The sequence below is a fragment of the Paramisgurnus dabryanus genome, chromosome 12 (assembly GCF_030506205.2).
Source record: "Paramisgurnus dabryanus chromosome 12, PD_genome_1.1, whole genome shotgun sequence".
Classification (NCBI taxonomy): Eukaryota; Metazoa; Chordata; class Actinopteri; order Cypriniformes; family Cobitidae; genus Paramisgurnus; species Paramisgurnus dabryanus.
The window spans coordinates 36145566-36217654 of NC_133348.1; the positions used below are offsets into that span (position 1 = coordinate 36145566).

Here is a 72089-nt window from a genome sequence, read left to right on the forward strand (position 1 = left end):
CAGTCAGTCAGTTATTAAGTGTAGACAAGTATTCTGATGGCCTCACAAGATAATGGTTGTAGGAAGGTTGTTTATTTTCAAGGTTATATTCAGCTATAAGGCAGTTATTTGTAAAACAAATGGTTTTCAAAGACTTCCTCTAATGAAAACCTTCTTTTACCAGAGAATACCTCATAAAACAAACATTACCTACACATATATGTTTACAGAATCATACATTTCAGATTTTAATATAAATATTTCACCTTTTTTATAGTTTATTTCAACCCACTTTTGTGAAAATCAATCTGAATAATTAATGACCACATCAGTGATTTAATAATGTGTAATGCAATAGCAATTTCATGAAACAAATCTGTGTGAAGACCGGTAGGAGAACACCACAAAGTTGATTTAAAACGGGTTTTCACAGCCCTTACTTACCCCACTCTGGCACAAATCTGTCCAAGTTTATTTTACACATGTTGTGCATTGTACAACATGTCTCTACCATTTCAACAACAACATTTACATTGCAGTCATTTTTCTTAACTGAGACACTTCCACCTCCCTTTCAAACTCCCAATTGCATGTTCAAAATCCAATATCCAGGCCCCTGAACATTCCTTTACCATTCACAACTGCTTGTAAAATTACGGAGATCCATCCTTTATTGTTGTAAAAATCTGATTGAAACTGGAGAGGTTTTAGTATAGAAATGTAAGAGTCATTCATAGCTTCTACACACTGAGTAATTCCAAATGAGCAATTTTCCTTAAAATAATCTCTGACAATCTGGCCTGGTCTGGTGTCTTGATAAATTCTGGGCGAATTACTGAGACAAAAGTCAGGCACTATGTGACAAACAATAGTCCAACTATCAGCAAATAGCCCTGCTGAAAAAAAACAATAAAACCATTACAGAAAATTCTAATGGTTTCCATTAAAATACCAATAGTAACCATTAGCTTTTACCATTAAAAGCACTACACTGTAGTGTGTTTTGGGACATATTCCATTAGAACCAATAAAATTCCCAATAAAACCAATAGAATTTCTGTGATGGTGTCTATTGTTTTTTTTAGCAGGGAGATTAGCAACTGCTCTGTACTCTGTAGTCGATGCTGATTTATATATTTCGATGGCTACACATTTCTTCAGATCTATGCATAATTGAAATGGTCTTGTCACTGGAGTTTAGGCTTTAGTGTTACAAATGTATCTGAATGTTTCACTTGTAACTCTCGCTGGTCATCTGTACATCTTTGAGAAGTCATATCCACCAGTCACTTCAGACCTTCCCAGCATTTGAACTTTTAACATATGGATATTATGTAGAATAATATTTTCTAGCCTAAAATTACAATATTGTTTTTGTTTATCATCGTCTTATGAGAAACCAGAACAGATAGTTTTCTGTTTTTCCAGTTCTTTATTTCACCTATCATGTTTTTTCTTTATTTTTTATAGATTTTGCAACCAACAAGCACATGTTTATCAATGTTTGTGGTAACTAGCAATGTTCACAAAGTCTAGTGCTATTTAATTGACTTTCTTAACCTGGTCATAATCATCTCTTTCTTGTTCCTTCAAGCTCTTTTCACTTTTCATTGTTATTATAAATTTCCTCTGATTTTCCCATTCTTTAATAATTCTTGTGAATGGCGTTAAGAAATAAAGGAAGAAGAATAATTCTTGTGTAATGAACGACAGATGAATAAAGTGTTGTGCCTCTTCTCTCTCCAGTACAGTAGGAGGCGCTGCAGCGCTTTAGTCCGCCGATAAACCCACTAAAGAGAGAAAGATAGAATGGATGAATGAAATGAAAGAGCTCGTGTGTGATTTGTTTGTATTCTTAGTGTTTTTCTCTCTTAAATTGAGTGTAAACAGAGTCTTGTCTTTGTATGCCTATAGTGAGGAGATGGCAAAGCTGAGGTCAAGAGGAGATGAAGGACTGAAGAGAGAGGTTTGTACAGCATAAACATCCTTTACTATCTGTTTGACAACATCAAATAATTTATTATTTTTGTGTGTTTGTGTGCGTGTCTGTCTGTATCTGTCTGTGTGTGTCTGTTTGTGTGTGCGTGGTTTGTTGTGATTCTTCCACACAGGACTCAGATCTCAGTCTGACTTTACTCTGTTATACTGAGTCAAAGCCCACAGACACTCAGGACACTACAGTGTGTGACAGTAAACAGAGCTTACAGGAGGATCAAACCTCCACAGAGTCTCTGGATTCTGTCTGTAACGCTGGAGAACAGCAGCAGATGCTGAAGATGTGTTCAGTTAAACTTATCGACTGCACGAACCTCATGATGAAGATTAAAACTGAACCCACAGAAATTAAAACTGAACCCACAGAAATAAAAACTGAACCCACAGAGGAGGAAGATCACACTGAGGAAGATGATGATTTTATTCCATCAGGTATGTCAACTCAATAATTGTATATATGTATGTATGTATGTATGTATGTATGTATGTATGTATGTATATAGATAGATAGATAGAGAGATAGATAGAGAGATATAGAGATATATATATAGAGAGAGAGAGATAGATAGAGATAGATAGATAGATAGAGATAGATAGATAGAGATAGATAGATAGATAGATAGATAGAGAGATAGATAGATAGAGATAGATATAGATATATATATATATATATATATATTAGGGCTGGGTATCGATTCAGATGTTCCAGATCGATTCGATTTTGATTCACAAGCTATCAAATCGATTAGATTCCGATTCTCGATTAAATTTTCGATTCCGGTTCTCAGGTAGGTTTTTATGCTCAATTCTCGATTCAACTCAATGTGTATAGATTTAATACACATACTATATTAATAAAAAAACAGTGAACAGCAGTTTACAAGTGGGTAATAGATAAAAAGAAATTAAAAGCCACTACACGTCTTGCTTGCGAAATCTAAAATGCTTCCATTCCTCCGTTCAATGTTTGCAGAAATAAATATGAAAAAATCGATTCTGCTCTTTGAGAATCGATTTTTAATCAACCAAGTTTTAAAAAACGATTAATCGAAAATTTGCACAACCCTAATATATAGATATAGATATATATAGATATAGATATCTGGACTTGGATGTCTGTTTCAAGCTGTTCAGATTTCTTATTGCTAAAGCGCTACTTCGACAGGCAAATGACACCACCCCACATCTGAAAATCCATACTTTGAAATCTGGACTAGTCATCTTTATTAACTGAAAGCCCATTCAGGTAGATGTGTAATTGTCCATCTCACAGTAAAATGAAAATGTATTACACTGCAAATACCTTAAAATAAGCATTAAACGTAATAGTGCTAATTTCTTAAAGGAGACATATCATGCTAAATCCACTTTCTTGGCTCTTAAATGCATTTTGTTGTATATTTGTAGTGTTTATAAGTACATAAAAGTTGAAATTAGTCTCTTCAGGTGCTTTGTTGATATCTTTATATTCTGTTTTGGTCATATTTTCCAACCGGTTCTGATTTTTCTATTATCTATTACGTTTTTTGAACAATTACGTCACAGTATTTGCAGCGGAACTGCTAAATAAGGACATCGACTTCCAGCCCAACACTACGAGCAATCCGCCATTTTATATTTCTCGCTGCGATATTGTAGTCCAAGCTCAAGGATGCAGAAGTTACGAGAGCGTAAGAAATGTACTCACATCTGTGGGTAAAGTCATTTTTGTGTGCCCGAGGCACTTTAAGGATAACTACTTCACCAATCTCCGCCAGTATAAAGAAGGATTTGCCGATAGACTTCGTCTGATTGAGGGGTCAATTACGAGACGACGAGCAGAGCACTTCGGTAAGCAGTTTATAACTTAAAGTAAAAAAGTAAAGTACACGGTGGTCATGGTTTAGCAGTGCTGTTTCTCACTCCGAAGGCTGCAGCCTGCGGAGATCGCTTTTGGGCATCAAGCCTGGTTTAAGTTAACTGAGCATCACATTTGCAAGTCATGAGCATATTACAACAACTTACGATTAACTAAGAATAATAGTCAACTTTATAATTGTTAATATTCTGAAATAAGACCGTCTTGATGACGTATGCAGCCTGGATATGCGACCTCCGGAGGCTGCAGCCTCACACCATTGCGATACCTACATATGAAGACGTTGTTCTGCAGGTTCGTCGTCTTCATTTTCCTCTCAGTCCGTTTCCGACTCTGGCGCGAACATATAAGGCTGGATGGACAAGTCTTCCGTTGTTGACATTTTGTGAATAACGAGTAAATAAAAAGTTTCTGTGCAGCTAGATAATCGTATCTCTGCTATAAAACTACAAAAATGGCCGAACGGGGTGGAGTTTAACCGAGTGTCACCTCTGCAACCTGGAGAGGGGGCAGGGTATGACGTGCATTTAAAAAGACAGTACCAAAACGAGTTGCTCTCAGATGCACATCAGAAAAGGGGTAGAAAGGGGGCCTGTGGGGCTATAATAATGAGGAATTCAGACCCAAGCATTGCAGTTTCGCTTTACATAGACCACAAATAGATGATTTATATGTAAAAAGGACAGATTTAAAAGCATGATATGTCTGCTTTAACATGGTGTGGCTGTGACTGTGAGACAATATGGTTTGTTTCTATTTATAAAACAGTTAGTTCCAGAGTCTTTGTTTCTCCCGGGCGTAGATTATTATGCAAAGTGTTCTTATCTACATAGATAGAGACAGGCAGGAGATTCACTTTTTGGTTTAACTACTGTGCACATTGTTTACATTGATGGAGAGCTACATGATAAACTGCAATACAGGTAATTTTCGATTTTGGATCTGTGTGGCTCTTTAAATGCACAAAGTGACTGAATGTGTTCAGTCTAATGGTTTGCTTTGTGGCATATAGTAAATGATGACAAAAATGATTGACAAAAATGTTAGTATATTCTTAATTTTACAAATGAACAAAAATGGTGTGATTAATCTGAATATATATTTAAGTACAACTTTAATTAATAAAAATTATTTAATAATTAATATTAGGGATGCTCCGATCAGGATTTTTGCAGCTGATATCGAGTACCGATTTGTTGACTTTGTGATTGTATATTGTCAATAATATTGTCAATAGTGCAGCACAGTATAGGTATTTGTACCCTGCTGAAAAAAAATAAAACAAAAATTCATCATGTGTTTGGGGCATTATTCCAGTAGGATTTACTGGTGTTCTATTGGTTCCCTTCTGCCAGATTACATCCTACCAATAGGATCCATTACATATTAGTAGACACTATCACCTCCACTACCTTGTAGACAAGCAGATACAGTATACATTTCTGTCAAATAGATGGTTAGCTTCTTGCTGTTAAAATGCAGCCAGTGCTGCCACAGTATGCATTCTTATTCAAGAAAAAGAAAAGATATTAACTGGTTTCAGCATTTAAATGAATATTTTTTTTTACTAGCATTTGTGATATGTTTACAAAAATGTAACAATATAATTTTATCATATCTACCGGTTTATCGCCCACTCCACTTCTACGAAAGGTCTTGCAAATTACTAGGGAGCACCGATACCACTTTTTCCATTTCTGATCCGATTCTGATACCAGAATTTAACTACTTTATTTAAGTCCAATTAATTCATAATACATATACATAAGGACATAAATGTTACAGATACAAAACATTGCTGAGGCCAGATCCACCAGTGACACCCATTTAATATGTGTGACATAGATTCTATTACTTGTTCTTGTCCATGATGTATACACCATGATGGGTGGGAACGAGGATACCAAATTGACAGATTTAACCTTGTTGGATATACCTGAAGCCTCGCCTTAACTGTAAAAATCAATATATCTTCATCAATAGATGAGTTATGGAGGATTGTGTGTGAAATGGAGTGATCTGCAGAAGGGATACATGCGAGCTTTCCTTGGATTTTAAGTCCTCTCCAATGTCTCTGACCTTGCTGATGTTTAACTCTTTCACCGCCAGTGTTTAAAAAAAAAAAAGTTGCCAGCCAGGGCCAGCGTTTTTCATGATTTTCACCAAAGTTTAATGCCTTCCAGAAAATGTTCTTCTTTAAATATATAAACATACAATATACCAAATGGAAGAACAGACCCTCTGCTTTCAAACAAAAAAAAAACGTTTCATCCTACCTTTAGTGGTTCTTTTGCAATCAGCTTTTGAATATGGGTAGGTTTTTGCAAAAACACCATATTTTGAGCAAAAAGCAGAGATAATTCAATTTTTGTGACGGACTTTTCATAGAGATCCCATTCAGACCGATCTTTAAAACAGACACGGACATGCAGCAGCTTGCCATAGGGCAATACTTCCGGGTTTAAAAAGTTGCGGAAGGGCGCCACCTGGTGGATAATAGCGGTATTGCGGAAAGACGGAAAATCTCGTCATTGGCGGGGAAGCGTTTTCTCTTAATTGACGAGATATCTCGTCAATGGCGGGGAAAGAGTTAATTAACAACAGAGACGCGCGACTGTTTCCAAGAGGAACTGGATGGCGCCTATCATCTTGCAGTAATGTTGCAGTCACAGTGATGTTTTTATCCTTAATCATTGCTTCATGAGGTACAGCATGTCTAGTATCAATTCCAGACCACTGCAGATCAACACCAGTCCAGTTGCAAAGATCGTTGAGATCCGGCCAGTCCGATCTAACCCCAAAACCGGCGGCACGAGTGTCAAGTTTACCGTTCACTTTCTTACGAAATCCTAGAAAGCTAGAATCCGATTCGCGGGCGAGGGGGACTTTGCGCTTCCCAAGGTCGAGAAAAAGGGAAGCACGGGCCATTTCTCTTACAGTCCTATCGTCATTATTTAGTATGCTTAATAAATGCGATAGCCTAGTGGAGATGTAAGTCCACTCGAAGTCTGGAACTCCTAAGCCCCCCTCACTTCTGCTGTGATGAATAACATCGCGGGTTGTGTGACTGTTCAGACCAAGCCATCCTCTCACTGTCTTAACAGTTTTATTGTTTAAGTCCTGCAAAACTTTTCTTGGTATATGAACATTGGCGAAATAATGTTGCACTTTTGATAAAGCCATCTGTCGTATTGCATCTATTTTCATAAGCAATGGCAAAGTGGATGCGTCAATTTTTTGCAACCTTATGCTGTATTCAGAAATTATTTCCTCTATTTGTTGATTCCAGTCACCAGCAACGTTAAATCTGTGTCCAAGATAAGTGTACGAGTCATGTCGGGAATATACTCTTATTACTTTTCCATTTATTATGAATTGTGGGTCACGATCAGATTTTGACCGGTACCACCTGTTTCCACCGCTCCTCTTGTAAAGCACTGCGCATTTAGACTCCTTTACTTCGAGACCCGACCACTCGAGAAAGAGGTCTGTCTTGCGCAACATGTTATGTATAATGTCCTCTTGACGTGATGACATTTGCACATCATCAGCAAAAGCTTGTACAGGGTTTGGAGAGATGATTTCAGATGGAGCGCACTGACACATCCATTCCAGCCACCGGTTAATGGCTAAAATGAAGTTTACTGCGCTCCATGGGCAACCAGTTTTAATGCCAAGGCGCAAGGGTATTTGATTTGTAAGCTGGACTCCACAAATGACCTGAATAAATGAGCTTCTGTACACGTCTTTGATTAAGTCTATGTACACTTGTGGCAGGTGTATTTCCTCCAAAGCTCTGATCATGATGTTATGCTGGAGCGTTCCAAACGCATCGCGGAAGTCCAAAAAAACTGAATAGAATTTTGCACTCTCGTGTTTGAAATCCTCTATAGCCGTTTTTAAACAAAAAACACGTTCATTCATGCCTTGCCTCTCAATATAGGCTTTTTGCTTAGTAGACAAGATATTTGCATTCACCAGCCAAGGAAGAATGCGACTAAGAACACACTTTATGAACACTTTCTAAATTGTTGGTAACAGGGAAATATCCCTCCAAGTGCTGGGGTCATTCGGCACATTATCTTTCTTCGGGATTCTATGAATTAATGCTCCTTTCCATGATTCAGGAACACGTCTATTAATCAGACAGGTGTTAAAAATCAGCAATAACGTTTGTCTCAAAGATGTAGATTTCAATGTCTCATACGTGACCCCATCACTACCACTAGACTTATTGAGAGGCAAACTGCCCAAAACATTTCTCAACTCATCCTCTGTGAAGGGAGAGATCATCGGTAGAAATTCTGGTTCTGGTGACTGTAATAAATCATCCCATGGGGGTGGAAGAGGAGCGTCATCAATTGAAGTGATGCCTTGGCATTTATCAAAGTAATAAGACTGAACTTCATTCACATTGTTGGGACATGGAGGTATTTCTGGATACTCGCTGTTATTCAGGATGATTTGTATAGCTGTCTTTCTACGATGTTGCCATAGATAAGCCAATTTTTTACGCTGTACCTTTTTTGCGCAAGAGGTCCGAGGTTTTAACTGCTGTTGAATTACGTCTCTTATGAAGCGCAATTGTGCCTCTATCCAAGCAGTTAAGGCCGGGGCAGTGGTATCAGAAGGGCAAGGTCTAACTCGCAGGAGCTTTTTTAATATCCTGCACGTATATTTCAAAAGTGGAAGTCCGATAGGTCTCCGACCATCTCTTTCAACTGAAAAAATTCCGTTCCTGAAATATACACCATTCAAAACTGAAATAAGTTTAAACCACTTAGCTGGATCTGACGAACAGGTAAACTGATTTTTCTCATGCAGTCTCTTTGTGTCCAACGTTTCTCTGAAAGCCCTTTCTTTCGCCTGGAAAGTAATCCACTGTTGGTCTGTAAGTTGAATGTTGTAGTCAACAGACTGGGGATCTTCTCTCGTCAGTTGTTGCACAGGTGTCGGGTCATAGCCACGCCACTTTTGCTTGTAGATCCTACCACTCAATAAGGCTTGTTTGTGCGCTGTTTTGATGGTCGATAATAGACACATGGTCAGGATCGTTTTCCAAAGCATTATGTATCTGTTTGCATTAACGGTGGCAATTACAACGGGTGTGCGGGCTAGATTTTCAGGTTATTTGTTAAAGCTCTCGCTAACAACTCAGCATGGGCTCAGCATGGACGCCATGACACACACACACACACACACATTCTGGTTTCCATGTTTTGTGGGGACATTCCATAGACGTAATGATTTTCATACTGTACAAACTGTATATTCTATTCCCCTTACCTACCATATTCCCTAACCCCAACCATCACAGAAACCTTTCTGATACTTCATATTTTCAAAAAACATAATTCTGTTTGATTTATAAGCTTGTTTCCTCATGGGGACATCAAAATGTCCCCACAAGGTCACAAAAATACTGGTATTCCTATAATTACCAGGTACACACGCACACAAAATGTTAAATGTGTATAGTACTTTTTGCTACATCTAGTATAATTTAAAAAACAATAATATAAAATGATTTACAATTTACAGGAACATTAGTCATTATTAATCAAATGGCAGTGTTTAGGAGAACATATAATAGGTATGTCTAATCAAATAATTATGCTAAATATACTTTCTGTAATGGCGCAAAACTTGTCACAGTAAATAAGCTTTAGTGTGCAGATTATTATTTTGGGAATTATGCTTTTGACCGGAACTTTTATGCACATCCAGGATGGAGAATTGATGCGCCTAAATCATATACACACTACACTTATGGGCTTTCTGAGTGCAGAATTGATGCACTTGAAGTGTCCTCTCATGGGAAAATTACACTGTACTTTTATTGATTCGAGCCTGGGCGCGCTTTTGTCATTAGGATGCGATTGTTTTGAACAAAGCAGGAAGTGAAGCGCTCTCTTACATGGTTTCCCTTGGGTCTTAAAAGTTTTAAATTCAAAATCAAAATTAAATGCCTTAAAATGTCTTATTAGCTGATCTAGGTCTTAAATAATTTTAAACAGGTCTTAATTTTCCTACATCCATGTGATGCTACCTCTAATGCTGATTGAAATGCTCCCGCGGCACGATAGAATGTTTTTTTTTTTTGCTAATTTCTCTTGCTCGTCCTAAAACAAGAATACAGATATAAAGAATACAGTATGTCTGCAAGATGCGCTAACATTATTTCAGATTTGTAAATGAGCATCATTTATAAATGAGTGCTTACAAAATGTTACCATGATTTTACCATGCTGTACCGCAGATGCTGGTGGATTCTTAATCTCAATCAACAACTCATATCTGGGGGAGAGCATCCAGTTTTCATCACATAAACAAAGTTCACCATCAGTAAAGGGAATCCGTCTGACATCCGAACGAAGCAGATTAAATGTGCTGCTCTGCAATAACATGCTCTTGATAATTGTCAAGAAAATAAAACATCATATAACCACATCAAGCCCATAGGCAGGGGGGGTTTAGGTGGTTCGAACAAACCCTCCCTCACTGCCAAAGGTCCAGAATTAAAGTCATTTTCTTTCATGTGATTATTCTTGATTATTCAGGTTTAAGGCCCTGTTTACATGAGAACGCTCGAGGTCAAAACACTTTTCTATCAGATGTGCCTTTCATTTACATGCCGACGGCATTTTTGGGGCTTAAAAATGCAAAAAACTGAAACCACCCTCCAGAGTGGAAATCTTAAAATCGCTCTACCGTCCCATTCCTGTCTTAAGGGTAAAAACGCAAAAGTCTGCTCACGGTCGCTCTCGTCGCGTAAGCGTTTACGTCACAGGCATGTGCCAGTTCAGGAAAATAACCACAAACATGTTGGATTATTTCCATATGTCGGACCTTCAAGTTGCCATAGCAGCTCTGACAAATAGAGCTTTCCGGCAGCGAAATATTCACAGCTAGTATTACTGATCAGAGAAGTTGCATTAATACATACCCTAAATTACCTACCTGAGAGGCTAAGATTTGAACCATAGTAGCGCTGTGTCTGAGACACCCATAGCCATGAGGGCCGACAGGAGTATGTGGTGATTGACCATGTCAAAGGCGGCAGATAGATCCAAGATAGATCCAGGAATATCAGAACAGAAGATTTGGTGGCTGCTTTTGCCTGCCTTAGGGCTTCAATGACTGAGAGCAGCGCAGTCTCAGTGGAGTGACCGCTTTTGAAACCAGACTGACTGTTATCCAGGAGGTTATTTTGTGTGAAGAAAGAGGAGAGCTGGTCAAACATCACAAGATCAAGAGTCTTGGCAATGAAGGGAAGAAGAGAAACTGGTCTATAGTTCTCTAGCGTAACAGGATTGAGTGTGGGTTTCTTCAGCAGCGGGGTTATTCGGGCCTCTTTAAATGATGCGGAGAAGGTACCAGAGGGACGAAATGAATTGATAATGTGGGTGAGAGCAGGGATAACCGATGGAGAGATGACCTGAAGGAGATGGGTGGGTATGGGATCTAGCGGGAAGGTCAGATGGTTAGAAGCAAAGACCTTGGAAATGTCTTCTTTAGATAGGAGAGAGAAAGAGGGAAACAAGCATTCCTCAGAGGTTTGAGCATTTGCAAGAAGCGGCGGTTTGGAGAACTGACTGCTGATAGTATTTGTTTTTTCACAAAGAAGGAAGTGAAATCATCAGCCATTAAGTCAGATGAAAGTGGGGGGGGGGACAAAAAAGTAAAGAAGGTCTTGAAGAAAGTGCAAGAGTCAGGTGTTGATTTTTGAGTGATAGTATTGGGTCTTAGCAGAAGAGACATCCATGGAGGAGGCAGCAACTTCCTCTCTGCAGCCCTAAGTCTGGAGCGATTCTCACAGAGGCCAAGGTGAAATAGTGGGTAGAATGTTCCCTTGTTATCATACAACCTTTGATTACTGCATATTCAAGCTACATCATCAAGTTACTATCTTGTTTTTGGTAGAATGTAGACAATCCTATTCTTCTAGACTTAGAAAAATGTGTGATGTTGTTACCATTGTGAAGGTCTGTGAGGTTCGACCTTTGGAATGAACCAACCCTGTGATTAGAACCTAAATAAATACAGTCCGCAGAGAAGCTCAGATCGAGAGACAGTTGAGTGTTTCCTGATGAGACATCTCAATCTGGGTTCTCCCTGCAGAATATTATACCACCCCATTCGTGGTCTGAGTGTGTCTTATTTTTGTTAAGGTTCATAAGTATTTTAAACCTGACAGAGAACCTCAAATAGGCAAAGGGCAGATGGTGTGGGCTGGTCCAGATGTCAGAGGGCATAAACTGTCTAAGCAGAATGTAAGAGTGGAGCATAGAGTGTTGCATTATTTGTATCTAACAGAGAGAGTTGGTTGGAAAGGGGGTTACGTGGAAGAGACCACAGAGGGTAAGCGGGAGGGAGAGAGCGTGCGCAGGTTGCGCCAGAACCTGACCAATGGGGGAGCGTGTGCAGTGACTGGGGGAGTTAGGTCGAGCTCAATAGTGAGAAAGAAGTGATCAGATATAGGTAGTGGGGTGACCTGGGCATTGCGACATTTGTCTGTTATAGGACAACTTAGTTTGAATAAACAAGCAGACACTGATTAGCTACTTGCTCTCTAGTTAACAGCAAGACAACTATAGGGCTGGACCAGAAAATTCGAATATTCGAATATTCGTTCCGTGGGTTGACATTCGATTTTCAGTTTTGAGATTCGAATATATTTATAAATATTTTTCAGCGTTAATGCAGAGCTTTTGCCCAGCAGGAAGTGCGCTTCACGCTCCCGCTCTGTAGGTGGCGCAGAGAGACCAACATCCATAGCCAACAACCACCAAACGCCACCAGTGGAAGAGATCGCCTCAAACGGAAAGCGCGCTTCCTGCTTTGGCATTCACGCTAATAGTGTTGTAAATGACGTTCAGTTTCATGCAAAAACTGATTGATTTGCTTCACAAGACGTCAATATGTCACACGGAGTTATGGGGGATTACTTTTGTATTGGATATATATGCTTTAGCTCTTAAAGTGTACGGATCGGTTGACTTGCATGACGGAGCTCTGGGGTTTCTGCAAAATATCTTCTTTATTGTTCTGCTGATGAAAAAAGCATATTGGATGGTGTAAGTGTTAGTAAATAAACTTGATTTTGAAAGTATGCTACCGTTTTATTACAGTTTGTTGAACTTCGTTCATTTATTTTCGTTGTTTTATTTAAATAGCCTACCCTTTACGTTGTCAGTAATTACTGTGCTGCTAATTTCTGATACGGGACTGTTTGTTTGTTAGAAAAATGTTAGGCTTCCTTATTAAAAGTATTGCTCTTGTGTTTTGTTTCACTAATGTTGTTCTCGCTTGCGCTGTTCTGTAGTATTTTTAAAGTTTATTAATTCTAAACGTGTCACATGTCCATATTGCATGAAAAAAAGGCACTACACTCCCTTGGGTCCGCAGCAACACATCCGCCATATAATAAAACTGTAGACAGACAGACACACACACAGAGATTCCTGCCTTTATTAAAGAGAAAAATATGTTCAGCCCCTCCTTCCGAAGCTTCGAATATTCGATTTTATTTCTACTAGAGCTTCGAAGCTCAAAAAATGGTATTCGGAACAGCCCTAGACAACTAGTAGTGAATGTGCTTTCACCGCTATCACCCAACAACCCCATCCTTCTTTAGACTAGGAAGCATCTCCGTCTAACCTGTCGTCAGAGCCGGACAGTAACGGAGTACATTTACTTGAGTACAGTACTTGAGTACTATTTTGAGGGATCTGTACTTTACTCGAGTATAATTTTTGGGGAGTACTCATGACTTTACTCAAGTACATTTGAGAGGTAAATATTGTACTCTTTACTCCACTACATTTCTATCCATAACCATAAGTTCCCATTACTTCTTCTAAAAAAAGGAAAAAAAGAAAAATCTCAGAAACCCTACATTTGTTGTTTCCCTCTCTCAAACGTGATTGGATTGTGCAGGCGCCACTGATTGGGACAGCCTATCAGCAATCACCAACCAGTATTTCGCCAAAGTCACCATGGTCAGATTTAGATAAGAAATGAACACAATGGAAGAAACCACCATCTCGCTAGACTATTTCAATTTTCTGAACAAGTTAATGATAGTTTTCGCTTCAAGTGTTTGCTGTGTTTACCAAAACAAAACTTCATCACCGGCTACAACAATTCGAAATGTGTGTCTCCTCTTCCGAGAAGGGTCTAGCTGCGGCTTGGGTGTTCCCGTAATGACACAAGAACGCCCTCAGGGCGTTCCTGGTAGCGTTTCATCGACCAATCGCGAAGAGTTTCGCGAGCCCCGGTACAGTAGGTGGCGGTATATGGCGAGTGGATGCTGACAATTCAAAGCTTTCCCAGAAGAAGGAAAAGGAGCAGCCTTCCCTTATGTCGCCGTCAGTCCGTGTGAAGTTTTGAATGGATTTGATTGTGACTGCAGACGAAAGACCGGCCGCGATGTCACGGCGAGTGCATGAAGAATCGTTTACCGGCGGCGACGCGACGACGGCGCATGTTCGAAATTTATATAAAAATGTACGTATACTAAGTACGTCTGAACTATGTACGTCGCCTTATAACACGCCTGATACATAGGTCGCCACTAAGCAAGTGCCATCCAAACGTCATCGCCAAATAACTGTGTGGTTAAAACGAGTTTTACTGTTACAGACCGAACTGATTGAACTTCATTTCCAGCAACCAAAGGACACTAATGCAAGGTGGACAATAATCAGAGGGTGAGTGACCTACTGAATGTAAATTAACTTTCATGTCTTTAACTTTTTTGTGCAGTTTAAGGCATCAGAACTGGTTTGAAAGTTAGCAGATTTGCTAATATAGTTAAAGCCACTACATATTAGCTTCTGATAGCTTTTTGTGTGATCACAACTGTGTTGATCCTTTATTCTAGACTCTAGAGGAACATCAGTGTAAGTTTAACAAATCAGCTGTCTTTAGAATTAAAGTTAATTTTAACATTATTTTTTGTTTTTATTAATATAGACTAATCAAACTAATTTAACTCGGGCAGTTATTGATCTGCTAACTACTGTGGTAGATTTAGTCTGTAATCATTCAATGTGTTGTATTTATGTACTAACTATACAGTCTTCCTCTTTGGCCCAGTTTACCATCACGAGAAAAATGTTAAAGTTTTTTCATGACTGGTGTACACCTTTCATGTGTTTCAAATATTTATCCTTAACAGTGATTGTTTTCTCTGTTTATTAATTCAGTGAAGTGGAGGGATTTAACAGAGTGTTTACTAGTTCACCTGCCCATTTAGTCTTAATCAACTTTGCTTTCTGTCCTCAAAGGGAGTTGTGAACCTGAGGCCAAGGCTTGAGCCCAAATCCCCCGTAACAGAACTGCAGAGAGGAAGAAAAAAACTGTGAAGGAGAAGATGGAAAGGAGCTAGGCTTGGAGGCACAGACTGGTGCTTTTATTATGTTCTTGATGATTGACAGGCCTAAATGATTAGGCTTTTCAAGAACCATATAAACAAACAATTGAGAAAAGAGGGGGATAATCTTAACAATCAAAGGTTTAAATATTTAACCTCTTAAGACCAGAGCTTTGGTTTCATTTTAATTTCAGATTTTTATGGAAATTAAAAAGAACCAATTAATATAATATCCAAATATTTTTCTTTGAACTTGAAGCAGTGTAATTGTCCACATTTGTGTACAACATGTTCCAGTTACACAGAAGTAATTATTATGGTGCAAACAACAAAAACATCTAGGTCTTAGGAGGTTAAAGGTCAGTTCAAGACATATGTCAACAACTTTATTTATTGAGATGATACAAAGTTATTTAATTATATTCAGACAGTACACAATAACAGCAACATGAACATTAATTAACAGTAATAATATTATATATTATGATAGTGTTTCTTTCATGCATGTGTGTGTGGATCCATACATTGGCTACAGTATGTGTGTCCTAATGATTCACAGTTGTAAGTGAACTTTGTGGCATGTTAAAACTTATTGGACAGCAGTATATGTCCCGTCTTCTTAAAGCAGTATTTACAATTTTAAGAGGTCATTAAGCTTTTTTAATTTAAAAGTTACATCTTAATGAATAAAATAGTAAATTAATATTTTGTAATTTGTATTTGATAGGGTTGATGAAATGCATTTTTATTTTGTATCAAAATACTTTAGTGTTTTGTATTTTTAAAATACTGTATAATACGTTGTACAATACTTTGCCTACTGAGAAGTTTGCCTAGCCCTAGACCGGAAAATGTATTCATGTGAAAGGTGGTGGTCAATGTTAGAAACGTGCAGGCTGCTGCGAGCAAATGATTAAATAGTTAGAAAGCTGCTATGAATACAGGTGCCATCAGTTGTCTTCTTATGAATTACTTTTTTGTCAGTGTTGCTAATGCAATGTAGGCCCTTCAGTTCGTACCCGGTTGCATATGTCAGATTTTTTCATGAATCAGAGCCAATGTAAAGGTGAAGCAAAAGATCAAATAGCCCAACTCAGGTTTGCAAAGAAATGTCATGCTCCCCTCTAAAACTATTTTTAGTATTTTCAAAATACAAAAATGCAGTAGTTCATTTTGATACATGTTGTGGCTGCTGTATTTTGTAGTTTATTTTGATACACTTGAATCTAAGGTATTTGGTATTCCGGTTAAAATACATTTTTAATGTATCTTTGCCCAACTCTGATATTTATGTAATTGTAATTCACAAAACTGCATACTGTTTATAACTTCATGTAACAGGAGCTGCAAAATTAGTTGTATTGACAATCTCATGTAGTTTAAGCTATATACGGCTACCTGCTGCTGCAACCCACATTTTGGAAAACATTGTAAAGCATATGGCTAAAAGGAGCAGTGTATAATAAGTGTTGCCTGTGTATAATAGCTTACTCTTCTGTAGTAATAAAATGGTGTAATTATACAATTTTTATGTTCTCCTGGTAGCTCATCATACATGGTCTGGCTGTGCAAGCAGGAAGCTGAGCAGATTTACTTCACGAGCCAGTTAACTCTACAGCAGTTTAATCCATATAGCAGCTGATGAATTAAGTTTTTTTGTGAGTAAGGGTTTGGGTTTGTTGTGATGTTATTATTTTGCACCACAATGAACAACAAAATGTGTCATTTTTCTTTATTTCAGAAATTCCCAAGAAAAAGTACAAATTATTTACATCAATGTCTATAAAAATATCAAAAGTTAACAATGGCATGTTTAAAAAAATATGTATGTGTGTGTATGTGTGTGTTTATACTAGATTGTAATTATTTAACTTACGTGTTGACTTTAAAACATATTGACCACCATACTGTTGGTTTTAAACTATTAAAGATGATTGTGCAACATACAGCTCTGTGTTTAATTTTGCAATGTTATTAATACATTTGCATTTTGCTGATTATAGTTTACAGTGGCACTTATAACAATGTGTAGGCTATTATCCTAAATATTATAACACAGCCACACACTTAACTGGGCACATACTGTATATTTGCCTTTGGGATTCTCTAGTAGGAAGGTTTTGTAGTTAAAATTCGTATATTCTAAACTTAAAATAGAGTCAATGCTTATAAATACAAATAAGAACATACATTCCAGCCTCCTGAATCAAAAACAGAATATTTACGTTTAGCTTTTAAGACCTTTAGCTACACCTGCTGAGGTTTGTACGATCACACACACACTTTTAAAAAGATCTGACAGCATCTGCAACTACTTTTGAGTTAAGTGTCCATGGCGGCGATGCGCTTAACCACAACGTTGTTGTCACGCGGCAGTGGAGGCGACGTATCCTTATCTCGCGTAAAAGTACACGACTGTCCCCTTTGCTTGGTAATCCGTGTCATTATCCACTTGCGAATGTTGTTATATTAATCCGGATAACCGGATGTTGACAGTTAACGTTACAGTTCAGCAAGGCGGCGAAGAAGAACGGGGCGTGTCTGTCTGCGAAAACGGGAACCCCCAGCAGTACGAGACCGCCCATTTGTGGCCGCAGTTGGATGATATTGCCTCTTCCTGATTTGTGTCAGATTTGACTTCAGAACTTTATAATTTGCTGTACAGCTGTCAATAATCTCACGTGGTTCAACATGTACTGTGGCAGTAGTAATGCAATATTTAGAAAATGTACTCTTGTACTCTTAAAAACAAGTACTTCAGTACTTTTACTTAAAAAGCCTGTGGTATGGACTGCATTACTGCAGAACATTTAAAATATGCAAGCCATAAGCTTTGTCCTTTGCTTTCCATGGGTTTTAATGGTTGCTTGGTTCGTGGTGTCCTGCCTAGTGCTATTATGTCTGTATTATTAGTACCTGTGTTGAAAGATAAGGCCGGGAAACTTAACAGTGTTGATAATTATCGACCTATTGCATTAGCCAGTATCTTGTCTAAAGTAGTGGAGAGAATACTTTAAAAAAAATTAGAAATGTATGTTCTCACTAATGAAAATCAGTTTGGGTTCAAAAGGCAGCATGGAACTGCTAATGTGTATCTATGCTCTAAAAAAGATTGTGTTACACTAGGTACAGTAGCCTGAATTCATCTGTATTTCTTTGTTTTATTGATGCGTCAAAAGCATTTGATCGAATTAATCGCGATACATTGTTTGTAAAATTGATGGAAAGAGGTGTCCCTAGCTTCTTGGTGAGAATTTAAGTGTTTTGGTATGCACATCAAACTTTCCAGGTTAAATGGGACTATGCTGTAACTGCTCCATTCTGTGTTAGTAGTGAGGCAAGGAGGAATTTTGTCACCTATTCTATTTAATGTATACATGGATGATCTATGAAATCAGTTAAATAGGCTAAAAACAGGCTCTCTTGTGGGCAAAACTATTGCTAATCACCTCATGTATGCAGATGACCTGGTCTTGCTCTGTCCTTGTAGTGTTGGGCTGCAGCAAATGTTGAAGGTGTGCTCTCAGTATGGCCTTGATTACGACAAAAAATATAATGCGAAGAAAAGCCATGTAATGATTGTTAGAAGCATTGAGGACAGGAAATCCACCTTTCCGATATTTTTTTTTGTCTAATAACCCTCTTGATGTGTGTAAGGAGGTTAAATACCTAGGTCATGTCTTAACTGATGATTGGACTGATGACAAAGACCTCTACCGACAGGGTTGTAAACTTTATGCTCAAGCTAACATGCTTATGAGGAAGTTTTCCATGTGCTCTGACTCTGTGAAGTGTTTTCTGTTAAAAAACCTATATAACACCACTATATACTGCTCAATTGTGGTCTAACTATAGGAAGAAGAGTATGCAGAGGCTTTAAGTAGCATACAATGATGCAATGAGGTTGCTGCTTTGTGTCCCTAGGTGGCATAGTGCTAGTCAGCTGTTTGTGTCTAATAGGGTGCCTACTTGTGAGGCACACATAAGACAATGGATGTTCAGCCTGCACAAGTCGGAGAACCAACTAATTGTATCTTTAGTCAGCCCCTTGAAAAGCTGCTATAGATTTACTTCAAGGTTAAGAAGGCATTGGTGTAATTGCCTGTATGTTTTATAGGTAAATATGTGTTGTGTGTTTCTTTTTTATACTGTGTATTATGTATGAGTATGATATGGACCTGTGTCTGCAAAAAAGTTTATATACACTCACCGGCCACTTTATTAGGTATACCTTACTAGTACTGGGTTGAACCCCCTTTTGCCTTCAGAACTGCCTTAATCCTTCGTGGCACAGATTCAACAAGGTACTGGAAACATTCCTCAGAGATTTTGGTCCATATTGACATGACAACATCACACAGTTGCTGCAGATTTGTCGGCTGCACATCCAGGCCACGAAGCTCCCGTTCCACCACATCCCAAAGATGCTCCATTAAGTTGAAATCTGGTGACTGTGGAGGCCATTTGAGTACAGTGAACATTGTCATGTTTAAGAATCCAGTCTGAGATGATTTGCGCTTTATGCCATGGCCCGTTATCCTGCTGGAAGTAGGCATTTGAGGATGGGTACACTGTGGTCATAAAGGGATGAACATGGTCAGAAACAATACATGATGTCCAATTGGTACTAATGGGCCCAAAGTGTACAAAGAAAATATTCCCCACACCATTACACCACCAGCAGCAGCCTGAACCATTGATACAGGCAGGATGGATCCATGCATTCATGTTGTTGACGCCGAATTCTGACTCTACCATCTGAATGTCGCAGCAGAAATCAAGACTCATCAGACCAGGCAACGTTTTTCCAACTTCTACTGTCCGATTTTGGTGAGCCTGTGAGAATTGTAGCCTTAGTTTCCTTTTCTAAGATGTCAGGTTTGGCACCTGATGTGGTCTTCTGCTGCTGTAGCCCTTCCGTCTCAAGGTTCGACGTGTTGTGTGTTCAGAGATGCTCTTCTGTATATCTCGGTTATTTGAGTTACTGTTGCCTTTCTATCAGCTTGAACCAGGCTGGCCATTCTTCTCTGACCTTTGGCATCAGCAAGGCATTTGCTCCCACAGAACTGCCACTCTCTGGATATTTTCTCTTTTTCGGACCATTCTCTGTAAACCCTTGAGATGGTTGTGTGTGAAAATCCCAGTAGATCAGCAGTTTCTGAAATACTCAGACCAGCCCGTCTGGCGCCAACAACCATGCCACGCTCAAAGTCACTTAAATCACCTTTCTTTCCCATTCTGAAGCTCTATTTGAACTGCAGCAGATCGTCTTGACCATGTCTACATGCCTAAATGCATTGAGTTGCTGCCATGTGATTGGCTGATTAGAAATTTGCATTAACGCGCAGTTGGACATGTGTACCTAATAAAGTGGCCGGTGAGTGTATATTAAGTAGACATCTGACTGCAGTACTTTTACTTGTACTTGAGTAAAATTTAGCAAGGGGTATCTGTACTTTTTCTTAAGTAATGAAGTTGTGTACTCTGTCCACCTCTGCCTGTCGTTTAAAACAATTGACCCTTTGCCGGGAGCTTGATTGACAGGTGATCTGACCAATCATACTACTTCGCCATCCATAGCAGTCAGGAGAGTTAGATTAACATTGGAGGATTTGAACTTAAAAAGCAGAGTGTACTGACACCTTTCTGTGTACTGACATTTCTTTTGGGAGAAATGACTTTATGCATTCAACATATTTTTGTCTGCTAACCATTTATTCACCACTTTTGCTGTGTGTTTTGGGTAGTTGTCATGCTGAAATGTCCACTGGTGCCCAAGGCCAAGTTTCTCAGATGTTTTTATTGTAAATTTTGATATTTGATGTGATCCTTCTTCATTATTCTATTTACTGTGATTAGGTTCCCTGGTCCACTGGCTGAAAAACACCCCAAAAACATTAGTTGTCATGCTGAAATGTCCACTGGTGCCCAAGGCCAAGTTTCTCAGATGTTTTTATTGTAAATTTTGATATTTGATGTGATCCTTCTTCATTATTCTATTTACTGTGATTAGGTTCCCTGGTCCACTGGCTGAAAAACACCCCAAAAACATTAGGTTCCCACCACCATGTTTGACAGTGGGGATGGTGTTCTTAGGGTTGAAGGCTTCTCCTTTATTACTCCTGTAGCCAAATAAAGGCTACATCATTGGGGCCAAACAATGACATTTTTGTTTCATCTGAAGAAGTCATCTTTGTCCAGATGAGCATTTGCAAAGGCCAAGCTGGCTTTTCTGTGCCTTATCTGGAGAAGTGTTGTCCTCTTTGGATGGCCTTGGTGGTGATCCTTGAATTCTTTTTTACCTCTCTCACTATCCTCCTGGCCAGCACAGGTGTCACTTTTGGCTCATTATGTCTGAACAAATAAGAGTGAAAAAGAGAATTTAATTGTTTTGTGTTTCTTTCAGATGTGAAGTGTGAATCGTGTTGTGATGGAGAAATAACGTCCTCAACATCAAAAGAGCAACTGACAGCACAAACTTTTTCCTGCATCACCTGTGGAAAGACATTCAGCTCACAGAGACATTTAGAGAGACATGAGAGAAAACACTCAGAACAGAAACTCTTCACCAGATCTGAGATCAGTTTTACTACCTTACAAGAGAAAAAACTTAATTCAGAAGAGCACAGAGAGAAGAAGCAGCAGCAGCACTTTCACTGTGAGCAGTGTGGGAAGGGTTTTGTCTCTTCCTCAAATTTAAAAGTTCACATGAGGTTACACAGTGGTGAAAAGCCTTTCTACTGCACTGAATGTGGAAAATACTTAAGCACCAAACAAAGTCTTGATTTTCATAAGAGAATTCACACAGGAGAAAAACCATACGAATGTCCTCACTGTGAGAAGAGATTTAGACAAAAACAATGTTTAAAGTCACACATGCTTTTACACACCAATGAGAGACCGCATCACTTTAGGGATTCGGAAGAGAAACCCTATCAATGTTCATACTGTGATAAACGTTTCTGTTATAAATCTCAGCTGGCATACCACAAGAAATTTCACACTGGAGAGAAACCTTACGTCTGCGCTCACTGTGGAAAGAGCTTCTGTACTTCAAGTTCTTTAACTTATCATCAGAGAGTTCACACTGGAGAGAAACCTTATCAATGTAATGTTTGTGGGAAAAGTTACACTCAACATTGCAATTTACTAATGCACCAGAGACTTCACACAGGTGAAAAACCTTACATATGCTCTCAGTGTGACAAGACATTTACTTTATCAAGTTACTTAAAAGCCCATGAGAAAGTTCACACAGGAGAGAAACCTCATCAATGTAGTGTTTGTGGGAAGAGTTTTAATCGACGTGACAATTTATTGGCACACCAGAGACTTCATTCAGGCGAAAAACCTTTCAAATGCTCTCAGTGTGGCAAAACGTTTGCTCAGTCAGGTAACTTAAAAGACCATAAGAGACTTCATACAGGTGAAAAACCTTACATATGCTCTCAGTGTGACAAGACATTTACTTCATCAAGTTACTTAAAAGCCCATGAGAAAGTTCACACAGGAGAGAAACCTCATCACTGTAGTGTTTGTGGGAAGAGTTTTAATCGACGTGACAATTTATTGGCACACCAGAGACTTCATTCAGGCGAAAAACCTTTCAAATGCTCTCAGTGTGGCAAGACGTTTGCTCAGTCAGGTAACTTAAAAGACCATGAGAGAATTCACACTGGAGAGAAACCTCATCACTGTCATGTTTGTGGGAAGAGTTTCAGTCAATCATCAAACTTTCAAAGGCACCAGAGACTTCATACAGGTGAAAAACCTTTCAAATGCTCTCAGTGTGACAAGACGTTTACTTCATCAACTAACTTAAAAGCCCATCAGAGACTTCATACTGGAGAGAAACCGGTAACACTTTAAAATAATGGTCCATACTTAATAGTTACACAGGAACTAATGCAGAACAAATGATTAGTGCTGCATTAACAATGAAATCACTACTGATAACTAATAATGAATAGTGATAACTAATCAGTAATAGCATACAAATGTTTGGGTTAAGTAACAAGTTAGTTACATATTATCTACTGCATGTTGAAAAATCCTGCACAATACATTAACTAAGACTTATTTAAAGTAACTATGAATTAACTACATATCAACAGTCACATACCAATAAATAAGGTCCTGTAAACTTTTTCGGCGTGGCGTCCCCCTTTGTGTAAGGTGCATCCCTTCGTGCCCCCCCCCCCCCAAAAAAAATCTAAAACCTATTAATTTGTATTACACAAAACGTATTAAATTCTACATTGTGGTGCTGTTGGTTAGTTGCCTTATTTTTCTGAGGTTTAATTACACAGAATTTATGATAATGTCTCTTACAAAATGTTATAAAATTGGGGGGCCCCAGTTTGAAAACCGCTATAAATAATAACTATAAATAATACAATCTAAAAAAATTGAGTTTACTCTTTGAATTACTCATGTTACCTATCATCACTGAAAGGGTAAAACATGGTTACTCTTTAGGATTCAATTCTTATGTTATCATATAAATTGAATTATTTGCATTTTTATTCTTTTTTCTGTCTTATTGATTTAACCATAAACAACCTCCTTATTGAAGGATCCTTCCTTAGATCCTCACGTGCAGAATGTGTTTTTTAGTTTATTCCTAATCATTTATTTACATAAGCATTTTATAATCATTATCCATATACCAAATCCATATAATTGTTTATTTTATTATTCAATATTATTTTTATTATTATCCATTTCATTATTATAATTTTTATCATTTTTTTATTTAACATTTATTCATTCATTTATTCATTATATTTCTATATTTTATTATATTATTCATTCATTCATTATATTTCTTTGTTTCATATGTCTTCTTGATTTCTTTGTTGTTCAGTCTTATAGTTGTCTCACATTTGTGAAGTTTCACGAGCTGTCCCGTCTCTCTATAAACAGAGATAGATAAAGAGAATGTTTATGGAAGCTCAAAGTTTGTGGGATGTTGCTATTAAGCATTTTGGTGCATGTTGAATTCATGCTGGTGGGACATGGGTTGAACGAGGTTTGAACATTGAGACATATGCAACTGAAGCTGTCCATCAATAAAACTCTGTTCTTTTTTATCATCTAAACCTTCGTTTCATGTCCTCTGCTTGTGCTCTTCTCTAGCAACGATTGATCAACCTTATAACTGACAGAAGCCTGTTAAACAAGTAAACTTATATTTTCTGACGTGATCTGGTGTGATATTCTGACTATAATTGAAATACTAACAGAACAGCTGAAAGAGCACTTTATAGATCAAACAAGCAGAAAAAGAAAAATTCAGTTGCTAAATATAACATCAAGGTACATTGGGCAGTCTTTAGGTTCCCAAGACTCATCTATGATGTTTAAATCTTCCTCTCATTTTTCAGTTTTTCCCACATGTAGTCAGTCATTGTTGCATTGTAGTAGGTGACATTATTCAGCCATTACTTGGTTTGGATGTGAAAATTTAGCATGGCAGTTATGGATCATGGAGACTCACAGTTGATTATAGAGAGAGATCTTTATTTCAGACCCAGGAGGGTCCATATACAGTAAAAATACAAAATAACAATATATACATATACAAAAGCATCCCGATAATACAATACAAAAACATACCCTTCCACAACATACATTATCTACTATACATATGTTCGCCAATGTCTCCAGAGTCTGGACGAAAATCTGACAGTACTAAGTACCGGGTTAGTCAAAACAGCAATAACATCATTCTCGATCTCAGATACCCTACACATAAAACCATACATCAGATTACGTAGAAGTGCAGGACAGGTAGGTACCCCGACATTAACAAACATATGGCTAGCACTGGAGCTTCTTGGAGCTCTCAATAGCATCCTCATGCTGTCATTATAAGCCACTGTAAGTTGTCTGATGCTGCCTTGCTTATATCGACACCACAAATGAGCAGTATACAGAGGTGTACAATACGCTTTAAAAAGTGAAACCTTCACAGGTACAGAGCACATACTGAACTTGCGACACAGCATGTTTGCTTGTACATACAGCTTCCTGCGCTGCCTATATATGTCTTTATCATCCGACAGATCATTTACAATAATATGACCCAAGTATGTTATATCTGTGCACTCCCCAAGTGCATTGCCAGACAGATAGAAGTCAGGAAATATCAACTGTCTGTCCTCTCTACTTCTAATAATTATGATTTTACTCTTCTTTGCATTATATATTATATCAAATTCAACACCATATTGTGTGCATATTCTTAAAAGCTGTTGTAAACCAGCACTATATGGGCTAAAGAAGTCATCAGCATACATAAGATGATTGATTAATGTATCACCAACTCTACAACCTGTACCACATGCATTCAGGCTTACAGACAAGTCATTCATATACATATTAAAAAGAAAAGGTGACAGGATTCCACCCTGGCGAACACCATTGGTCACTTTAAATTCATCAGTTGTTATGGTCCCCCATCTTACACTCATTGTCTGATGGGAGTACCAATATACCAAAATTCTGATTAAAAAACCAGGTACCCCATTATTACACATTTTTAAAAATAATTTCTCATGATTAACACGATCAAATGCTTTAGAAGCATCAATAAAACACAAGAACATTGTTGAATTTTGTCTATTATACATATCTAAAATCTCCTTTAGTGCAAAAATACATAAGTCAGTGCCATGCTTTCTTTTAAAACCAAATTGGTTATCAGTATTATGGACATACCTTTCAAGTCTACTCAAGATAACTGTCTCCATCACTTTAGACATAACACTGGCCAAAGCTATTGGCCTGTAATTATCTGAGTTGTTCAGCTTCCCCACTTTATCTTTAATAACAGGTCCTAGCACAACCGAGAGCATAGAACCAGGTAACTCTCCATGAACAAAAAATCCAGAATAGCACATTGCCAACAGAGGACTCAGTTTCTTACTGGCAAGTTTGAGATGTTCCGCTGTAATGTTATCTAGGCCACAGGTCTTGTTATCTTTTAATTTTAACATTGCTTCATTAAGTTCAGCTATAGTTATCACAACATCATCATTATACTCCACATTATCCACTGTAAGCACATTACTTTTAACACAGTTTAACAGTTCACAATAATGTTTCCGCCATAACTGTGAAATTTCATAAGAACCACTCACACCATCTATATTAGCTGGAAGAGAAGCTTTGCAATTGTTGATAGCTTTTATTTCTTTCCAAAAGTCATTAAAATTATTTTTTTTCAGCTTCCATGCCAGTGAATCAGCCCTCATAATATTTTCATTTCGTTTAATATATCGAAGTGCACCTTTAAATTTAGCATAAGTGCGTTTCTTATTCTCAAATAAGGGGCCAGGCCTACTCTTACCTGACTCAGCCTATTTCAAAAAAGCATTTCGGGCCTCCAAGTGGAACTCTTCTACATGATCCTTCCAGCCAGGCTTAGCATTGCCTACTTTTGTCCCAAATTTATTTAGAGCCTGACTTTTTTTTTTTTTTAAATGATACATAGAGCCTGACTTGAAGTATTTAAGTATTTGATATTTAGAGCCTGACTTGAAGTGACAATAGAATCCACAATTGTATCATACAGGAAACTTAAATCCTTACAATGTTGTATATTCTTACAATTCATATCCCTACATAATAAGGCATCTTTTGGGACCATTATACTACCTAACAAAGCATCAGCCCGTTTGACATATTCATTCAGATCTTTCTTAGAAAGTTTTGACCAATTTATCTTCCCTACATCAGCAGCCTTGTCCACAGGCAACACCACTGGCAAACTACCTGTGTTTACCACTATAAAAAGGTGTATATGGTCCGTAGTAGCCAATTCATAATCAATCTTAATCATACTAATGGATTCATGTGCATCAGCTGTACAGAGGCAGTGGTCTAGCCATGAAGTAGAATGCCAGGCCTCGCTAATATAGGTAAAACTATCTTTTGGCAATAATACCTTACTAGATAAAACCAACCCACTGTCTGAGCAAAACTGCAATAAATGATTGCCAAATAAGGAATTGTCATCCATTACATCAGCATTCATATCACCTAAAACATAAATACAGGCAGAAGAATTGTCCTGAATAAAAGAAATAATAAATGCCAATCTACTGAGGTACTCATCCTCATTCTGTATACATTCATACGGCATATATACATTTAAAATTATTATCTTTTTATCATTAAGACACAGCTCAATCCCAATAACCCAGTCAACTCCCAATCTTATAACCTTAACCAACTGGTCATATTTTTTATTCCACATCGTGGCTACCCCACCTGAAATTCTTCCCCGAACAACTTTAGCACTTAAGTCTGTTGTTGATTCACCCGCACCATAAAAACCATTATGCATAGTATTTAGCCCTTCAAGTTCAAGTAAATCTAGACTTAAAACTTTTCTCTTCAACAAAGCATTCGCATAATTTGTCTAGTAAAGGTACTTAACTCGCAATAGTTATTTTTACGGAACAAAGCACTCACGGTCATAACACAGACCAACCAAATAAATAAATAAAAACCTTTTCTGCATGAACACTTAAAATGAATTGCATTAAATAGTTTGCCACCGTTTGCCACTGAACCTGCATTAACGACGACAGTGGGGCTTCCGGCCTTAGTCAAACGGGTTACATTTACATTTACATTTACATTTAGTCATTTAGCAGACGCTTTTTTTCCAAAGCGACTTACAAGTGAGGTAAACAATAGAAGCAATTATGGCAAAATAAGAACAGCAATACATAAGTGCACTGGAAATAGTCTCATCAAGTCCAACACAATATACATAGCCAAGGGTATGTTAGTAATTTTATTATTTTTTTTTTTTTTGATAAAGAGGAAGGTAAATAGAGAAAGGGATAAAGAGAAGGGTAACTAAAGAAAGATAGTAAATCAGCTGATGGGTTAGCACGTATGGTCGGGTTGCGATGTTTTGGCGTTTTCTCGTGGTCCTGTAAATGGTATACAATATAGACCCGTTTGAGGCCCTTTGTTCCACGGGGAATCCAAGGAGATAAGTAATAGACCCGTTTGCCACTGAACCTGCATTAACGACGACAGTGGGGCTTTAGGCCTTAGTCAAACGGGTCGTCAGGTTTCATTTTCTCTTAAAGGTTGGAAGGTGACCCTTATTTACCATATATACCCTCGCATTGGGCCCCCAATTTGCTAAATCCTCAACTGTGGATAATATAATTATGCCGCAATAGTTAGTCTGTCTGGAACTAAGCTGAGTTAAACCACATCACTGTGTGACACTTCAATACATATGAACGGCCGCTACGCTAATACGATTTTGTTTTTCTCTCCCTGTCTCATCCTCGACCCGAGGACAACGAGACAAACAGACCCAGTCCCAGGAGATGTGAAAGTCGGCACACCTCTGATCTACTGGCCGTCCTTCAACGTGATGCCCAGCTGATGCCTGACCAACGATCACCGGCAGAACCCGCTTAATCTCCGCTAAATCTCCTTATCCGTTCTCCCAAGGGTTTTTCCCTCCTAGGACTTATTTTTCCTCGGATAAAAGCCCGGGGGTTTTTTTCTCATAGGGGGTTTTTCACCCCGGGGAGGCAGCCTTTTTGGGCTTTACTTAGCTTTCTCTTCTAGACATTACTTTAGTAATACGTTCACTTATAATATTGAGTCATAGCCGCAGCAAATTTAACTGCTTATGCTATCATGTATTTTGTTGTGCTATCTGTCATTTTCACTGCTTCTACTTATGTAAAGCTGCTTTGAAACAATTGACTTTTGTGAAAAGCGCTATATAAATAAAATTGAATTGAATTGAACTGATACATTTTCTCGTTTGGTGCAAAGGTTTTGCCGCCTTTACGGCTAATATGCTGGTTCAAGACATCATTCGAAATAAAATGAAACATTATTGATTCTGATCGGGGTAAATACTTTACTGGTCAGGTATGTCAGGAAGTCTGTAGGCTTTTGGGGATTCAATGGCATAGCTGCCAGGAACTTCAGACCTTGCAGAAGTAAAACTAGTTCCCTTTCAATACGGTTCACTTCGCATTGCGTCAGTTAGCTGACGCTATGGGAGAAACTCCTGTTTACTCCGTGACTGAAGCCTATTGGTTAACGTCTGTACAAAGTACAGACCAATGACGTTTGAACCCGCGCGCTGGAGGAACGCGTCCTTATATAAGCGCGGTTCAATCGTCAGGAGCTCATTATTCTCTCCTTCAGCGCGAACCTCTCGCTGCTCCGAAGAAAAAGAAGAAGCCTTACCTCGCCGTTGACAAAAGCCCTGCAGCGGAGTCCAGGCCTAGCGTCTTCCCCTGCCGTTTTCCGGCTGAGAACCGAAGATAGCAGAGTCCAGGTCTAGCGTCTTCCCCTGCCGCTTTCCGGCCGAGAACCGAAGATAGCCTTCGCTTGCCGTGGTACGAGCCCTGTGCAGCGGACACACGCCTGACGAGGTCTCCCCTGCGGCCGCCCGGTAAGATCAATATTTTTAATATAAAGCTATAAGCTAAAAGAGCAGGCGCTGTTGTAATAGCGTCCAGCACAGCGGCTCGGTGAGCCTCTCTGCTATGAATTTCCTCCGAGCGCGTTACCGGTCTGGCACCTCCCACGCCGGGACCGCGCTTATGCTTTGGTTGTCTTATCCATGTTTCGTGCTCCCCCTGCTGTTCCTCTCTCGCCGGGATGAACACACGGCGAGCCATGAGACTAGATGGATGCATAGACAAGCACACACGGATTAACCCCCCCTGTGTTCTGTCACACCGCAACCGTTCATGCTTACAGAGTCCCTTCGCTCCTCTCACATTCAGTGGCGAGATCTCTGGCACATATATTAATCCCCCGAGTGCATCGGGTGATACCGTCACGACGCATGGCTGTTCTGTCTGTGTTGCTGCTCCCCTCTGCCGTTCCTCTCTTGTTGAGATGAACAAGTGGGGAACCGTAGACCTGGATAGATGCATACGACAAGCAAACACGGGCGGTCTGCCCCTGTCTCTGTCATAGCACAGCCACTCGTGCTCCACGCTCGCAGAGTCCCTCGCTCCTTTCCCCACAGTGGTGAGGTCTCTTAACGGCTTAGCTAGCACGCGCTATTACGGCTCGCTGCCTCTAAATGCAGCTGTCCAGTGTTCAACGATTACAGAGCTTCATGCCCCTCCCCTCCTGGAGCGGCGCGATCTCATTCGTCTGCTCGATAGGGCCGATTCGCCGCTATTGGAGCACCAAGAACACTCATTATAAGAGAGCTTCATGCCCCTCCCCTCCTGGAGCGGCACGATCTCATTCGTCTGCTCGATAAGGCGGACACGCCTCTATTGGAGCGCTAAAACACTTATTATAGAGCTTTACTGGCCTGAGCCGATCTCACTTCAGATAGCTCATTCTTCGTCTGCCTGGTAATTTCTCTCTGGTTTAGACGGAATCAGAGGCAGAACGAATTTGTTTATAATATACTGAGGGCCGAATACCTCCCTTTATTCAGTCCCGCCCTATATCAGTGCGCTGAATATTGGTACATTCTTATATATATACCCGGTTTTTCTGCCCTTTTAATAAACGGCAAAACCGCGGGCCTCACGGCAGACTTCCTCTCTGCGATGGGTTCAGTCTGACATTAAACCACCTAGACATACTACCCTGCTCCGTGAGCCGTTCGGTCACCGTCACTACTGAGGCTTTTGCACCTGAACGGCTGAGCTCTGGTCTCCGCAGCATAGCTGCATCAACAGAGAACGAAACTGTCTGGGAAAAAGGGGTTATGTCGCGCCTCGGCTGGACTGCCCTGAAATGTTTTCTGTGTGCTGTTTATCCAAACATACTGTGTAATACTGTCGGCTATGCGACCTCACTATAGTGGCGAACGGTATTGAATTCCTCTAAAAAGAGTAATTTCCGTGCTTACTATACTGTGTATTGACACCCACGGTTGTACGGTGTCTCTAAACACTTTATCGCCTTACTGACAAGCAATCAGTAATACGCACACACGGCCCGCTGTCCATAACTCTATCGACGCTAGCCGAAAAAACCCCGGTTTGGCCATATACTGTGTATTGACACCCCACGACTGTACGGTGTCTCTAACACCTTTCTGCCAAATTCGCTCGCAGCCCACCTCAGTTTCTCCGCTACGATGCTGATGGCGCAAACGAGCACGGTCTTACGGCTGTTATTCTCTCTTCCTAGAGAAAGGACAGCCTCAGACTTTTGCATGGCTCCAAGCATTTGAATCGCGCCCTCTCCGGACGGCCACTCAAAGGCTTACAGCCAAGCGGTTTATGACGTTTTTCGGCCATATAGCTGATTTATATTAGCGGATCCGAAGACGCTCACACCTCCGCTCCAATACTCGGAGATATTAAGGGTAATATCAACCTCAAGTGAGCTTGCTACCCGCCACAATAAGTTTCAAAGCTTAAAGCGTGCGCACAGTCAGACGCGCGCGGCATCTCGTTTAAGACGAGCGCACGTACCCCTCTAACGAGCCTCAGAAAGCTGAATATCGTGGCATTCTGTTCATAAGTCCACTTCAGTTTGACTAAGCAAAGGTCCCGCCCCGAGCTGACGGCCGGGAAGCTTGCTTAAGTTACACACTGCTGCATGAAGTGCTGTCATTACGAGCTAGCCCAGCATTTGCTGTGGGTTGAACACGCTTTACGACGGCAATCAGCCTTCGGCGCGTGGAACGCCGTTTGTCTCATATAAATCACCTTGTACTGTGAATACGGTACATTAAGAGGATGATTTAGCACTGCAGCACTCTCGACCGTGTTATTGTGATAATGCGGTCGGGCAATCTACGGTGGTTTCATTATTTACCGAACCAGACTGAGATCTCTTTCACGAGGCGTCCTTATGCAAAGTCTGATCCATTCTGTCTAGTGACATTTGAAAGTCAATACCCCCCGCGAATCGTGGGTGGAACACTTTTCTCCTCACTACAGAGGCACGGCGGCTCTCTCCCCTACCTATATCTATGTGGCCGTGATAACAGCGAACCACGCTTTTACGACCGACCATTCATTTAATTCACAAGCCTGTCATCTCTCAGATGCGGACGGCGGCGGTAACAGCGAACCATGTGTAACGGGTGTGTTTTGGGAACTACAAATCCCATCAGCCTTAGTGCTATAAAAGGAAGTGGTATGATTCGTTCTTTCACTTCCTTCTTTGGTCCTTCCGCTAATCTACGAAAGGTAGCTAAGACAAAGCTAAGGTATGGCATTGATTTTATATGGGCAATTATAAGTCATCGAGTCATTTTAAATAATGCTTTTCTGTCTCTCGTACGCGTTCTGTGTGGTGATTTGAATAGAAAACACAGCGTGATGTATTGCGTAATGGCAATAGACCAGCAGGAGTAAAGATCGTTTGTCTGCAGTTGTATATCAAACACTAGTGATATTAGTGTCAAACATGAGAGGCATCATTTGGCAGGTAGTGATTTTATTGGTTGAATAAAATGAACCACATGTATTTTATTGTATTTTATTTATACTTTGTTTGTTGTTTTTAGTATTAAGGACTTGCTGGTTGCCTGAGTATCACTAAAACAAGATAAAGGATGGTAGAGGTATTGTTTATTTTATTATTTTTAAAGGGTTTATAAAGTTTTAATTGTTTTATGACTATTGATATGAAGGTTGAATGTAAATCTGGGCTTTTCTGTTTTATTTATTTAGTAATGGATTGTGTTTTCCCTTGCAGGGATGCACGGTTACCGTTTATTTGATATTTAATTTTCCTTTTGAAGTGTTGTTTCTTTAAGTTGACCGTATAAGAACTAAGGTCACAATCAAAGAACAAACTGAATGATTTCTAGTTCATTTAAAGTGTTTATGTACTTCATTTGCAGTACCCACTGTTGCTAATATTGGTTTTTTGTTTCCTTTTGTAGATTTCATTTTGACCCATCGGTGGCTGCGGGGTTGCCTTCACTGGTGGATGATGGTGTGGTGGTTTGGTCACTCTTATGTCTTTTTCTTTAGGTCTGCAGTGTGATTTGCTGTGAGTGGATTGCAGTGCGAGCACATTTGTCTAACACATTGTCTTCACACGAATAGGTAACCTGTGGCCATCCGGGGGTCGCTTTGTTTTATTCTGGTTTATTTCTTTTTGATTTCTTTGTGGGTATCTGCATTGGAGATTTGCGTTACATCCTTATGTCTCTATTTGTTTGAATAAAAGTGTTTTTGGGTTAAAACTTCACCACTGCCTTGTGCCTGGTCATTTACCACCTTTTATGGGGTACCTGTAGGTTACAATTGGCGTAGTCGGCAAACATCTCTGTTGGCGAAGGTGGTTGTGAAGTTTTGTTAGTGTTTTTTTTTTTATAAACGGTAATCGTGCATGAGGTTCATCATCAGACTCTGCATCATTGGACTTCACTTCGTGGGACCTTTTATTACCTTTTTCTCTGAACTGCTTTCTGAAATTTGTCAACAGAGATGGAACAAGAACTATTAGATTTGCGGGAGCAGATACGGCACCTGCAGATGTCACAAGGTGACGATCTTTTTTGGGGCGGAACCAAAAGTTGGGAAAGTTTGGTTCCGCCCGGATGTTTCCGCCCAGACCGGAGAACGGAAACACCGGACATCCGGCAGCTTCGCGAAGGCTGTAATCAGCCGATTGAGTACAGCTGTGTATAGTTAAAGAGATCGCCGGGTAATTGGACAACTGGAGTACATGGAGGAGTATAAAAAGCGCAGTTAAATCACAGTTCGGCAGTTCGGGCACGAGAGGGGGATCGACGCGGGGAAAGCTCCTCTGCCTAGGGCAGGAACAGTAAATACGTACCTTTTGAAGAGCCCGCAGGCTCTGTTGATCCGGGCTGCGCTTGGAGCGCGCGGAGAGAAGACAGGAGCTGTCTGGGGCGAAAGGAAGGCGATACGTGGGTGGAGAAAAGGAGCACCCCGAAGAGAGCATTGTGCTGTCAAGTTTGTTTTAGTGTGTGCTGAGGAACGGAGCTGTGCTCGTGATAGACGTGGTGGCTGTCTATATTTTCTCTCTCTCTCTCTCGTTGCAGTCTGCGGTGAAAACGCTGGAGTTAAAGGAAAACCCTACGGGTAGAAGAAACATTGGTCTGAGTGGCACATTTAAAAGAGTAAAGCGGGAAGGAAACCGACTTTGTGGCGCAACATAAATAAAGGAGGATCGCTGTGAGTATCACTCTTGTGTTAAGCACGTGGAAAACTAACCTGTGAAATTGTGTGGATACCTCCAGGAGAAGGAGGGCGGCCCTACCCCTGAAACAGCGTGGTGGGTGAGCCGTTAGAAGCGTCAATCCAAGCAGCCACAGCAACGAAACACTATTCTGGTCGTATTTCCATCGCCCTTATTTCAGCCCAAGAGAAGTGGAGGACGCCGGGCGTTTCCTTTGTTGTGTACACTTATAGTGTGGTGAGTGAGACTTTGCAATTCATAAGCTTTTCACGTTGGAGTGGTGCTGTGTATTTGCTGTGGGTTGCTGTGTGTCTTGTCAGACGAAGCCCCGCATCATCCATTTTTCTACTGGGCAGAGGACGGAGAGGCTAACGACCTCAGAATTTACAGCTACCATACGCAGTGTGCTGTTTTGGAGTGTGAAGGGACGCAGATCAAGAGCTGTCAGTGACTGTGAGTACAATATTGGAAATATTCGTGGTGCAAACTTACCTGTGTCTGTCCTTGTTGCAGAGTCGGAGGCGAAAGGGTCCGCCGCCCCCGCGGTCTCTACAAAGGGGCGCCCCTGTCCAGGATTCGATCGCCCTACGGGCAGTGGAGATAGGGCAGCGCTCGACCCGGTGAGGTGGTGTGTGATCTTCGCCCCTCTGCTGACCTACGGAGGAAACCATACTTATCAAGAGCTGTAAGAAGCAGAGCAGGCGAGAAGCATCCAAAGCCCACGTAACAGTGTTTTGTGTCCTAGTGGCCACCTGTGGAGAGAAAGGAGTACGAGAGTGAACCTTCGGAGAACAGACTGTGTAAAGTGATACCTACCCAGAGAGCTGTAAACAGCAGAGCCGGTGAGAAATACTCAAAGTTCAAGTAACAGTGCTTTTGTGTCCTAGTGGCCACCTGTGGAGAGAAAGGAGAACGAGAGCGAACATTAGAAAAACAGACCGAGTAAAGTGATACCTACCCAGAGAGCTGTAAACAGCAGAGCCAGTGAGAAATACTCAAAATCCAAGTTAACAGTGTTTTTGTGTCCCAGCGGCCACCTGTGGAGAGAAAGGAGAACGAGTAATGCACGCCAAGAGAATGGACTGTGTGAAGATCCAGTTGGTGGTAAAGGAGGAGAGCCTAGAGTGGCCATTATTTTAAGTCCCCCTTTTTCCTTTCCCTATTTATCCTTTTAAGTAAATTAAATAAAGTGCATTTTAAAATTATGTTTACCTTGTGTGTCTGGTCATTGGGGTGGCTTTGGGAATCTCCTCGAGGTGGAGAAAGGGGCGTGACCTTATTTACATCTGGGTCCACCCCGACCTGTGACAGATTTGGCGTAGTCGGCAGGATACCTCGGGTTGAGACCAAGGTCCCCCAATGGCCTACCACGTTTTTTTAAAGAAAAGCTCCCATCAACACCCTATCAGTCCCTAAACAACGCGTTCTCGGGACGAGAACGGATTGGCGGGGGAGGATGTCACAAGGTGACGATCTTTTTAGATGTCACAGGAGTGACGATCTTTTAGGCGGAACCAAAAATTGGGAAGTTTTGGTTCCGCCCGGATGTTTCCGCCCGGACCGGTAAGAGAAAACACCGGACATCCGGTGGCGTCGCGAACGCTGTAATCAGCCAAACTACACACAGCTGGGAGTTATTAAGAGGAGCGCCGGGTGATTGGAGGAGAGCAACACCCAGGGGAGTATTTAAAGACAACTTAAACCACAGTCTTGGCTGATGTTATCCGCTGTTGTGTTGGTGTGTATCGTAGCGCCGAGTTGGGCTCGCCGGATACGCTATATTTGGATCGCTGTATTGCTCTCTCTCTCTTGTTTGGATCGTAGATCGATGCTAATGAGGATATCGACGACCTTATAGGTGGAATACTAGACGGACACTGACATTGGATGAAAGAAACGGAGGAAGAGGAAAACTTACCGTTGTGAGTATACACCTGTGGAAAAGTGGTGTTGGTAGCTGGAGAGCGTCCTGTCTAGGTACCTGGAGTATTACAGCGTGGAGTCAACCTAGGATGAAGAGAGACAGAGATCGTGAGTAACCCAATCCCTTGAAGTAGGTGTTTTGTACATATTTGACCTATACATCGTCTTGAGTGTTTTTAAGAGAGAGGCTGGGTGGCCCTACCCCTGTACCAGCGTGGTGGGTGAGCCGAAGGTTTTTCGTGTGGAAGCAGCTACAGTGACGACAACAAACAAATACTAGGCCGTCCACCATCTCCCTATTCTCGCCCAGAGCGAAGTGGAAGAGGACGGGTGTCTATTGTGTGCACTGAGCGTGGTGGGTGAGTCTTTGGAATTTTCACTTGAAGTGGTGCTGTGTAATGCTGTGTATTGCAGTGAGAGTGCTGTGTCTTGTTTGACGTAACCCCGCCTTCAGTCACTCGTCCCGGGACGACAAAGAGGAAAGGACGGCGCTAGAGAATACCTGTACAATTATGCTGTAGTGTGTTTTCAGTTTAACCGTAACACAGAGTGGCGGCGAAGAACTGTGCGAGTGGCAGTGTGTGTGAGTATCACATCTACTATTGTTACCTTACTTGTGTCTTCTTCTCATCATCACAGAGTAGAGGCGAAAGAGATCCGCCGGCCCGAGGTCTCGACGAAAGGGCGCCCCGGTCCAGTTTTCGATCGACCAACGGGTCTCGAGGAAAGGGCAGCGCTCGACCCGGTGTGCCGGCGTGGCGTTCTCGCCCCTCTGTCAACCAACGAGTTCGCAGAGAGGGTCTTGGCCCCCGGCGTCCCCTTTACAAACCACTGTTCAATCGACGCATTGCATAACCAGCCAGCGTAAGCCCGCCACCCTGTATACTACCGTATAACCTGTTTTGTCTGCTGATTAACAGGGAAGTGAGTGAGTCGTGAGAGCCAGCGTGAACACTGAGATATTAAGCTGTGGAGTGAGCCTTACCTACCCAGAAGCTGTAACCAGCGCAGAGGTGAGAGAAAGCCTTGAAAGCGATTCACTGTATCCCTGTATCCCAGCAGTCGTCTGTGGAGAGAAAGAGAGCCAGTGTGAACACTGAGATATTGAGCTGTGGAGAGAGAGTCGTACCTACCCAGAAGCTGTAACCAGCACAGAGGTGAGAGAAAGTCTTGAAATCGATTCACTGTGCCCCTGTATCCCAGCAGCCGTCTGTGGAGAGAAAGAGAGTCAGAGTGAGTGCCGAGGTACTGAGCTGCGAAGAGAGCCATACCTACCCTGGGAGTTGTAACCAGCGCGGAGGTGAGAGAAACCCTCGAAACCGATTCACTGTGTCCTCGTGTCCCAGCTGGAGTCTGTGGAGAGAAAGAGAATAGGGAAGGAGAGTGAGTCAACGAGCAAGGAGCTGAGGGAAATAGGCGGCGAACCGCCGTGCGCTTAATAAAGGTACACTGACTGGACAAGTCCATACCAACACTCATTGTGACTTATTCTGCCTCCAGGAAGGAAGAGGAGCGCGCCACGGGCAGAGGGAACCAGAGGCGGGAGCCAGTTCCCCGACGCAAACCCCCCCCCTTCCCTCTGGCATTCATTCGGCCGTGGCCCCCTGGAGGGCAGATCCTGATTTTAGTTTTTAATTCCCCTTTCCCCAAGCCCCCGTATATTTTAACTATTTAAACAAATAAAGAATAATTTTATACTTACCTGTACTCATTGTTGTTTGGTCATTGGGTTGGTTTTGGGGACCTCCTCGAGGTGGAAGTTTAGAAGGGGCGTGGCTTAAACACTAGCAGCCAGCCCCTGGCTTGTGACACAGGCACAAAATGAGCAGCTGACAAGAGAGAATCCCCCCTCCAGTAGCAATGCTTCTAACCAACTGCCCCCTTCTATGACTAATGCTAATTCTTCATCTCCAGTGTCTTTGAGTAGGGTATTTTATGTTCCACGAGAAAGGAAATGCCCACGGTTTTATGGGAATATGGACTCCACATTAAGTGTTGAGGACTGGACTGAAGAGGCCAAGGTGTGTATTGAGGGCAGGGGTTGGTCTGATAAAGAGAAGGTTGTGTTTTTGCTTGATCATCTGGGGGGGAAGCTAGAATGGAGATAAAACTCCGTCCACAAGCTACTAGGGAAACTCCAGAATCTGTTTTTGACATTTTAAGAGACTTGTATGGGGGGAAACAGACATTTGTACAACTACAACAGAGGTTTTTTGAACGAAAACAGAAAGAGGGTGAATCATTGACTGAATTTTCCCATGCTTGAATGTCTTTAATGGACTTGATTCTTTGTGGTAATCCAGAAAGTGTTCCGAACTCTGACAGGGTTCTTCGTGATCAGTTTATGGAACATGTTCGAGATGTTATGCTGAAACGTGAATTAAAACGATTAGTACGAGAGAAGCCATCTTCTACTCTACTGGAGGTTCGAAGTGAAGCTCTTAGGTGGGTGGAAGAGGGAAACGGGGAAATGGCTGCTTCACGTGTTCAGCCATGGTGCAATTTGACTCAAGGCAGAGTAGTTGAGCATGAGCCTAAAGTTAAATTTCATGAGTCTACAGAGTTAAAAGAGGTTAAAGAGATGTTGAGGCAGCAACAGATACAAATAACTGAACTTACCCAACGTTTTGATAGCTTAATGTCTCAAAAGAATGAGTTTTCTGTTACCTCAACTAGACAAAATAGTTCACGACGATGTCTTCGTTGTAATAAGGTTGGGCATATAGCTAGACATTGTCGACAACCTTGGCCTATAGAGTCGAACCCTAGAACACCCCAAGTAAATGTAAATGAAACTTCAGTGGAGGAGCATGATAGTGTAGCATCCCCTACAGTTCTGAGTCAAACTGTTAATAATAATGAAGTTTCACAGTCACCCGTTTGCCCTACTATTTTACAACGTCTTGTGGGCAAATGTCCCATTGTAACTGTGCATATGGGTGGGGTGGAGATTTCTTGTTTATTAGATACAGGGTCAATGGTTACTACTGTAACAGAGTCATTTTTTGAGAAGCATTTTCAACAATTGGGAGTAGATGTACTGAAAAAATGTAGTTGGCTCCAATTAAAAGCAGCTAATGGTCTTGAAATACCATATGTGGGATACTTTGAAGTGGACGTGACCGTGTTGGGGCAAACTCTTCCTAGACAAGGTATTTTGGTTGTAAAATATCCCGTTGATGCTGAGTTTCATCAGCGGAAAGCGCTGACTCCAGGTCTTTTAGGTATGAATGTGATTGGACAATGTTATAATGATCTATTTGAAAAACATGGCACAGCACTATTCTCAGTCCCACAGGTCAGGCAGGCAGAGATAGGCTGGAAAGATGCCTTGTCTCAGTGTCAGCGAGCAGATGATGCCCCTTTTCCTGGATTTATTGGTTATGTGAGAGTGCAGTCCCTCCATCCGGTTCAGATTCCAGCTGGGACCATGAGGTTAGTACCTGCATTGTGCCCTAAGAGTATAAAAAGTTGTACCACCTTTGTTTTAGAACCTTTAGGTCCCAGTGATGGGGGGTTGCCTCCTGGGGTGTTAATATTACCGGCCTTAGTTCAATGTACACAAGGTGTAGTTCAGATACCAGTGGTCAATGTTGGTACAAAGCTTTATATTTGCCACCAAGAATAAGGTTGGGTAGTTTGGCTAGTGCGGAGGTAGTTAAATCAGAACAGGACATTGTGTTCAACGCAGATTTACAATCTGACCCTAATACAGTGATTGTACAATGTCAAGCCATTACCATAACTTCAAGCATTGACATTCAAGGGCTAAAATTGCAGGGGCTGTCAGGGACTGAGGAGGAGGCAGTTGGGAGATTATTAACAAGATATTCTGATGTTTTTTCTAAGCATGATAGTGATTTGGGGTGTACAAATTTAATTGATCATCAAATCCCACTATTGGATGATACACCAGTACGTCAGCGATATCGTAGAATTCCTCCCAGCCAGTTTGAGGCCGCAAAGGCACACATTAGGCAGTTGTTGGACAGTCAAGTCATTAGGAAGAGTTGTAGCCCATATGCGTCACCCATTGTGTTGGTGAAGAAGAAGGATGGCTCACTGAGGATGTGTGTTGATTATCGCCAGCTCAATTCTAGAACTCGTAAGGATGCCTACCCTAGAGCTGTAATCGGGCCTTAAAAGTTAGGCCCGAAATGTCCGGAGCCCGACAGAATGCAGCCCGAACCCGAACGTACATTTAGATTGACAGCTTTTTAAAAGCCCGAACCCGTTTACAGCCCGACATTATTTAAATGTGGGCACACACACAGCTTTTGTCAAGAATGAGAAATTTACACAGGTTTTAACATTATTTATTCATGACTAATAATCTACACGCCACTTGGAAGTTGAAACAAAGAAATAAGTAATCTGTAACATTGTAACATCTCATTCTAAATAGGCTTATGCAATACACTATAAATATGCCAATAAAATTATTATTTCTTAACGAATTAAATTAAGATAATACATTCTGAATTAAGATGGGTATTTGGCAATAACGAAATTAAGAGGCAGGCTCCGCGGGATTTGCGTCGGCACTTCTCTCCATTACTGCCAACATTAGCCTATATCCTCTGTCTAATTTATGTAAGACTCGATTCATATTTAGTTATACATTGAAAAACCTACTCACCAAGATTAGGCTACATGTTTTTGATGAGGAAAATCATTAAATCCACTGTAAATGAATTCAGCGCGATCCTGCGCTACTGATTTGAACTTGACCGCTCATTTACCTCACAAAGCCGGAGCGGAAGCCCGAGCCCGCCCCGAGCCCGTGTAAAATGTTAGAAATGAAGCCCGAACCCGCCCGAGCCCGTCGGGTCCCGTCGGGTTCGGGCAAAGATCTTCAGCTCTAGCCTACCCCTTACCAAGGATAGAGGAGTCGCTTGATGCCTTGACTGGAGCAAAGTGGTTTTCGACGTTAGATCTGGCAAGTGGATATAACCAGGTGCCGGTAGCTGAAACCGATCGTTTTAAGACTGCCTTTTGCACCCCATTTGGCCTTTTTGAATTTAATAGGATGCCCTTTGGATTATGTAATGCCCCAAGTACTTTTCAAAGGCTAATGGAGAGAATTTTTGGTGACCAGAGTTTTCAGTCTTTATTGCTGTATTTGGATGATGTGATTGTTTTTTCAGCAACTGTCGAGCAACATCTTCAGCGACTTGAGTTGGTGCTAGAACGACTGCGACAACAGAATTTAAAGATAAAGCTGAGTAAGTGCCATTTCTTTCAGCCAGAGGTCCGTTATTTGGGGCATGTGGTCTCGTCTACGGGCGTCGGTACAGATACGGAAAAGACATCTGCGGTAGCTAAGTGGGTTCGCCCGAAAAATCTCCAAGAACTTCGATCCTTTCTCGGCTTTGCAAGCTATTATCGGCGGTTTGTGAAAATTTTTTCTTGTATTGCTGGACCCTTGAATACGTTGGTGGCAGAAGTGATCAGAGGAAAGAAAACCAAGCGGCCAAAGATTGATCTAGGGATTAAATGGACTGAGTCATGTGAAAATGCATTTCAAACTCTTAAAGCAGCTTTAATCAATGCCCCAGTGTTAGCTTATGCTGACTTTAGTAAGTCCTTTATCCTGGATATTGATGCAAGTCACCAAGGTTTAGGTGCAGTTCTATCGCAGGAAGAAGGAGGCAAGTACAGGCCAGTTGCATTTGCCAGCCGAGGTTTGCGACCCTCAGAACGTAACATGCAGAATTACAGCTCCATGAAACTGGAATTTTTGGCTCTAAAGTGGGCTGTTACTGAAAAATTCAGAGAGTACCTGCTTGGTCAGAAATGCCTGGTGTATACAGACAATAATCCACTCAGTCATCTGCGGAGCGCAAAATTGGGGGCGTTGGAACAACGATGGGCTAACCAGCTTGCGGATTTCGATTTGGAAATTAAGTATAAGCCTGGACGGTCCAATGTGAATGCTGATGCTCTGTCTAGAAAAACTGCTGCACCTGTAGCCGAACTGGCAATGACTACTGTAATACCAAGAGAGTTATATCAATGTGCTCAGAACTGTCAACAAGTTGCAAGTGAAACCATTTCTGCTTTCCCTGAACAACCGAGAGAAGATCTTTGCAAGCTACAAGAATCTGATGCAGTTATTGGACGATTTCTTGTTTATTGGGATCGGCAAAGACCACCAGATGCACAGGAGAGGGCGTCAGAGCCATCGGAAGTACTTGAATTAGTACGGCAGTGGGGAAAGCTGATTAAGATGGAGGCAGTATTATATCGCCGTTTTTTTCCCACAAGATGAACATCGAGAAATCCGTCAAGTTGTATTGCCAGCCGCCCTCAGAGAAAGGGTCCTTACAAGTTTGCATGATGATCACGGCCATCAAGGGATTGAAAGAACAACAAGCTTAGTGAGAACTCAATGTTATTGGCCTGGTATGTTCAGGTTCATTGAGGAATGGTGTAAGAAATGCCAACGTTGCACCTTAGCGAAAGTGGTACGACCAAAAGTACGTAGTTTTATGGGGCACTTGAGCGCGGAGAGGCCATTGGATATACTGGCTATTGATTTTACCTTGCTGGAACCTGCATCAAATGGACTTGAAAATGTACTGGTCATGACGGACGTGTTTTCAAAATTCACACAAGCCATTCCGACAAGGGATCAAACAGCATCAACAGTGGCACGGGTCTTGGTTGAACGTTGGTTCTACTTATTTGGAGTACCACGACAAATCCACTCAGATCAGGGGCGGTGCTTTGAAAGTAGACTGATTCAAGAGTTATGTAGGCTGTAGGGCATTTCAAAAACTCGTACAACACCGTATAGACCACAAGGAAATGGGCAATGTGAACGCTTTAATAGAACAATGCATGATTTGCTGCGTACTCTGCCCCCGGAAGAAAAATGCCATTGGCCAGACCATCTTGCCCAGGTAGTATACGCTTATAATACCACGGAGCATCAAGTTACTGGACACAGTCCTTATGTACTTATGTTTGGACAGGAACCACATCTACCTCTTGACATTATATTAGGATTGGATAGTCAGACCCAGAGTGAAGTGGATTGGGTAGTGGACCACAAAGATAATCTGGAACGGATGTTTAATAAGGCTCGAGCCCACCTAAAGTCTGCCGCAGAGCATCGTGCCCGATTGAATGATTCTAAGGTGTCCCATGAAAAATTACAAAAAGGCCAGGTGGTGTATCAGAGAGCTCATAACATAAAAGGCAGGAATAAGATCCAGGATGCCTGGGATGCTACTCCCTATAAAGTGGTCCGATGCCCAGATGAACACGGAGCAGTCTACTCCATTGTTCCGTTGGAAGGAGGTGGTAATCTTCGACATATTCACCGTTGTGAATTGCGACCAGCTTATATTTCATTGGATGATCCTGGACTCTTGAATTTAGGGGACCGTCATGAAATCTTTGGAGACAGAGATGAGGAGAATGTCATTGTGTCTCTAGCACCTGAGGATGTCATTACTCAAGATAAAGTTAATATGCCCCAACCTCTGTTAGATGATGCCTATCAAGATGTTTCTAAAGACCATCAGCCTCCACAACAACCGGAAGTTGTAGTAAGGCGAACCAAGAGGCCAACAGCTGGGTCCCACTCAAATCCACATCGTCTTTCTCGGCCAGTATGTGCTAATGAAGTCCAGCTAAGTGATCAGCTTGCTCTTCCTATGATAAGACTGTCTAACAATGGGCCTAATGTAATGTTCCGCCCTTGGTTGTAGTGTTTTAAAGTAATCGACGGGACGTCGATTTAAATCTAGGGGGTAGATTGTAACGGGTGTGTTTTGGGAACTACAAATCCCATCAGCCTTAGTGCTATAAATGGAAGTGGTATGATTCGTTCTTTCACTTCCTCCTTTGGTCCTTCCGCTAATCTACGAAAGGTAGCTAAGACAAAGCTAAGGTATGGCATTGATTTTATATGGGCAATTATAAGTCATCGAGTCATTTTAAATAATGCTTTTCTGTCTCTCGTACGCTTTTTGTGTGGTGATTTGAATAGAAAACACAGCGTGATGTATTGCGTAATGGCAATAGACCAGCAGGAGTAAAGATCGTTTGTCTGCAGTTGTATATCAAACACTAGTGATATTAGTGTCAAACATGAGAGGCATCGTTTGGCAGGTAGTGATTTTATTGGTTGAATAAAATGAACCACATGTATTTTATTGTATTTTATTTATACTTTGTTTGTTGTTTTTAGTATTAAGGACTTGCTGGTTGCCTGAGTATCACTAAAACAAGATAAAGGATGGTAGAGGTATTGTTTATTTTATTATTTTTAAAGGGTTTATAAAGTTTTAATTGTTTTATGACTATTGATATGAAGGTTGAATGTAAATCTGGGCTTTTCTGTTTTATTTATTTAGTAATGGATTGTGTTTTCCCTTGCAGGGATGCACGGTTACCGTTTATTTGATATTTAATTTTCCTTTTGAAGTGTTGTTTCTTTAAGTTGACCGTATAAGAACTAAGGTCACAATCAAAGAACAAACTGAATGATTTCTAGTTCATTTAAAGTGTTTATGTACTTCATTTGCAGTACCCACTGTTGCTAATATTGGTTTTTTGTTTCCTTTTGTAGATTTCATTTTGACCCATCGGTGGCTGCGGGGTTGCCTTCACTGGTGGATGATGGTGTGGTGGTTTGGTCACTCTTATGTCTTTTTCTTTAGGTCTGCAGTGTGATTTGCTGTGAGTGGATTGCAGTGCGAGCACATTTGTCTAACACATTGTCTTCACACGAATAGGTAACCTGTGGCCATCCGGGGGTCGCTTTGTTTTATTCTGGTTTATTTCTTTTTGATTTCTTTGTGGGTATCTGCATTGGAGATTTGCGTTACATCCTTATGTCTCTATTTGTTTGAATAAAAGTGTTTTTGGGTTAAAACTTCACCACTGCCTTGTGCCTGGTCATTTACCACCTTTTATGGGGTACCTGTAGGTTACACATGCTTTTACGGCTGGCCATTCACTATATTCATAAGCCTGTCATTTCTCAGATGCGGACGGTGCCCGAGGCACAGCGCTCTGGAACTGTCCAAGGTCCTGGATGACACATACGTCTGACGTACATCAGACGATCAGCTGTTCATCTGCGTCACAGATCACTCACTAGAGCACCTGTCAATACAGGCTATTTATGGATCGTTGACGTTATCACCTCCCGTGACAATTATGCTCACTTGTCTTAGAGCATGGGCATGGTCTTAGAGGTTTCTCATTTGACAATTGTGACACGGCCGGCTGGTCCCCGCCGTCCACGTTGTCAGTTTACAGCTTCGACATCCCTGCTTCGCGCACTACTGAGGTTTGTTGCATTAAAGGCGCGCCCATTAGCTCACCTGTATGCACGATATGGTTTTTAATTATATGCGTCCACCGTGCGCTTAGAGAAGCTCACATGTACACGCTATAACATTTTGGTATACAATAAGATGCGCTTGGGAAAGCTCACCTGTATACACAGCTGTGTTATGCTTTGTGACACATACATTGTTGTTCATCTGTGTACGTTCACGGTGCGTTGGGTGCCCACCGTTACGTTCATCAATCATATCTGTACACATTCACGGCGCGTTCTGTGCACTGATTTATCTATACGCATTCACGGTGCACTGAAGAGTTCACCCGTGTGCGCACAATTTATTATCAGAACACATGACGGCGCGCTCGAGAATCTTGCCGGCCTGTGCATTATAACACTCTGATTCATCTATATGCATTCACGATGTATTCAAGTGTTCACCTGTGCCCGTGCAATTTATAGTCAATACACATTTATGGCGCGCTTGGAAAGCTCACCGATCTGTGCACTATAATACTACCTACATGCATCCCGATGCGCTCGAGGGTGCACCTGGGTTCACACTATTGTGGTATCTGTATAATCCCACGCTACGAACCGTTCTGCCGCATATTATAGTCAGATCGGCCGTTCGTGAGCTTCGCAGATCACTCACTACGTATGTCTGTTGCTAACAGTGGTTATTTAGATGGATCGTTGAAACCATCGCACTGGCTCACGCCCCTCTATGAGCTATGTCCTATATAGAGCCCACTCTGTGCGAGTTTGGCTTCTTCATGAACTTGGTCTACAGGGGTATCTATATCTATATTTGATATCTGCTACGCGGCCGGCTGGTCTTCGCCATCTACGTTGTCAGATTGTACAGCTTAGACGTCCCTGCCCTACGAGCGCAGGTTCTCTCGGCTCAATCATGCACGCTCATGCGTTTTATGTGTACACCACGGTGCGCTCAGCGAGCTCACCAACGTGACTCTGAATTTACTTATCTCGCACAGCCGCGGCGCGCTCGGTACCTCGCCGTCTTGTGCTATGTTATGTGCCCCCGGTGCGTTTAAAACCCCACCGTGTGCGCGTCAACAATTTATATGGTGCTTACACATTTGCTTTTAAAGCTGTGAATATGCCGGGTATAGGGCCACACGCAGTGTCTCTCCGGTAAGGCACTTCAGTACGTTGTGTATGCACGGCGTGATGGGATTACGTTCCCCCATAGCGTCAGCTAACTGACGCAATGCGAAGTGAACCGTATTGAAAGGGAACGCTTAGGTTACTCACGTAACCCCGGTTCCCTGAAATAACAGGAACGAAGCATTGCGTCTCTTGCCGTGCTACAAACGTCTACGCAGCGAGTGTTATTCGGCTGCGCGCTTCAGTCGAATAATAATGAGCTCCTGACGATTGAACCGCGCTTATATAAGGACGCGTTCCTCCCGCGCGCGGGTTCAAACGTCATTGGTCTGTACTTTGTACAGACGTTAACCAATAGGCTTCAGTCACGGAGTAAACAGGAGTTTCCCCCATAGCGTCAGCTAACTGACGCAATGCTTCGTTTCCGTTATTTCAGGGAACCGGGGAGCGTTATTTCCTAGCAATAGTCAAAACAAGATATTTCCTAACAAATCTGTTTAAACAAAGTTGATTTTTGGCATGGAGCTCTCTTGTTATCCTCTCTTTTGTTTTTATGTTTTCACAGAAATATATGATGGCGACCTTCAGGAAATTAGCAAAAAAATTAAAGCCTTATCATGCTGATGAGTTTCCTTGGCGCCAACCTCCAGCAGACAGAATAGCTGGAACATAGCTGAATCTTGAGATACTGCCAGAAGGACAGACTGGCGAAACTTTGTGGATTCTGGTTGGGTGTCTTCATTCCATGAACAGAGACATTCTGAGTTTTAAGAATCACAACTGACAGGGTTGCAAGTGTTGTCTTCATGACATTGAAACAGAGTCAGATATTTCTTAGATGTGATGTGTGTTTCACATCTGTTCAGAATGATTCATGGATTCACTCTAACTGTATGCACTCAGTATTTGTATTCACCATTAATTAACACATGTACAGGGGTTTTTAGTTTAGTTTAGTTTATTTGTTAAACAGGGACAATGCACATTAAGGAACATAATTGTAAATGTGCCAGAATTAGCCCAAAGGGCTATTTTTCATCTGTAGCCCCCTGACAGAATATTAAAAAGTCACCCTAAAACAAAATACATAGCATTAATTACACATATGCACATAAAAAAAGAAAATAATAATATTAACAATAATAATAAAGAGAAAAAGAGGGGGGGGGTTAAATTAAATGGCAACAGGAACAGGCAAACAAGACCAAAAAACAATTTACACCAGGACATCAAATTTGTCAAGAGTGTAAGACTAATGTCGACAGTGCTGATTTATCAGTAACCAGTTTTTAAGATGAAACTGAAAAGAACTAAGAGTGTGTTTATTTCTAATTGTTGTTGGGATGGAATTCCATTCCCTTGCAGCTTTAACTGAAAATACAGACTGACTGAATTTAGATTTTTTAAGAGGGATAATACAATCCCCTCTTTCCCCGCCCCTTGTAGATCGTAGAGAAGTTGTTCTAATATTAACAAACTGTTTTATTGGCGAGTTCAGGCTATGAATAGTCTTAAACAATAGACAAATATGTACATAATTAATCAAATTATCCCAGCTTAGTAAATTGTATTTTTTCAATATTAAGCAATGATGATACTGAACTGATTTCTTATCTAAGATTTTTAGTGATTGTTTATACAAGGATTCCAGTGGTTTCAGAGTAGTTGTAGTAGCTTGCGACCAAGTAGTAAAACAATACGTAATATGTGACATTATCATAGAATGCACATACATTAAAGCGGCTTCAGATGACATATAATCACGAATAAATCTAAAATTTGATATACTAAATCTCACTCTATTACACACCTTTTTGACCTGAGCCTTAAAAGAAAGTTTGGAATCAATCACAACACCGAGATACTTATAGTCAGGTACAACTTGAATTTTTTCCCCTGATATAAAAACATCTGGCACCTCACTCAAACTATTAGATTTGGTAAAGAACATACTCATTGTTTTAGAGATGTTTAACTGTAAACAGCATTGTTCTAGCCAGGCTGTGACATGAACCAGGGATTCTGTAAGTTCATTTGCAACTTGTGACACACTACGTCCATGTATATAAATAACAGTGTCGTCCGCATACATTTGAATATTAATGTTAGGACAGATTGATGGAAGATCATTAATATACAACGTAAATAATAAAGGACCCAAGATAGATCCTTGTGGAACACCAGTATCTATACTTAGCGGGGCTGACCTATAACCCTGTATACCAACATACTGTGTGCGACCCAACAAATAAGACTCAATCCATCTTAAAGTATGAGGAGAAAAATTAAAACCTAATAATTTAGATATAAGAATTCTATGATTTACGGTATCAAAGGCCTTCTTGAGATCAAGAAACACAGCCCCGACAACCCCTCCTGAGTCTAATAGAGACTTGACTTTTTCAGTGAGGTAGCAGTTAGCCATCTCTGTTGAATAGTTTGCTCTAAAGCCAAACTGCATTGGATGTAATGCACACAAATTAGAATTCAAATAATTAGTAATTTGTGCAGCTATCAATTTCTCTGCAACCTTTGAGACTATAGGTAAAATGCTAATAGGTCTATAATTATTAACAGAATGAGGATCACCACTTTTAAATATAGGAACAATAACAGATGACTTCCAAGCACAAGGAAACAGACCCTGAGAAACTGAAAGATTAATAATTTTTGTGATAGGATTAACTAAGGACTCGCTAAGATCTTTAAGCATTACCACATCCATACCAATTATATCCTTTGCTCTAGATTGTTTAAGAGATACAATTGTTCTTCTAACATCTGATTCAGAGACTTCCCTTAAAATAAGGGCTTGTTCCATTGTATTAGCTGGATAAACCTCGGTATATTTAGGAGAGAAACATTGTGCAATTGTGACTACTGAGTCCACAAAGTGATAATTAAGTGCTTCAGCTACTTCAGCTTGATTGTTAGTCAGCTTCCCATTTACCAATAATTCAACTGATGACCTATCTTTCATTTTATCTCCTTTTAAGTAATTTAACTGATTCCAGATTGTTTTAGAATCACCTCTTGCTTCTTCAATTATTCTTAAAAAAAAGTCAGCCTTAGCTTTTCTTAAAGTCTTTACCACTTTGTTCCGTAACATAACGAATTGTTGTCTATCATGACTTAACTTTGATCGATTTACAGTTTTTAAAGCAAGATCCCGTTTTTTCATTAGTTCTAGACTATCTGAACTCATCCAGGGAACCATATGTTTCCTATTTTTATGATTAATTTTACAACTGAAATCTTTGATCGTGCCCTCTAATTTTTTGGAAAATATTTGACTGTCATCCTCTAGGTCTTTTCCAGTTAATAAATCATCCCATTTAATCTGATGGATCACCCACCGATCACCGTTTTGTTTTAAAATTTAAGCCACTTGGCTGTTAAACAAAATTTATCCAGATTAAAACTAGGCCAATGGGTCATTTTTAAATATGACATTGAAGTGTATGAGCCAAATTAACACAAACACAATGTTATTTGCTGTGTTGATTTTCTATTCTGATTCACAATTCAGATCCATTATTCCATCCATGGTTAGAACATCACAGTAATCTTAATTCTGCAGTAACTTTAGCTCATACATATGCCAAAATGCTTAATATTTCTATTGTTGGGTATGTGAATCTTTTCTTCAAAAATTTACATCTACGTCCATTATCGCTGTCTGATTAAATCTCCATCATTGAACAAAGTAACATGGGTAACAAATTCTAATTGATTTGATAATCGACACCTCTATTCCATCTTTGAACACTCTGAGTAGTGCACCCCAGTTGATGGTTTTGGTATCAAAGTTGCAACCTTACCAGACAATTTGTTTACCTTACTATGCCCTATTGCTGGGAAGAGATGCTGAAAATGGCTGGAATTGTTAAAGTTGGAAATGGCCATGGCATAGGCATTTAGGGGTGGTAAAGAGTATAGATTCATGATCTTTTGAGGGGGATTCTAACTGTACCAAGGTGAAGTTGGTGTCAAATGTATGATTATTGAACCACTGATAATGTCAAATCCTTACAGATGTGTTTTTAAGGTTGTCGATTATTCATGGTAAAGCAGTCTGCTATTCACAAGCCGTGTTTGCCACTACAGAAATGTATTTTATCCAAGTAATTCCTGGTATTTGCCTGCATACAACAGTACTGAATCAAATGAACGATTTGCTCTAAAAGTTAATTTGAAGGGAATTCTTTCTGGTATTGAAGTAAACGGGGTAAACATTACAAACTAGAAATGCGTTTCCAGTTTTCCAGATCTGACAAAGCTCTTCTGATAATGACAAATGAAACCCTAATTGCTCGTAATGGTACACACTTTGTTTGTGGTAACAAAACTTATCCATTACTTCCTAAGGGCTAAGAGGTTACCTGTTTTTTGTACCTTTATCAGCTATGCGAGTAGTGTCAGAGGATTATGTGAAACAGCACTTAAGCATGAGACATACTAAATGTTCGATTTCTGATACCGAGAAATGGTAAGGAAGACTTATTCCATTCCAGTGACGACTGGTGACTTCTTTTTTTGAAGCGCACGATGCGAAGTTCGTCACAACATGTATGTAGCTTGTCATGTGTGTGGTTCGTCATTTCAAAATATGTGTGCTGCGCTTTGAGCGATCGTGTGTGCATCACGTGTCATGTCAAAATAAGTGCCTGTTGCTTGAACTTGAAAAGAGACGCTCGCGTTTGCCAGATACTCATATAATCTCATTTGTAATTAGAGTTTACTGTTAAGGGAGTATCTTGCGTGTATTTAGGGAAAGTGAGCGTCTCTTTTATCATAAACGGTTTTGAGGCGTCTGCAGCAGGCACTTATTTAGCCAAAACACGTGATGCACACAGGATCTCTCCACACGCAGGACACATATTTTGGAAAAGGGAACCAGACACGTGACAATCTGAACACTTATTTTGAATTAGCGCATCTTCGAAGAGCAGACACGAGCCGCCACTGTTCCATTCTTAGGAGTAACTGATTTACAAATGAAGTACAAGCATTTGAGGCTACAATGTACACCACTCTCATTTCTATTGCTAATATTTTGGACGAAGTAAATGCAATTAGGAAAGTTGTTTTGCACAATCAAATGGCGCTCGACATGCTGTTGGCTTCTCAGAGGGGCACATGTAAGATAATTGCGGCCGAATGTTGCCTATACATTCCGGATGATTCTGGGAAAGTGGTTCATAATCTGGCTAAAGTTTTACACAAACAAATAGCTAAACTAAATGAAGACCATGGTCTTTTCTCATCTAACTGGGACATGTGGTTTACATCAATATTAGGACAACTTTGGAATTATTTAAAACCACCTTTGGTAGTCGCAGTTTCCGAAGTGTTTGTCATCTTGCTCTTGTACATTATCATAAGAGTGTTGATTTGTCTTATTAGACACTTAACTGTCACAGGCCCATCAAGGCCATTATTCAGTATAAGACACACTCCCTCAACCGACGCTGGTATGCAGAATGACAGAAATGACCTGCTTTTCTTAAGAACATGTAGAAAGGAAAAGTAAGGACTGGCCATCCAAGCTTTTTAAAGATGAGTTTTGATAAAGATTATAAAGGTTGTTTGCTATAATCATTTAATTTTGTCTTATATGATTAAGAGGGGGGAGTGAAGGATCCTTCCTTAGATCCTCACGTGCAGAATGTTTTTATTATTGTTTTTTTAGTTTATTCCTAATCATTTATTTACATAATCATTTTATAATCATTAGTTATCCATATAATTGTTTATTTGATTATTCAATATATATTATTCATTTCATTATTATAATTTTTATCATTATATTATCATTTAACATTTATTCATTAATTTATTCATTATATTTCTATATTTTATTATATTATTCATTCATTCATTATATTTTTATGTTTCATATGTCTTATTGATTTCTTTGTTGTTCAGTCTTATAATTGTCTCACATTTGTGAAGTTTCATGAGCTGTCCTGTCTCTCTCTATAAACAGAGATAGATAAAGAGAATGTTTGTGGAAGCTCAAGGTTTGTGGGATGTTGCTATTAAGCATTTTGGTGCATGTTGAATTCATGCTGTTTAGACATGGGTTGAACGAGGTTTGAACATTGAGACATACGCAACTGAAGCTGTCCATCAATAAAACTCTGTCCTCTGCTTGTGCTCTTCTCTAGCAATGATTGATCAATCTTTTAACGGACAGAAGCCTGTTAAACAAGTAAACTTATATTTTCTGACGTGATCTGGCGTCCGGGGCTGGATCGTTTTTTATTTTGTCTGTGGTGTGGATACCTGATCTAACATTATTGATGTTTATAAGTGTGGAAGACTGACTCAATATTAAAGAGGCCCTTCCACATAAAACTGTTTTTACTTGTATTTTTTTATATGTGTTAGGTCCATAAGTGTTTGTGTTGTGTCGTGAATGTGAAAATCAACTTCCACCTCCTCTGTCAGCTGTAGCCACTGAAAAGAAATAAGCGGAGAAATCAGGTCAGTTAGAAAAGCTTATCAGTGTGACGTGGAACTGATCGAGGTCATTACTATTCATGAGCTCTTCAACTTGAGACCGCGCCCACATGTTACGTGTAGTTGAGTTAGTTTTCATTACACTTGTAAGGTAGGCACCACCCACTGGTCCAATTGCGGTCTCCAGAGGCGTGGCGAAGGATTCTCACGCGTTTCAGTCTTTCCTTTCACATTGGATAATAAGATATGGATTTAAACATTCATTCACTTTAGTGATCAATCCCTTCGTTTAATCTGACTCCAATTTAATAAAGTATATTTATTGTTGCTTCAATTTATTATCGTTTTAATATTATCATAATTTGTTCAGATGTCTGGTTATTCTGGTTTAGCCCTACTTGTTATTGCATCCGTTCATTCGGCTACTCATGTCGCTTTGGACTCACGCACCGGCCGTTTATTAATATTTAATAATCATGCGGGCCCACGATCACAACCGAATCAGGCTTGGTCGTTGCTAGAGGTTTGACCATATGTTCAGAAGGCCGCCTTTTACGCGTGCTCGTCTCTGAACATACTTTATTTAGTCCCCATAGAGGTGCAACTTAATTATTACAATATTTATTTCTAGCCAGAGGCTCACGATCACTATCAAAAACAAACTGACCGTCTTCTCCAATGATAGCTTTATATAATCGCGCCATAATTTAATATGCAACTTAGATAGATTAATATTGAAATAATCAGAGGCTGAGGCTCATCTGATTTGGAGTGGCCAGACAACATTTACATGTTACTCTAAACAGGAAATTAGCCTCCACGCATCTAATTTAACTTAAACTAACGCCAAGTGCTAGTCGGATCTCCAAAATCCTCCGCTGATGTACTACTATGCCATCTAGTCTGGGATTTTGGTCCGGAACTAGCCTGATTTTTCAGACATTGCGGAAACAAGGATACATCGTAATTTACTAATCATGTCAATAACTTTCGTAGCATCAGAATAAATCCAAACATAACAATTTATTAACCAGGTACGAAAATCACAATTCAAAGCCAATTCACAGTTCAAATAAAATGTAACACAAATACAAACCAATAGTATTTACATCAAACAGGAAATATAAAAACCTTTCATACCTGGTAAAGACGACACACAGTAAATTGTGCGGGATATCTGGTTACAGATTCCCAGAAATGTTTTTCAGCTCTCCTTATATACCCAGATAGAATAAACATTATGTAAACATTATTTATCAATGGAAGTTTGCAGTGATTGGTTCTTACAGACCTATGGGAGGCACCTCGTCCTGGATACGTTTGTAGTGGGGTGTACGCCCCTTGGGTAGAGTTAAGTTTTCTTACTCTATTAAACCTTTTACTATTTGTTTTATTGATGTGAGAATGAGACCTGTGTACAGTCGCGATAAAACCTTTGTAATGAAATGAAACATGAATATTTTCCACAGTTATTTACATTTGATATGACCTTTCTTACACATAATCATCTGGTGTGCTGTAAACTGTCCTGTGTTGAGGAGGTAACAAGGAAAGGAGGGGTAGAGGAGTCAGACATTTGTCTGCAGGTCCATCATTTGTATGGAGATGTGGTGTTTGAAAATCAAGTGTAACTCTCCAGGGAGTCTCCTGTAATCGATATACAGTTCTGGTTCCCGAGAGGGGTGTTTTGGGGGTCTTGGTCCCCTGCCGTGAGTCCCGGAGGAAAGTTGTTGTGTTGCAAAAGTTCTCTTTTGATGTCCTTGCTGCCTCGGGCACCTACAGGGCACACACACTGCACTCTCGGGCATCCATGCTGTGTTCCCAGGAAGGGCTGACCTTTTGGTCAAGATCAATCAAAATTCTTACAGTATTTCCCCGCTTGGCCCCGCGGGCGAATTGTAATAGGGTACCTGCGGGGTCAGACAAAGCAAAGATTTTTTTTTTTTTTTTTTTTTTTAGAGTCTTTGGAACACAGGTATCTGCAGTGGGCTGAGGGCAAGGGCAGCGTGTGTGGATTCCTGTGTAGATTGGACGAGATGCCTGAAGTAACAACACTGGAAAATGGTGAAGGTGAAGATCAGGGCACTGCCAATGGCACACCCCCGGAACACCCAGTCCCACCAGGTGTATGTGTACTGTGCCGACCGAGTGGATGAACTGGATAACAGTTGTGCAGTCTTTCGTGCCAGGTTAATCTCAACCTGCGCTTGGTTGAGGTGGTATTCAGTTTGCAGGATCAGTCTTTGTGTTAGCTCCATCGTGTCAACCACAGCTTGGGTACTTTGTTCATAGAAAGTGTCATCCCACCATGGTGAGGTCTCTGTGTCCAGTGGCACTCTTCCTAAAATGTTGACTTGACCCATCGAAAAGTCCTCTGTCACTTCCAAGCAAAACGAGTGATTAGCAGAGCAGGCCAGTCCTCCGTAGGTAAAAGAGTTCATCTCACTGACCACGCACCACTGTGAATGTGACACCTGGATAACATCATAGTAACCATGCAGTGTCTGAACATTTATAAGTTTTGTGTCATTGGGGGAGAAAGGTTGCAAGGTGTTACATGTACAGATAACATAATTGTGTGTTTCATGGCAACATGTGCGACTGGTAAACAAGGTCTCATTACCCTTTTGTGTCATGTATCCAGTGAGGTGATCCCATTTAATTACCTGATCCTTCACTACCACGCCCATAGAGCGTATGGTAGTGGAATTTGGAAAAACCTGATCTGGGTGTATCAAAGGAAAACTGACGAAAAACCCAATACATCCATTACATTCATTTCCTGTAAACATCATTATGGTGGATAGTAGTTCAGAATACCTTACATTTTTCATTTTTTCTGATTCATACCACCTATGTAGATCTAAGATCTCTATGAGGTCAATTAAAACATGTCTAGGTGTCTTGTACAGACGAAGATCTAGGATTTCTTGTCTAGCAGCAGTGAATAGATCTTGTGCATATGTCCTACAGGCTAAGTCACGTTCGATGGTACGGGTCTGATTGAATAATGTGTGGCTGATCGCAAGAAGCGCCTGCGCTTCAGATCGAACCGCTTTTATGATATTTTCATTGCTATTTGTGATATGCTGAAAACCAGTGGCCACCTGGTTTGCCAACCATGTTGAGTATTGTGATTGTTTGGTTATTTTGTAGTTGTTGGCAATGGAATTAATGGAGCCGAAGAGACCCGCTATGTTTCCGAGCAGGTCTCGTTTCGAGCGTGCAGGTGAGATTTGCACGGCAAGTCTGTTTTTGTAATCAGAAATTAAATCATCGATTCGTGACTGTAGCCATGCATATGTCTTGTCATTTTTATCACAGTGATTAACATAAGTGGATAAAATGTTAGAAATATTGTATGATACATGTGTCATTACTAGATTTACATCATGAAATAATGTCTTGTTAACATTCCCTTTTATCAGTCCACCAGGAGGAATAGGATATAGTTTCGGACATTTCTTTGGTTTGCTATATCCACAGGTGGTTAAATTAAAACAATGGTTCTTTATCCATGTGCAATTCTGTGGCCCAGTGTAATTATCTGGGTCGTTGACACATTTTCCCACGCAATACATGCCTTCTCTCTGGCTAGTCCAGACAAAGGCTTCAGGCTGATTGTTATCAGGTACATATGAAGTTACATCGAATTTGTATTCGGTATAACTCATATGCGTAGTGTTGATTGTCTCAGTGTGTGTGCACCTATATGTTGCGGGTTCTAAATTTTTGGTTAAATAACAAATTTTTGGATCTAATCCATTGTTGATTTTTTCATAGAGAGTGCGCATGCTCCCAATTTTTGCTCCTGGCTCTGCTTTAAGTTGATACCAGGCTGTTATGTTGTGGAAAAATGTGGGTGCCGGTGTGTCACCTGAAATGTTTACTATAGGGAGATGGTCGGAGCCTACTTTACAGCAAATTTTTGATGGGCAATTTGGTTCCGGTACTACTCCGGGAGGCCATGTGACTAGTTTTCTGGTTGAAAGTGTACTGAAAAATGTGGATGACCTCTTTGTGTATTTCCATACCCATTTCCCGCATTCCAGTGTGTGTGTGAGTGAAACCCTTTGACCCAGCTTGATGCAAGCGGGTCCAGAAACTTTCCTCTCGTCCGGTCTCCATGGGATTGCAGCAGTCAACCTAGGAGATGAAACAGAGAGAAATGTTAATAATTATTGATTAGCGGAACCTTTGAAGATTTTGCACTGGGACATGTGGTACCATTTCAACTTCCCCTTGACACTTATTGCCACACAGCTATTGCATATAGCTTTTATCTCATGTGGTCCATGCCATCTTGGTGTGAATGGACCCTGTTTTACAAACACCCGTATCATGATCATATCACCCTCGGTAAATTTGATCTCAGAGGTTGGGTTAAATTGTGCATCATTCATAAGGTCCGACTGTTGCTGTTTTAAAGCGGTTTGTGTTTGTAACACTGCCAGTCTTTGCTGTAGTTGTGTTAGCACAGTCTGTTGTTTTGCAAGCACCAGGGGTCCCAGATCTGCTGGGGAGATTTCTGGGTCTATGGGTAGTTTCATGACTCTGCCTGTCATGAGTTCAAACGGGCTGATGCCTGTTGCTTTGGATGGGGTTGCTCGCAAAACTGTCAGAACTGTTGGCAGTGCATCAGTCCACCTGTTTTGATGTTGCATTATTTGTTTTGAGATGCTTTCTTTAATCGAGCGATTTGCGCGCTCTACCATACCTGAGCTTTGCGGCCTGTAAGGAACATGAAATCTTTGTTTGATATGTAGCATTTCACAAATTTGTTTCATTACCTGACCTGTGAAGTGTGTTCCTTGGTCAGACTCAATCTGGGTTGGTGTTCCCCAAATTGGGAGGATTTGATTTGCCATTACTCGTGCCACCGTGCGTGCGCTGTTGTCCCGAGTTGGGATCGCGTCCACCCACTTTGAAAATTTATCAATTATGACGAGACAATAGCGGTATCCCCCTTTGGCAGTGGGTAATGGGCCAATAAAATCTAGCTGTAAAAATTCCCATGGCCCTTTGGGTGGTTCTGGGCGACACAGTTTTGTACGTCCAGTTCTACCCTGGTTGATGGTGGCACATACGAGGCATGTGTCACACCATCTCTCAATGTCTGATGCCATTTTTGGCCACCAGAAGTTTTTCTGTATCAGCTGTTGTGTTTTGGTAGCTGATACATGTGCATAATCATGGTACAATTTGATCACTGGTTTCTGGAGGGCCTCTGGAATTATGTATTTCCCATCTCTGAGAACCATACCTTCTACGATGCTGATTGATTGATCCTGCTGCAGTTGCGGTACAAGCTCTCCGTCTGACAACCATAACTCTTGCTGGTATTGTTTTAAGTCAATGGGAGCAACCTGTATCGCACTCACAGAAGGGGCAATCAGCTCGTCAGGCTGCCATTCATTCCCTTTAATGGCTGCAAGTTTTGCAAGTTTGTCAACGATGTTGTTATTTTTCTCGTGCTCGTCGGTGCTTTTAGCGATGTGCGCGCGCACTTTGATGACTGAGATTGGAGAGTTGTGCGTTTTGATTGCTTGCCAAATTGCGGTGATTGTGTCAAAATGTTTTATTGGCGTTCCGGCGGATGTGAGAAACTTTCTTAATTGCCATTGGGCCATATAATCGTGCACTATGCCGTATGTATACCTGCTATCGGTGTACACACAGATTGGTTCTGGGTGCGCTTTTATGGCTTCAAGTAATGCAATTAATTCGGCTTCTTGTGCGGATTTGTTTGCTGGCAGTTTTATCAACAATTGTTCTGAATCTGAGTTGAGGGGGTGGGGGGTCCACACGGCACATCCTGTACGGAAATTGCCATCATGCCAATATCTGGATCCATCAATGTATACTGGCGTTTGATTATCAAATTGTGTATCATGAACTGGACTTTGTGTTTCATGTTTTGTTTGGCATGTGTGTGGATGGCCCTCCATCTCCCCCAAGAGATGTGGTAAAATTCTTGTGTTTACCATGGAAATGTTGCGAGCTTGGATGTCTGCCAACCATCGTGCCAGTCTTTGCGACGATACTCCTTTGATTCGGCCCTGCAACAGCATTTGCACTGGCGTGTGCATTGTGTGCACAACAACAGGTTGAAAACCAACAATGGGTTCTGTTGTTGTTAACATCCAATGGACCGCAAGAACATGTTGTGTACATGGGTCGAATCCCTGTTTGACTGGAGATTTCTTACGGCTATAGTATGCAATCGGGCGCAACTTTCCTCCATGATCTTGCGCAAGCACTCCACTCAGAGTATTTTCATGTGCATCAACCTGTATATGAAACGGCTTTGATGGGTTGGGCAAACCCAGAGCGGGCGCGGCGCACAGGTGTTGTTTTAAATCTGTAAAAGCCTGTTCGTGTACTTCTGCCCATTCGAGGACATCAGACGGTTTTGATTTTCCCTTTGAGAGGTCGTATAGCGGAGCAGCTATATTTGCAAAATCAGGGATGAAATCTCTTAAGTAATTTGCAGTACCCAAGACTTTCTGCAGGGAGTTCAGCGTGTGCGGACGAGGTAGTTCAGCGACGCATTTACGTCTGTCATCTGTCAATGCCTTGTGGCTTTGGGTGATTGTATAACCTAGGTATTGAACTTCTTTTTGTGCAATTTGGGCTTTTTCTTTGTTCAATTTAAAACCAACTTTACCTAGTGTTAACAGTACTTCATCGACGAGTTGTAAGTGCTCATCGAATGAGTTTTCGGTTGCAATTAATATGTCATCGACATAGTGCATTACATTACCGGTTCCTATTACAGGTTTTAGCGCGTCCTCTAAGGCTCGATGAAAAATCGATGGCGAGTTGTGCAGCCCCTGAGGCACGCGGCGCCAGGTATATTGTATTTGGTTTACCGTGAAGGCCAATTTCCATTGGTCTTCACGTCTGACCTTGATGGACCAGAAGCCATTCTTTATATCAAGTACAGTAAACCACGACGCTCTGTTAGAGATTTGTGTCAACAAGGTCGAGGGGTTTGCAACGATAGGTGTAGCTTTAGGTAAAACTTTGTTAAGACGTTGGTAGTCAATACAAAGACGCCATTTACCATTTGGTTTTGGAACGGGCAGACACGGAGAGTTTGTGGTCGAGCTACATCGTCTGACTATACCTCTGGTTTCAAGCTGCTGGACTATTTCATGCACTGCTGTTTCAGCCTCAGGTTTGATGCGGTATTGTCTTTGTGGGGGAGGTGGCTCTCCTTCAATACACACAACACAGTCAATAAGGCCACAGTCATGTTCATGATCAGCCCAAACAGTGCTGTGTTTGTCAATCAACTGTTGAATGGGATCTGTAGTGGAAATGGACATAATTCTAACCACGTTGCGTGGTGGACATTTTTTCACTGTCTTGTTAGTTTGAATTTCAATCTGTTTTTCAAAACAATGAATGACAAATCCATGTTTTTTCATGATGTCCATTCCCAGTACAGTTCCTTCACTGTTGTTTGGCAAGTACCAGAAAGGTTCTTCAATTATGGCTATGCCTAAATCGAGTCGAGCGGGTTTGGTTTGTGTTGCTATCATTAGCGTGTCACCGATGCCTTTAATGTGTATGGTTTCGTCTGTTAATGGCAATTGAATGTTTGTACATGAGCATGCTGCGCCGGTGTCAATAAGTACGTCAGCTAATTGGCCTCCTAAATTAGCTCTTATTTTGATCCGGTTGCCGCTCTTAATTATGCTTCCCATAGCGATGGAGGCCACGCACCCCTATGGGAAACTGTATTTCTCTGGCGCCGAACTCGCAACGATCGCTCCGTTCTGTGAATCATTTTGTTTTTTCAATGTGGCGAGGAGTATGTTAACTAGCTCCGCGGTTTTCTCAGAGGGGTCGGTTTGGTTTGATATTTGTGGTTTGTCCCAGTGTCTTTTGTGACAGTTTTTCGTCGAGTGGTTGTTTCTTTTGCAGACGTTACAGAATTCTCTATTTCTATGAGATTTTTCTCTGCCCTGTCCTTCTGCTGTCCATTGTGCAGACGCAACGGCGCGAGTTTTATTTTTCCATCTATTTTCTATTTTTGTGCCCCAGTCTACTAGCGCTCTGAATGTGTTCTCTGCTGGATCCACGCCATTTAACAGTGCTTTTTGGATCGGGAGGCCAGCGTGACTTTTTATCATTTGTAACAATACTTCACTATCACGACTCGCGTCTTCGAAACCAGAATGCTCTTTATATGTTACCCATACTCGCTCTGCATACGTTTCAAACATTTCGTTGGGTGCTTGTTTTATGTCTATAATTCTCTCCCAGTCTACGTAGGTTGGCCCTCTTAAGCTTATCATTGCCGCTTTTAACCGTTCATAAATTGCATCATCGGTTTCGCCATTTTTCCTCTTTATTATGTCTCCGGATTTCATTTCAGCGGTCAATTTTGGTTTCATTTCCTCAGGAATGGTGAGGAGTGCTATTTGCCACACGTCTCGGACTTCTAGTCCGTACACCGTCGCTTGTAACATTAAAGTTTCCCAATACGGCTGAAACGGGCCTTTGCGAGGCATCATCCCTACGACCTGTTTGTGTCGTGAGCATTCTTCGCATGTTAATGGACGACTAATGGTTGTAATCTCGTCGTCTGTGTTTGTCATGGTTTTTAGTACGGCCACTTTGACTGAATCTTGCTGAACATCATTCGATTTCGCTCTCGTTTTCATTGGGCTAATTTGATTAGCAACCTCAGGCTCTTGCATTGGAGCTCGTCTACGAGCATCTCTCTGCGTTTTTGCCTCTAACACAGCTATATCATCTTCATCGCTATCGCTTTTTGTTCCGGCGTCTAGCATCTCGTTTATGGCTGCTTGTTTAATGGCAGCTACGGGGACACCCGAATGATCGCAGCAATCTTCAAGCGCGGATATGTAATTGTTACCATTTTTGAGTTTCTTTTGAAATTCGTCAATCTTTTTAGCCATCGTCTCGCTTTGTCTTGCCCAATTTTGTTTTTCATACGTGAACGAGTCGACCTGAGCTCGTAGCCTTTTTAGTTCGTCTGAACGTGAATTTTCAATCTCTTTTATGCTTGCGATTGTTTGCTCGGTTTTGGTTATGGTTTTCAAATCGTTGCGACGCAACAGGTAAACAATAGCGAGGGGAGTCTTTTTGTATTTTGATTTCGTTTCCAGTTTACGGCCCTCGACAGAATACCAGGATACGATTTCATTATTGCTCCATGTGAGAATTAGTCCCTTCTCTTTTAACAGAACAAGGGTGTTTTTTAGTTTTAGCACGGCGGTTTCCATGATTTCCTCCTCTACACTGCTTCTATAATGTCCCTGTGAGTCCATGTTTCCTCTAATTCTTATACCCCACCGGATTTCTACGGTCTCCGGTCTAACAATGGGCTTACCGGCCCGTTCTACAAATGGTGTCTAAATTGAGAGTGCAAAAACTTTCCCTCAACACTTCTAATAGGCAAAAAGGAACGAACTTACCACAGCAGTTGTAGACAGGGGAGAAGGAGATCAAACCTCATATCTTCCGTGGGAATCCAAAACTGAATAGTCGCGTCGGAAAGACGTCACTCGCCTGTGTAGGTAGAGAGATCACGTCCGGGGTCACCAACTTGTAAGGTAGGCACCACCCACTGGTCCAATTGCGGTCTCCAGAGGCGTGGCGAAGGATTCTCACGCGTTTCAGTCTTTCCTTTCACATTGGATAATAAGATATGGATTTAAACATTCATTCACTTTAGTGATCAATCCCTTCGTTTAATCTGACTCCAATTTAATAAAGTATATTTATTGTTGCTTCAATTTATTATCGTTTTAATATTATCATAATTTGTTCAGATGTCTGGTTATTCTGGTTTAGCCCTACTTGTTATTGCATCCGTTCATTCGGCTACTCATGTCGCTTTGGACTCACGCACCGGCCGTTTATTAATATTTAATAATCATGCGGGCCCACGATCACAACCGAATCAGGCTTGGTCGTTGCTAGAGGTTTGACCATATGTTCAGAAGGCCGCCTTTTACGCGTGCTCGTCTCTGAACATACTTTATTTAGTCCCCATAGAGGTGCAACTTAATTATTACAATATTTATTTCTAGCCAGAGGCTCACGATCACTATCAAAAACAAACTGACCGTCTTCTCCAATGATAGCTTTATATAATCGCGCCATAATTTAATATGCAACTTAGATAGATTAATATTGAAATAATCAGAGGCTGAGGCTCATCTGATTTGGAGTGGCCAGACAACATTTACATGTTACTCTAAACAGGAAATTAGCCTCCACGCATCTAATTTAACTTAAACTAACGCCAAGTGCTAGTCGGATCTCCAAAATCCTCCGCTGATGTACTACTATGCCATCTAGTCTGGGATTTTGGTCCGGAACTAGCCTGATTTTTCAGACATTGCGGAAACAAGGATACATCGTAATTTACTAATCATGTCAATAACTTTCGTAGCATCAGAATAAATCCAAACATAACAATTTATTAACCAGGTACGAAAATCACAATTCAAAGCCAATTCACAGTTCAAATAAAATGTAACACAAATACAAACCAATAGTATTTACATCAAACAGGAAATATAAAAACCTTTCATACCTGGTAAAGACGACACACAGTAAATTGTGCGGGATATCTGGTTACAGATTCCCAAAAATGTTTTTCAGCTCTCCTTATATACCCAGATAGAATAAACATTATGTAAACATTATTTATCAATGGAAGTTTGCAGTGATTGGTTCTTACAGACCTATGGGAGGCACCTCGTCCTGGATACGTTTGTAGTGGGGTGTACGCCCCTTGGGTAGAGTTAAGTTTTCTTACTCTATTAAACCTTTTACTATTTGTTTTATTGATGTGAGAATGAGACCTGTGTACCAGTCGCGATAAAACCTTTGTAATGAAATGAAACATGAATATTTTCCACAGTTATTTACATTTGATATGACCTTTCTTACACATAATAATCTGGTGTGCTGTAAACTGTCCTGTGTTGAGGAGGTAACAAGGAAAGGAGGGGTAGAGGAGTCAGACATTTGTCTGCAGGTCCATCATTTGTATGGAGATGTGGTGTTTGAAAATCAAGTGTAACTCTCCAGGGAGTCTCCTGTAATCGATATACAGTTCTGGTTCCCGAGAGGGGTGTTTTGGGGGTCTTGGTCCCCTGCCGTGAGTCCCGGAGGAAAGTTGTTGTGTTGCAAAAGTTCTCTTTTGATGTCCTTGCTGCCTCGGGCACCTACAGGGCACACACACTGCACTCTCGGGCATCCATGCTGTGTTCCCAGGAAGGGCTGACCTTTTGGTCAAGATCAATCAAAATTCTTACACAAGTTACAGCAAGGATGGCTAAACGTCAACCGTACCATATTCGGCCATTGTTTTTCGTCGAGACATCATTTCTATTAAACGAGGGAATCATAACAGTTGCTACATGTTTGGATGTTCAGAAGAACGCTGGATTTGAAGAGAGACTGCGATTAAAAAGCAATGCTCCTCCATCAATATTGGATCCGGACAGAATGGCGCAGCTTATGTGAGTAAAGTCTTATGTGTCACTGTGGCGGCTGGTGTTTTCTCTTCCGAAAGACGCGAATTCATGCTGCACACGCTTTGAAAGGGTTTATGATAAAAGACACGCGTGTTTGTGTGAGTAAAACTAAAGCACTTTAGTACTATGTGTTATCAGTTGCGGCCAGGATTTCTCTTCAGAGGGACGCGATTCACGCAAATTCATGATGCACACGCATCGAATGTAATAAAAGTTTGTGCTTTCGTTACACGCGCATCGAAGGGTTTATGTAAAAGACGCTTGTGTTTGTGTGTGTTATTTTGTGCGTGGGTTTACGATAAAAGACGTGTTTGTGTGTGTGTTTTTGTGCGTGGGTTTACGATAAAAGACACGCGTGTGTGTGTCAAAGGGGTTTATGATAATGTGTGTAAAAAAGACACTCGCTGCGTCCCAAACCGCCTACTTCCATACTATATAGTAGGCAAAGAATACGAGAAGTAGTGCTTTTTGCCTACTAAATAGTATGGAAGTATGCTGTTTGGGACGCAGCCACTGTGTCTTAAGACACTCACTTAACATTAAACTGACGATAAAAGACACGCGTGTGTGTGTCAAAAGGGTTTATGATTATGTGTGTAAGAAAGACACTGTGTCTTAAGACACTCACTTAACATTAAACTGATTACACATGAGATTAAATTGAAAGTTAGTTTGAACGAAAAACTGTTATCCAATCATAGCAGTGGGCGTTTACTTCCAAGTCGTCAATGCAGCCCGCCCATTAAAACGGATCATTTCTCTAACCAGCCTCAAAATCAGGGTACAAAATGGCTATTACTTATTGCTTTTGATGTTTTTGGATGTAAAAACCATGCAAACGTCATGAGTAGACCTCAGACAACAGCATAAAGCAATAAAAACGACAGAGGAAGGGCACCTTTAAGAAAATCATGGTAACCCATTAGTAATTATTCAAGTATTACCATGCTGTTCTTAATAAATTACTTAAAATGTTGACCATTATTTTTAAGTAAAAATCATTGTAACTTATTAGTAATTAATCAGGACTTAAGACATAAATCTTAAGAAATTATAATTTAGTTATGTCAGTAGTGCATTTCTGTCAAAAGATCATTCTAAAAGTTACACAATGCACCTTAAAATGCACTTAGAAATGGCCCGTTGTTAATAATACTGCTGTTGTATTTTTAAAGATAACTTAATGAAAAAGTCATGTCATGCACTTTTTTTAATGAACCTAAGAAACTTGTACCTTGGAATTGTGCATTTATTATTATATCTCACCAGCTATTTGTGTTTACTACCTATGTGTGTGAAAATAAGCTGCTCTTTATGCACACAGTTGAACTCCTTATTTTATGCAGTCTTCTCTCTCTTTACACAACTCTACCTGGTCAATTTATCACAGTCTATGACCCTTTAGGGCGCACTCACATTATACCAACCAAACCAAACCATGCCTGGGCGCGATTGCCACCCCTCCCTACTCCCCCAGGTGCACGCACTCACACTGTACTTCTTATCGATCCAAGTCCGGGCGCGCTTTCGTCATTAAGATGCGATTGTTTTGAAAAAGCAGGAAGTGAAGCGCTCTCTTAACACTGGAACCCACCGTAATGTTAAGTCTGTGTTTTTTTATTCGGAGTCGTTTGGTGCGCGATTACAGACAGCCCTCTCACATGTCATCATATTGCTTAGTTGATCTGTCACGTGTACAGCTCGGACATTCACGTAACCCCGTTGCGCGCATCAAAAGGTTTTTACGGAGGCAGATGAAGGTGAGTGGTCGCGCAACTGACGTCTTCACCTTTTGAATCGCGCTCAGGCGCGATTGCGCTCACACCACAGCCTTCCGCGCCTGAGCCCAAGTGAACCGCGCTCCGGCCCACCTCTGCAACCCGGCCGCGGCGCGATTAAACAATCCGCGCCCGGGCGCGGAACGAAGCGATCACACTAGTCAAACAAACCAGGCTTTGGGGGTCAAACGCGCCCGAGCGCGGTTTGGTTTGGATAATGTGAGTGCGCCCTAATTATAGAAGCCTTTTCAAAGTGAAGTTGTGAAAAACACTGCTGAGGCGTTATATGACACAAAAAATGCTAGCAAGGAGAATTTTTTTTGTTGTGACCAGTGAAACACAAACACAAATGGCACTAAAACTTTATTTGTGTTGAGTATAATAAATCAGACCTTATTACAGGGTAGGTGTATATTTTGGAGTTTAACAGTTAAAGAACAATTTAGTTTTAATCCATTTGTACATACAATGTTAAGTATTTGGGCACATTCAATGTGTTTTAAAGAGGTCATTGTGTGAGAAGGGATTGTTTGCCAAACACAAAACAAAGAAATGTTATATTATATACAGAGCACCAACAATGCAATCACAGAACCTTTCAGTGCATCAGCACACATTTATAGTAAGATTCTTTTGTAAGATCCTTAGTATTATTTCTTAGTTTATTTTTTATTTGTAGATTTTAACTGTAATTTAATTTTCCAGAATATTTTCAAATTAGCATATAGTGTACAGGACAAAAGAAAATAAGTCCTCTGGCAAACTGTTTATAAGTTAAGTTTTAGTTTTTCAATGGGATTATCACGTTGAGGCAATCAGGAACCCAGTAAAAGAACAGTGAACATTGTCATCCGCATAAATGCCATTGGACTGATCATCTGGAACCTGAATGTACACTGTGTCATGGGCATTTAGCATAAGGATGGAACTGCCAGACATCTGATCAAGGAAACCCTTGTTGTATTCATCATAAAAAAACATGACTGGCTCTCTATTTTTGTAAAGTGCTACCAGTGCATTTGCTCCATTGATATGCATATGGAAAGAAAAATAGTAAATTCCTGGAACCTGACAGGTGAAGATGCCTGTGTTTGGATCATAGTGGTTCTCTCCATTGTACACAATCTGGTTAAATATAATTGGTGTTCCTACAGTGGGATATGCTGTGGTAAGAAGAGCTGTAAATGCTGACATTGGTGCCTTAATCAGCTCATGACTAACAGGCATTAGCATCTCATGTGATTTAAGTGGCATGCTTTTCTCATATTGGTACATATTCTCGCCTGGGGGGCCAGGTGGGCCAGGAGGTCCTGGTGGGCCTGGGCGACCATCATGACCCCTGGCGCCAGTTAGACCAGGAGGACCCTGAGGTCCAGAAATTCCCTTAGTTGTGAGCCCTGCTGGGCCAGGGGCTCCTGGGATTCCTGGAAGACCCTTAAGCCCAGGTGGACCAGCTGGTCCCACTTGACCTGCTGGTCCTCTTGGTCCAGGGATACCATTTTCACCCCTACCACCTGGTGGCCCTTGAAACCCCGGATGTCCCTTATCTCCTGGTTGTCCCTTGCTGCCTGGGATACCTGGAGCACCAGCTAATCCTGGTTCGCCCTTGGAACCTTGATATCCCATATGACCCATCTGGCCTGGGGGACCTGTTGTGCCTGGAAGACCAGGCTTTCCTGTGAAGCCTTGTGCACCTTGTTCACCTTTTAAACCTCTTTGGCCTGGTGCTCCAGTCATTCCAGTATCACCTTTAGGCCCCTGTCCACCCCTCTCTCCCTGAAATCCCCCTACACCCTGTGGACCTGGTGGACCTATTGGCCCAGTAGCACCTGGCAGACCTCTGTTACCTGTAGACCCTGGCTCTCCCTTTTGGCCTATGGCACCTGGAATTCCTGGTATTCCTCTCTCTCCTGGAAATCCAGGTGATCCAGGTTTGCCAGTACCTGGCAAACCCGGAGTTCCTGGTTGTCCTGCTGGTCCTTGTGGACCTTTTTGCCCAGTTGGCCCAGGCAAACCTGGAGCACCATTTTGACCTTGTTGTCCTGGGGTTCCTATCCCAGGTGCTCCAGGATGACCCTTTGAGCCTGGCATGCCCGTAGGTCCTTGTGACCCATCCCTTCCTGGCATCCCTGGCTTTCCAGGCTCTCCAGGAAATCCAGTTGGCCCAGGTTTTCCAATTCCAGGCTGACCAGGCTGACCAGGAGGGCCCTGAAGACCCGCTGGACCTGGGCTGCCAGGTCCCCCTGGAATGCCATAACCAGGTTCACCTTTCTGGCCTGGTAGCCCAGGAATTCCAGACTGCCCCTTTAGGCCAGGTTCTCCACGTGGACCCATTGCCCCAGGAAGTCCGTGTGGTCCAGGCTTTCCAGGAGAAGAAATGCCAGCAGGCCCGGGAATTCCAGGTGGTCCTGGTGCTCCTCTCGCACCTTGGGGTCCTGCAAGCCCTGGATGTCCTTTCTCACCTGGAAATCCAGACATACCTGGTTTTCCAGGTGCACCTGGGCTTCCAGGTTTCCCAGGTGAGGAGTAACCTGTTGGACCTGGTGGTCCAGGTGGGCCCATAGGTCCGGTGTATCCAACACCATTTTTTCCAGGAAGTCCTGGTGGGCCGGGGGGGCCTTGGGGTCCAGGTTCACCTGGGGATCCTGGAATACCAGGTTCACCAACAACAGCTAAAAATAAGACAAAGAATATAAGATATTTGTGACACAACTTTACAATAATAACTTAAATATATCACTTGGTATTAGTTGACAAGATAATTATTGGCACACTGTTGAAAAGTTAAAAACAATGTTTTACAAAAGATTAAATATCAGACTTGGCTTAAATAATGTAATAAATTATCATTTCAGCTCATTATATAAGTTAAATAATTTCAGTTAAATGAAATTTCCAAAGGTTTTGTCTAACTACTGTTTGATTGTGTTATCTTTATTGATAACAATAACACAGGATTAAGTCAGTCTTCAGATGGCACATTTTCTGTGCCTGTTTTCACTGGTGGTTTAGCCAAACATAGAAACCTACTGGATTTTGGCAGATATTTAGTTTACATATGCAATTTTAACAAAGCAGTGCTTATGATCAGAAACTTGACATTTTAATGAATCTAAAAATAGAGAATTAATCTGATTATATATTTTAATCATTATTTCCAATACAAGAGCAAAAACAGCTGATCTATAGTATCGGATTATCTGTTCTACAAATAGACATTCTACGGACCATCAGTAAATTTTCCTAAATTCTCAAATAGGAAACAGTTGGGTTACACTTCATTTCTATAGCGCACTTTAGACATTATGCTAACTATAAATAGCTTTGCAACTACATGTCAACTTTTAGACTTACCCATTCCTTAACCCTACCCCGTCCATCTACTAATACTCTAATGAGTTTTAGTTAATGTGTTTAAAAACGAGAGGTAGTTGACATGTAGTTGCAAATCTAGTTATACTAAAGCTGGGGCCCAGCTTTTTCCTTTTTGAAACAAGATTGCTTGTCCGGAAAGTAAACACCACTAATGTTGTTTTTTTTGGTGTGCCAGCTGTAGTGTAGTAAAATATGTTTTGGAAATTATCAAGTGATTTCTAAGCATGGCTTAGCATATACAGTATGAAAGGCAATTAATAGTGCTAGTATCAAGCATTTTATAAAGTATTAAGCATATTTATTACACATAGACATTTGGTTTTAGGCATGCATATTAATTATAATGGACTACGGATTTTAATGCATTACTACTGTATCTTAATGTAAAGTAAAGCTTTATCAAATGAGCACAAACCCATATTAATGACAGAGATAGTGAAAAAGATTATAAGTAATCAAAGTCTTAGTTTTACTTTTAGTAATATGTACATGTAAACAGCTGTTAACCTATAGAGACAGCCAGACTTATATTTCATTAGTGTTACACTCTGACATGTTAAAGATTGGGAATGTAAATTAGAGTTAAACAAAAGTGGTAAACTCACTCTGAGATTTTTTAGGATAAGCCTGTTTCTTCACATAGTATCTCTCAGGGGTTGCCTCAGCCAGTACCACAAGGAGTAGAATGCTCGCTACACTGAAGTCCATTTCCTGAAGCTAAGCCTGCAATGAATAAAATAAGATAAAAATTGAGAAAAGAAGTAAAAGAAAAGAAATGAGGGGACACAAAAAAAGTGAGACTCAAAATTGGTCATTATTTTCAAGCAGTATATTTCTCTCAGTATATAAAAATAAACATAAGATTGAATTACAAAGCATCAACATCTGTTAACAATCAGAAAGCTTTCAAATAACATTTATAAAATGTTCTTAAAACAAATCCAGTAATATCACACATTTTGCTGGAACAGAGGGTTATAGTGGAGCTCCTCTACCCACCAGCAGGCTAGTGCTTTAGAAGTCAAAGGGGTCAGGCTGTGGTCCCAATCAATCTGTGTGTCCTGTATTATATCTGCATGGGTTTCCAGTCCGTCCTTGGAACTCCTAGAATTCACAGGCATGGATTTCGCTATTTATACAAAATTTGTTTCTCCAGCAGCACCCAGAATCTTCCTCCTCCTACTGTGATGTCAGTCTTAATGAAGGGTATGGTGTCCCTTGGGAATGGTCAAGTGTTTACAATAATTTGGTAGCTCCCGTCATTTAAATCTGGGGTCATATCCTCTTAGGCAAAATATCAAGGAAGTCTTTTGGACTCTATATTTTTTGTGCCAAAACTAAGAGATTTTGCAAAGGCTTGCAAACATACTAAGATAGCCATTTTTAAGTATTTCCTTAATTTACTTTTTTATTTATCATTTACATTCCCTCTCTATATGCTGATTTATTTATTTTAATACATCTTAGGATACTTGTTAATGAAATCTAAGAATGGATTTGGGGTTAATTGTACCCTGAACAGCAGAGCACATATTTGGCCTCATGCACTTCGGAGCTTTATAACAGACTGATATTGTTAAAGTATGTAATATTTATGGTAAAAAAATTACCCAATATGGTTGTCCAGAATAGCATGCATGTGCACAATAAGTACATTGTAACAATTTAACATGTATGTAATAGCTACACTACTTATTTTCTTATGTTAGCAGACAGTAGTTTAAGACACGCTATATAAAGTAGGCCCTTGTTTTACCTTGTAAATTGTCTTTGTTGAACTTTTATAATGAATTTATATGTAAAACTAAATAATAATCATGTAGTCATAAAGTAAAATAAGTGGATGCAATCATTTAATATACACTGATCTGGAAATATTTTACCACCACAACTTTACTAAACATTCAATAATGTGTGTGTGGAACATGTGAAAATAACACCAAAATTAAAATGATGACAGAGTATACGCATACAATATATTATACGTAAGGAATAATTGACGAGACTTTGAATTATTCAGAAAATAGTGCATACCCAAGGTGATAATGCTGCACAATGCTTATACCACTGTTACCACATACATTGCTCTGGTGTTTATTTTAAGACATTTAAGACAGGTTAGGAAAAAAAATTTGAACATTTCTCAACCAATCAGAATAAAGCATTCAACAGCCCAGTGGTATGTTTATGTTTAAGTTATGTATATTTACCTAAAGATGACTGCATGGTT

The 72089-nt window shown here is 40.8% G+C and overlaps 3 protein-coding genes and 2 long non-coding RNA genes across 10 annotated transcripts; 3 read left to right on the plus strand and 2 right to left on the minus strand.

Annotated features, from left to right (window-relative positions):
• Nucleotides 1-1779: 1779 nt before the first annotated feature.
• On the plus strand, nucleotides 1780-23408 carry LOC135745466 (uncharacterized). Its single transcript, XM_065263775.2, has 3 exons — nucleotides 1780-1945; nucleotides 2091-2406; nucleotides 21616-23408. The coding sequence occupies exons 1-3, from the start codon at nucleotides 1793-1795 to the stop codon at nucleotides 23076-23078; spliced, it is 1932 nt and encodes a 643-aa protein (XP_065119847.2). The 5' UTR covers nucleotides 1780-1792; the 3' UTR covers nucleotides 23079-23408.
• An 8962-nt stretch (nucleotides 23409-32370) lies between these two features.
• Nucleotides 32371-33222, plus strand: LOC135745468 (uncharacterized). Of its 6 annotated transcripts, XR_010531258.1 has the most exons (4): nucleotides 32371-32406; nucleotides 32506-32627; nucleotides 32707-32763; nucleotides 33088-33222. It is a non-coding gene; the product is annotated as an uncharacterized lncRNA (long non-coding RNA). The 6 variants fall into 6 exon arrangements; XR_012334748.1 differs by having other exon boundaries at nucleotides 32707-33222; XR_010531256.1 differs by having other exon boundaries at nucleotides 32506-32613; nucleotides 32707-33222.
• Nucleotides 33223-43897: 10675 nt separating this feature from the next.
• LOC135745469 (uncharacterized) lies at nucleotides 43898-44994 on the plus strand. The gene is made up of 4 exons (XR_010531259.2): nucleotides 43898-44178; nucleotides 44278-44399; nucleotides 44479-44535; nucleotides 44860-44994. It is a non-coding gene; the product is annotated as an uncharacterized lncRNA (long non-coding RNA).
• Nucleotides 44995-54754: 9760 nt separating this feature from the next.
• Nucleotides 54755-63791, minus strand: LOC135752851 (uncharacterized). Its single transcript, XM_065271220.2, has 2 exons — nucleotides 62631-63791; nucleotides 54755-57324 (listed from the first exon to the last, which is right to left on the minus strand). Exons 1-2 carry the CDS (start codon nucleotides 62669-62671, stop codon nucleotides 55134-55136), a joined length of 2232 nt encoding a protein of 743 aa, XP_065127292.2. The 5' UTR covers nucleotides 62672-63791; the 3' UTR covers nucleotides 54755-55133.
• A 3094-nt stretch (nucleotides 63792-66885) lies between these two features.
• Nucleotides 66886-70957, minus strand: col10a1b (collagen, type X, alpha 1b). Its single transcript, XM_065263758.2, has 3 exons — nucleotides 70859-70957; nucleotides 70465-70582; nucleotides 66886-69156 (listed from the first exon to the last, which is right to left on the minus strand). Exons 2-3 carry the CDS (start codon nucleotides 70565-70567, stop codon nucleotides 67286-67288), a joined length of 1974 nt encoding a protein of 657 aa, XP_065119830.1. The 5' UTR covers nucleotides 70568-70582; nucleotides 70859-70957; the 3' UTR covers nucleotides 66886-67285.
• Between the last annotated feature and the right edge of the window lie 1132 nt (nucleotides 70958-72089).

Bases quoted from the DNA above. Each gene is read 5' to 3' on its own strand.
- LOC135745466 (XM_065263775.2), top strand. From the start codon at position 1,793: ATGAATGAAATGAAAGAGCTCGTGTGTGATTTGTTTGTATTCTTAGTG. The intron at 1,946-2,090 runs GTTTGTACAGCA...TCTTCCACACAG, and splicing joins ATGAAGGACTGAAGAGAGAG to GACTCAGATCTCAGTCTGAC. The intron at 2,407-21,615 runs GTATGTCAACTC...TGTTTCTTTCAG, and splicing joins TGATGATTTTATTCCATCAG to ATGTGAAGTGTGAATCGTGT.
- LOC135752851 (XM_065271220.2), bottom strand. From the start codon at position 62,671: ATGAGGTTTGATCTCCTTCTCCCCTGTCTACAACTGCTGTG. The intron at 57,325-62,630 runs GTAAGTTCGTTC...TTCATCTCCTAG, and splicing joins CCCTGTCTACAACTGCTGTG to GTTGACTGCTGCAATCCCAT.
- col10a1b (XM_065263758.2), bottom strand. From the start codon at position 70,567: ATGGACTTCAGTGTAGCGAGCATTCTACTCCTTGTGGTACTGGCTGAG. The intron at 69,157-70,464 runs GTGAGTTTACCA...TCTTATTTTTAG, and splicing joins TTATCCTAAAAAATCTCAGA to CTGTTGTTGGTGAACCTGGT.